We start from the raw sequence: 72,089 nt of genomic DNA on the forward strand, positions 1-72,089 counted from the left end.
CCTTTGAACCATGATAGCAAACAGCACACAAGCACCTTCCTAATTGTGGGTTGCCTTCTGCACAGAAACTGCTGTTTTCCTTCACCTTCCTTCACCGCCAATTCACTCTACAGCTCCAAGTGTATGGTCCCAAGGTTAAAGCAGATACTTGTGTGCTAAATCTACCCATGTACTGAACCCCAGAGAGACAGAAAAACATAAAGGTTTGAGAACTTTCTCACTGTATTAGCACCAGGGCTATGTTAGCAACCTCGCATTTAGGGAAGCTGAGAACTTGTCGCCAGCCCGCCTGCTCCTCCTTCCCCTTGCTCTCACAGTTCCCTAAACTGTCAGCCCTCAACCCTGTCCCGTCTCCAGTTCTCCTGCTTCTTATACTTGCATCCAGAGCTTTTGGAATAACAGGAGCACCAAGAGAGAGTCATATGTAGGACACTAAGCTGAGGTGGGTGTTGGACGGGAGCAAATAGGTTCAGGTCTCATCAGCTTCAAACAAGGCTGCTGCCTCTGAGAAGACTGAAAGCCGAAGAGGCCATGGTGCAGTCTTCACCTTCCTATGGCCCTCCCATGCCAATGAGACACCTGAACTCCCTTCCTAAGCTATCATTGCTGCATTTGCGGCCTCCTTTCTGGCAGGTCTGTTTGTCTCTACTGCCTATGCAGGTAGAATGTTATTCCCACCATCCTGCTACAAAGAGGGGCCAGCAACAGCATTGGCCTGAGACAGGGAGGCTCTTCCATGTGGTTAGAAATTGCTCCTGGGACACCCCATCCCAGGACCTTGGCACTCAGGGGCCTTGAAGCCATTTAGAGAAGCTGTTTAGAGAAGAGGGATGCAGGTACCAGGGAAGGTCCTGGTGCAGGTTTGGCAACGGTGCCAAAGTTTCTTCTTAGGACTCCATGGGTTCCTCATTAGGACAAAGGATACCCCAGCACCAGGCAAGGGGGCAGCAAGGTGTTTGCACAGGTCTTGAGCGAGAGGTATGGAGGGCTCTAAAGCCCCGGGAAAGCCTCCCTGGCTTCTTTTCCCCTAGCTGATTTATAGCATGGGCATAGGTATTCAATAACCTATCTTAGAAACCTGCTGTCTGCAGTTTACACTTGTCCTGCTGACCAGCCTGTAGGCAGACTGTAGCGGGCAGCTGACTCCACCTGACAACCACCACATGGCGAAGGCGTCATCTGCCACTTCTCTTGTTTGCGACACAACAGAGGATCCAAGAAGGTTAGTCTGAGCCGCTGTCCTCTTCACCCTCTCTTTGTGCACAACAAATGACCTGTAGCCCATTAACTATCAGAGAAAGGATAATATCTTACTTCATTCTAGTTACTCTGTGATTAAAATGACTGGAAGGCCTCCTCTCCTCTGTCTGCGAGCAGCTTCATCCAAGTTTCTTACAGCTTGACACCTGCAGTGTGCAAACCATTAGGCCCTCCTGCCAAAGTGATAACATTTCCAGTCAGTCTTTAGAAACAGCAGCGTCATTTTCTTATTTGCACAACTGTGACAACAGGAAATGAAGTCCCAGTTAAATTAACTTAGATGGTATCTACACACTGATAAAAATTTCCTTATAACAAATTTGAACGTCTCCAGTTTTCCCCACATATTCAAAATCCAAACAATGTTTTTCTTTACTCAAAACAAGTCATTGAACTCTCAAAATGGCAATTCTGCCTAAGAGGTATTCTTTGTCATATGAATTTTAAACATAAGACATTCATTTTGTTACTAAACATTGTACTTAAAAATATTTCCCACTACATTTCTGCTTTCAGAGCTTAGACTTTAGACTGTTGATTCAGCCTGTTGCTCTATTCCCACCCGATGTGCTGGTACTGAAATGCCTCTTGCAGCCTCATCCACACAGAAAAACTAGATCCCTTTAACAATAGTTAAAACAGTACAAGATGTTCTCACCTTCTCCAAGTATAGATGCAGTAGTACTGGTACAAATGTGCTATATAACAGCATGGTTAAGAACATGAAAAAAGCCACAGTGGATCAAAAATGGCATTTAGCACAATGTCCTGTGCCTGACAGTGCCCAGCAGTGGGTACCAGGGAGAAGTAGAAGAGCATGGAAAGCTCAGACTGACATTCTGCAAGATTTCCCGTTTTCCAGGTGTTAGTGTATGACAAGACACCTTGAACTGCAGTGGGTATCTTTGCGCCTGTTAACTCTCAAGGCATTTTTCATCCATGAACTTTCACAGCCCATTTCTGAAGCTCTGAGAAATTCTGGACCCCATGACATGCTGCAGCCAAGGATTGCATAGCTTAAACACGCAGCAGCCTGTGAAGACGTTATCTCCTGTTTGTTTTGAACCTGCAACCTGATGGCTTCATGGCACAGTCACCTGCTTTGGTAATGGAAGCAAAAGAGAAAAACTCTTTCATGTTGACATTTTCCTTCCTACTCTGAATTTTATTAACATCTATTATAACCCTCCTCATCCATCTTCTTCCACACTGCAAAACCATACCCTATTGCTTCTGGTAAAGTCTCATAAGGAAGGGAAGAGGCACCTTTCTGCCAATACAGCACTGAAAAACAGATTAATTCTTTCATCAGAAAAGTCTTATATCTCAGGTTGTAAGTAGTAGTGCATTAGTGCCAGCTACTTTGCATTAACTGCTTATTTACATGCCACTTCTCTGTGGTAAACACAAGGTACATTATCCTTCAGGGAGAATGAATCATCACTGAAACACAGATAAAATTTATCATGTAGTAAGAACAGACACCCTGGCAGGTACTAAGGAGCAGCTGACACCCACGCTGTAAATCCATGTCTTACTTTACCCATCAATACTCAGACTTAGTCCAACTGAAGGGGCCTTGCTTGGAAATGGTATCGTCTGGTCAAACAGCCCACTGGCATCCCAACCACTCAAACCACTTCAGCCCCTGCTGCCTCTTCTCCGCTGAGCTGTAGCACCAACGTGCAGCCTGGCAGGCAGCCCTTTCCTACCCACTGCTCACGCTCACACCCCTAAATCCCTGCCCTCCCTCTGCCAGAGCCTGGTGTCCACCCAGGTCCCAAAGCAGACCCTCCTGAAAGACCAGAACCCCCTGCCAGTTGCTATAAACTCTGTGGGAATGCCAAAGCCTAAGAAAAGGTCCTAACATTTATGTTTGGTTTGCCACCACATCAGCTGTTACAGTTTGGCCCTGGTAAAATGGAAGTGTCATGCTGTGCTGGCACAGAGACAGTAATGGGGGGTATCGCTCATACCAGTGTGGTCTATTCGTGTTATGAACTGACAGGAATGACGGTGAAACTCATTACACTTGTAACTTTGTGTAGTCTTGTAACTTCTACCAGCATAACTCTTTCAGTGATATGCCAGTCCCTTAACCAGGACAGCAAATTCGGTCCATGGGGATAGACACAAAGAAAACCTCCATTCGCAGTTAGGAAGGCAGGCTAACGTACTGATAACTCTGGTCAGGAGAAGAAAGGGAATATGGCAGAGCCTGCTTGTGGAAAGGAGAAGGCAGCTTTCCTAAAATAAACACAAATTTATCAGGTATCATGAAGGCTGTTTTGCCGACAACCAAAGCTATGCAAATAAGGACAGTTTGGAGCTATATACCGAAACCTTGACTGAGACCAGATAAAACCTTTTCTCCTAATCACAGTCTTCATGCAAGAGTGGAGTAAACAGTTGCAAGGTAACTGCATGGCAAACAAAATCCACTATATTTTGCAGACTGCATCTCTTTCTATTGAAATATGGATCTTTGTACAAAGAAGTTAATTACCCACAGGGGTTAATTCATTTATAACAAATCACTGGATCACTAGCCCTCCTATTATATGCCTTTCATTTGGGCGTGGGTACATCTATCTAAAACCTGCCCTGCATTTTTTCGGTTCACTACACTGACCTAACCGTTCACATTCCCTTTCTGCCACTACCTTCTCTCCTCCACAGGATGCTGAAGCAAACCAATTTTAAAGTCACCTACAACATTACAGAAGAATGAGCATTGCTGAATGAAGGCCAAGGTCAACAAATGCCATGAAATTCCTGGTAGGAGATAAACCTATATGATCTTTAAGTATGATTCCTGCCCATCTGTTCAGAGTAAGGCAGCCCCCCCCCCCCTTCCTTTTTCTGTCCTGATGAACAGAAAATTCAGTGCTTTCATCAGTAACAGCCCTCAGAAAGCACTTCCCTTGTTAATCCTAAATAAAGTGGACTTTACAAGTCATCCCAAAAGACAGGATTCCTCAAATCAGTCTTCTATGTTTTCTGAGGTTGTAATAGCCTCAACCAAGCAGCTCTTTCTTTGAACCTGTCTTTTTGAAGGTTTACTTAAATGATTTACTGCAACTATTAAAAAGTTAAGCTAGATTATCCAGCAGTGTTTAACCATGTGGTCATGAGTCATTAAGTCATGTGGTAAATCAGGCCAAGCACTTCTTGTAGGAATACACCTGTGTAATAATTTTAAAATGGGGTCTCTGCAGTTCCCAGTTTATGAACCTATGAGACATTTCCCATTAATGCTTTGTTAGCACACCTTGCCCACTGGATTGCTCAGTACAGATCAGTGCTGTATAGCCATAAAGAAATGATGTGCTGAAGGTAACTTAGAATCTTAAATATGATTATCAGAGCACACCAGCAGCTAATTGAAGTTCTCTCATCTTTCCCATTCTTAGCATTGGTACAGGATATCACCTGCTAAGCCACTGGAGAGTCATATGGTTTACTATCACAGAAGCACAGCAAGGAAGGGACTTTGAGAGATCGCACAGATCAGGCCCCTGCATAGAGAGAAGATCAATTTTATTTAGACTGTCCCAATTGATAAAAACCCTTCTGAGGGTTTTGCCAAGCTTGTTCTTGACCCCAAGGGGTCTATATAAGTTAAGTCAATCTGATGTTTATCCTCATGTCATTTTACTATCTTCTGAATAATACTTACATTACAGTACTTGCAATACTTTACTTACATAATTGTCCAAATCCTCTGCAATCTATACAAGCTTGAAGAACGTTTCAGCCCTTTCTAGGAAATTCAGGGGTGGTCTATTCTACATTTCTTTCAGGTAATTACATCAGTTCTTTGGAAACACTGACATCACTGCAGATGATTGATTGATCAGAGACACTAGAATAAGGAGAGGCATTGAAGGAACTGGAAGAGGAATATCCTGCATTTGCCTTTGAGGCCACAAAAACAGCAGCGGGAAGGAAGAGTGTCACATGAAAGCACGTCTCCTCCAGACAGTATCTACCCAGATGACAAAAGAAATTTAAAATAAATGTTTATGCCACAGGAAACAACAGGAAAACAGGAACTCTCCCGCATAGCATCAGGGAAGCAAATGCATGTTTCAGAAGGTGGCTCTAATTACAGCTTTTTAGCTATTTGAAGTCTCCTTAAGATTGCAGTGTTTCAGAAGCAGAAGAGGGCAGAACTGTCAGTCCAAAAGACACATTGCATCCAGGGTTTTTCCTTTTTTTGCCTTCTCTGCTGCTTCTCTAGGGTCTGCCAACAGCTGCCCAGGATGTCTACAAATAAAGTAGTGTTTCCTGGCACCCTTATCCAAGTTGGGTATTTTGAATGGCTTTCAGATGCATAGCTTAGATGTGCTTTAAGTGCCAACAACCATAGCCATACCCCAAATCTTTGCTGCTTCTTTAATGTTATCTTCTCACAGAAGTTTCCACTCCCACCATGCTTATGACTAGAACCATATTCCTCTAGCATTAAATCTCCTAATGTATGCAACTACATTTACTGTCTATTACTTTGATAAAGTCTGTCTAGTTTTTTTTTAATACTGTCTTTGTCTGCACAATATCTGAACAGACTATTTATTTTAAAGGCCCCCAAAAGATAATCATAGCTTCTTTTTATGGTATTTGGGCACTTGCAAAGCACCCCAGGGCCTAACACCCATCCAAATTAATTCAAAGTAGTCACCTGTGTCTAGACAGCTTAAATGCCAATGTATTGTTTCCTATAAATTAAGCTTTTCTAAAGGCCTACAGTCAGAAAATATTCCTGAGGGATGTCTTTCCTTGCCTGCTGACTTCATCTTTAACTGTTGGTTTCCACCAACAGGTCCATCATTCCAGTGTGCAGTAAATGCTGGGAGTTGCGGCAGCCTGGGGTGAGACAGTCTAAGTGTGACCAATGCTACTGATGCCAAATTTATGAAAAAACAAAATCTTTTGGTACTAAGAAGTTGGCTGATGGACTATTTGAAACCATTTGAATTACAAAAGAAAAGGGGGGGGTGGGGGGGGGTGGGGGTGGGGTGTAAATTTTTAGGTATATTATGCTGCCACAGTCAAACCAGGTTTAGATTTTTTTTTTAAAATGCTTTTCATATGGTCATAAACTAGTCCTCAAGAAAGAAGACCAAGAGGATGCAGACAGTTAGCAACAAATGACCAAAAATGTAAAGTGACAGAAACATCTTTGAACTACCGATTTTAAAGTTTAGCCACTGAGCCAGCTTCTCTTCATCCAGACAGAAATTATCTGAAGACTGGCAGGAGGCAATGCACCTTCTTCTGCAAGCACACAAAGCTGGGTGTCATCTTCATACCCCTGCCATCTTGAGTCCATGACAGCTTATGATTTCCTCTTCTAAGTCCCCACGGATGCCAAACAGGATGCAAGAATCTTGCTCTGTGTAGTCAGGGACATCCCAAGTGTGTACACCTGGAGCATATACTGCTCTGAAAGTCAGACTGCTTCTGTCAGCACATATTCAAAGTGAACAGATGAATCTGTGTGTGTCAGTATTTTATCCATCAAGGCAGGAAGCAGGAAATTCTGCCTCAGAAGTAGATCTGTCAATATTTCCTGAAATCTTTGGCTATAATGAAGTCTTGTACATGTTCTGGTTTTTCAGAGGCTGCTGGTAATTTGTCCCTTTGAACTAAAAAGAAGGCAAGAATTACATTGTTAGACTTTAAATAGATTTTTTTTCCCTGTTCGTTCTTTGAAAGTTTTATTACAGAACCTCTCTCCTCTTTTTACCATCTGACTGATAGGAAATCAAAGGATTATAAAATGGAAAACATCTGATCGTAGGAATGAAGCAATTAGTTAGCATCAATAACAACAGCATATTATTACTGGCAAAAGCATGTCTGCAACCTAGGTTCCTTAAATAGAACATTGCAAAAACAAATGTGCATCAACTAGGGCTAAGATCCATGCCAGCTTAATGGGAGAAAGCAATGGCAAACTAACTGGTACTAGCTTTACTTATTAGACTAATTTAACTTATTTGCTCTTTGCCCTTGGAGCATTTTATTGCATATGATAATTACATAACAAGTAAACACTTCAAAAGTGTTTTTTAAAAAATGGAAATAATCAGGTAAAGTGACTGCCATGTCTATTAGGCTTAATGTTCCTATAGTCATTTAATGGTACTGCATAACCAGGAGGCCACCCTGTCTTGCACATAAAATACGTAAAATTAGCAATGTTATTATTGGGCCATAGAACATACTAAGTATCTTTCATCAAATAAACCCTTAGAAGCCATTAAAATGAATTTTGAGAAACATCATTAGTGATACACCTAATGAAACAGTTTGAAATTATGTCAGGGAGGTCATCAGAATTAAGGCTGTTTTAAAAACTCCTGTGGCAACAGAGTCAGCGAGGTGGCTCTGGGCTTCATTTCTCCTCTCTGCATAAGGCTGCTGAGCTCCGGTTTTAGAGTCAGTACTGCAAAAAAAAGTTTAGTCCTGCCATGCTGACTCTCATAAGTCTCTGGATAAGTCTTATGTGATCTTTGACACAGGAATTAGGCTACAAAACTCTCACACAGAAGCCAAGAATCAAAACTGTTTTGATTGGATGTGTTTTTCAGCTCCCAGGAATTTATAAGGGTTCGTACACAACAGTAATAAAACAGCAATAAGAGCTCTGCAGTTAAGTCATTTTCCTTAGCAAACCAGGAAGAAACAAGAGTGGCCTTGGTCTTTGATGTTTGAATAAAAACAGCAAGAGCAATCCCTCTAGCCATATTAACTGGCCTTGGTATAATGAAGGCCCAAGAATATCTGTTTGCTTAACCTACATTATGCGAGATCTCCACGTGACAGGCAAAAATGTGCCAGTCTGCTCAGCTGAATTAATTACTGGAAATAAGTGGCAACAGAGTTGAAGGTAATTTTTAAAACATACAGGGAAAGTGTAGGAAAAAGAGAGGAAATAATTTTGTTCTTTGCCTCGATACAGCGTCACTTACGACATCACTTTTTTCTCATCTAATAAAGTAGCATCTCTGTTTTCCTAATGGAATAACTCAGAGCTCTCTTCTGCCACAAGACAGGTGATGATGAGTTTCAGCTCTGTCACCTATCAGTCTAGAATATATAATAATGTAATATATAATTATAGATAATAATATTGAGTAAAATATATATACACATAAAGCTGAAGTTTTCAGTCCTGTCTCATTATGACTTCATGCAAATTACTTCAGTGAGAGCATATTCCTGGGCACCATGGACATCCCATCCTCTCCCCCGCCCAATAATTTCCTCTCAACTCATGCTTGGTTTGCCTCTTCAAACTTGGCAGAAGTTGGCTGGCTGTTTTCCTTCAGACCAGCTTCCACCCTGAAAGAGGAAGGGCTGGGAAGGTGACAGACGAAACTAGGCCAGACCTCTCCCACAGCCCCTGGTATCTGTAGGGGTGTGCACCGAAGGGAACAGCTGTAGCAAAGGAAAAGGAAGAGAAAGGCGGTGAGGAAAGGGAGAGATAAGGAGAAGCTGTTGTGCAATGGCTCACGGGGTGTAAACATGCAGGTGTGTGAACTGCTAAGACAAAATGCTCGAAGGTGAGAGGACTAATAGGAGGCATCGAGATAAAACTGGGCCAAGTGGAGTGTCATCTCTACACAAAGAAACCTAACTGAACAGCTCTATGTAAAAATAACAACCTGCCTTGCCAGCCACATTCTCCCTTTGGCCCCCAGCTGTTTCCACTTCCTTAACATGTGTTGAACCAAATAAAGTGTTTACTAATTTCCCATCCAGCTTTTTCAAAAAAACACAAGAGCACACACTGTCAAGGCCGGAAGAAGGTGAAAATGAGCAGGCAAGAAGAACAGTAGAAGATAACTAAAGCATTTAATCAGTGCATTTCTCTTGGGCTTTCTGCAAGTCTTACTTAACTGCTTCATTACCAGAGCTGCCATTGAGATGAACCTCCACAGTTACCAGTTTTGTGGAAGCCGAGAGGATGTCCAGGGCAAAAGGTATCAGAGCGGGATCTGTTCCCTCCCCAGGGGAATCAGAAGTACCTTTTGAGTAGCTAGCAATGACCGTAAAAAAAAAAAATAGTAACTACAACACATCTGTCGTTCACTCTCTAGAGGAGGTGCCCTGAACTGCAGCCCCACGCACAGTCCAGAGTCAGACAGGAAAAGTAGTTTTTCCAGTTTTGCTCCTTTTAGCAATACTATTAATAATGAAACGACAGTCAAAAGCTGTTGGTATATTTGCTGCTTCTCTATCATTCTTTCATCAGCAAAGCTCAAGGGTAATTAGCGCATGATTCCCTGGCACTAGTCATTCTGCTTATTCATGAACCCAAGTTAATAACCTAAACCAGTAATCCCAAACTGCTAATTCTCACTCACTTGTATCACATAAATAGCAACGATGTAGATTTATTCATTCACCAAGAAGAGAGGGAATGGACTGAGACCAAAGTGAAAGCCTTATTCGTATTAAAACGCTCTGCTGCTGAACATGGTGCAGCTGTGCACAGCTGGTGTGCCTCTCTCCATCCACGCTTCACACTGATGCAGCTAGCTGCAAGACCACACTGTACCTGTAACAGCACCTCTGTGTCTTCATAAGGGTGTTCACATCCTAGTCTCTTCAGATGTAACTGTTTCAGTCCGGAGTCACTTCCACAAGATACTTAAACCAGTGAGAAAGCTCCAGGCAGCAACTGCACCACACCCTGGGACCACAGAACACACCTCCCTGGGTTCCTTGTCTCATGCTTCTTCCTGTGAGCATGACTTTGATAGAGCAACAGGTAGCAGAACAGGTGAGTTAAAAACTGCAATTAAAAAGTATTCCCGGGATTAGCATGTTTAATAAGTCCAAATCCCTGCAGTTTTATTGCAGTAAAAACCTGGAACAGTAGCATGCCTCCAGTCTATGGAGAGGTTTGAGTTGGGTTTGAAGCTTCAACATTTATTATAACTGCTTGTTTCCTGCTATTTCCTGCACTTAACTAAGATGATTCAGTTAATGAGGGAGGAGAGAAGAGCCTTACGTTGTATCACTTCTTCTCGGCAGATTCCCAATCAGCATGCAACAACCACAAAGCAGAACAGGGAAAAATTATTTTTCCGCTGTAAAAGTGAGGATCTTTGTTGCTCCCACATCTGCCGGGCAAGGTGGGTGAAGACAGCCTCATTCAAAAGCTCTGCCAGACAGTTCTTCACTCTAAATCTGCAGTATCTGGGTAAGTTACCTCCATCCACTGGGATACAAGGGCATACAATCTCATTTCCTTCTGTCAATCACGGTGGCTGCTGCTTGCAAAGAGCCCTACCTCTCTGCCCTGGCATGCTTCTTAAGGTCAGATTCCCTGGAATCAGAGGAAGCCCCAGCCAAAAGCAGAGATACTGGACTTTTTACTTCCTCTTTCCAGTTACTGCTTTTCCAGTTTTTAGTGACTTCAGCACTGCAGACTGTATAAGTGAGAAGGACACAGGAAAAGGAAGCTTTTGGTGTCCTTATCCTTCTGTTTCCTGGTATCATTCAGAACTGACTTGACTTCCAGTGCCATGCAAAGCAGTTTCATGGCTGCTCTGATCCATTCTCATGCGCTATCAGCCAGAACACAACATATCCCAGCCATGACCCCTCCATCCTCCTCTTGGCACTGTAGCTCTACAGGCACAGCAAAGTTTCATTAGGCAGGGGATATCCCCTGGGGCCTTCCTCAGTACCTCTTGTTCCTTCTTGAGAGAGGTAAAGGAGCCGGGATGAGGAGCCCCAAAGAACTAATTCATACTAGCTTGCTACAGAAGGCAGTGATTAAAAAGGACTGAAAAGCTTACACAGCAGCTGCCAGCCCAGCAAATACAAGTGTTCCGCATATTGAAAAATGTGGAGCGCAGGTTTTTGAGCTCCTTGACACCACAGCCCTCTATGGAATATAATGAAACAAAGGTAATACAAATACAAGCTAGCCCATTGCTATAGTTAAGACACTTCCCACAGCAGAGGCAATGAAGAAATTGAAAAGAACGTATGCTATAGAAGAGTGAAACACAGATCCCTGGCCACTGGACATCCCCTATCTATTCCCTTTTAGCCCAGATAAGTCCAGTCTTCATCTTTCCTCTGATGATGACAGCCTATCACACTGGACCTTCTTCCGTTCTTAACCTTGTCACAAAAATCTCTGCAAGAGATGGTGTAAAGGAATACCATATTCCCTACCTTATTTGACTCTGAATGAGTAAGTCTCTCACCAGTTGCACTTGTGATGTGGTTTATTCTTAATCAGTCTGACATCCCTTTGATTTTGCTTCCACACCTGCCTGATCTTGTACTGGCTTGTCCTCCTGTGGCATTGGTGTTAAAGCCCCAGCCTTCAATCCCTTTTTAATTTATATGCTGTTAACATGTTCTTAAAACACCTCCAGCCAAGGAAAGGTGATCTCTCTAAATCACCTAGGCTTCCACTCAGGAAATTTTCTTAAGGTCTGACGAATTTCAATGGCTGCAGTTTAGGCCCATTTTTTAATTATCTTGTTTCTGCTGGGAAAGTCAGAAAAGGAAAGCAGGATGAGTTTACAGAGGCAGGAAAACAAGTGCTATTACTTATTTGCTCCAGCTTGGCAATGCCATAACACAGTTGTGTCAAGTTCACTGTGTTATAGGAGCAGCCTAAGGCTATAAAACAATTTGCTTCTGTTTCAGAGCAAATCAGCTGCATGTCAACTGAGGAGCACGCACAAAGTTGAACTTTGAGCATTCTCTCTCTGACAAGGGCTGGCAACACCTCTGCATTCAGTTGCAGCTTCTCCTTTGCATTTCACCAAGGACAGGTAGACAGTACTGCCGGCAGCCGGGGGGTACACCCCTTCCATTTGTGTAGTGCCCTTCCTCATTCATCTCCAACTTCTTTTTCTCAGGCAGATGTCAGTCACCCATGTTTTTCTTTATACCTTGCATACTTCACTCTTCTCCTCATCCATCTCTACCATCATCTTCTTTGTTTGTTTCATCCAACTGCTGACATTAACTCCATTTTCTTAGACACCTCAGTGCACTCTTTCCCAGGAGCTGAAGAGATCGTAGCAGAACTGTACTACTTCCAAAACAGTCATTTACATTTCTACAGTGCCTTCTAGCTGTGCATCACAAAATGCTCTGAAAAGAAGAGCTAAATCAGCAACACTGCATTTCTGAAGACAGGAGTACTAAGCCTCTTTCCTAACTAGGTGAAATTTGGCACAGAATGACAAACTGACATCTCCAAGGTGGGCCATGCAATTTCATGGCCAGGCTTGCTCTGCAACCTACATTTCTTACATTTACTAGCCTTGCTGTGGTCCTGTGCTGTGTTCTGAACTCTCCTTTCGCTTTGCTTTAGAATTCCTCTGCGATTCCATATTTTATTTTGTTTCTATAATTTCATATAGTTCCATTTTAGAGCTGCTGATATCTAATTTCTTTGCAGTTGCCAGCTTGGAAGTGTTGCAGTGTTTCAGAAACGACATAGGGCTCTATAGAGATATCTGAAAATGTGAAGTTTTTGAGAAAACTTTACTTGAAAAAAAATTCCTACAGGTAAAATTAGTGGAACTCACTGAATATAAAAAAACCCAACCCTGTAGCCACTGTAGTGGCTCCTCCAAAGGGAAGAAACACACTGAAGTTGTTGGATTATGCTGTGGACTTGCTGCTTGCTTGCTGGGAAGACCGGTAACCTAAGTGTTTCATTGCAGCAGCGTGCTAATGCCCCAAGGGAAAGGAAGTTAATCATTTCTCATTTCTCAGCTGACTTACGACTACCTTGGCAGTGATGTAAGTGGGGAAGCTTGTCAAGCAGAGGGGGAAGAGAAAAGAAAAGGGGATGGATGGGGTAGTTAAGGGGGGAAACATGCAAAAAATTAGATTATATTGCAGATCCAAGCTGCTATCCAGACAGCACTGCTGGAGCGGAACTGTTTATCCATGAACCCTGCTACCACAATGCTCTCATGTCTTCCACATATCCTTAGAGCCACCAAAAGACTACTTCTACCTCCCCATCACACTAACCAAAGCTCCCACTGCACCCTCAGATTGCTCTTATGTCCCCAAAATCTCTTCCACAGTAATTGCCCTGGTTTCTCAGTATCCCATATTCCCTGTCCTTGCCCTGACTTTCACAATACTTCCATTTTCCTGCCATACATGTTACTTGTTTGACTGGGCAAAAGGCAGCACAGGTCATGGCTGATTTAGAACATGAGTTTTGACAGCAATGCTTGCAGATCGTACAGGTAAGATAATGACTAAACTCAAACTTTGCCTTTGTCTTCTTTCTCACAATGAATTTTCATGACATTCTTAGGAACTTACCATCTTTGAAACTTCTACTTCCGATGAATTTGGTTAAAAATTAGAATTTATTGGTGAAATTGCAGAGATTGATGGGCAATGCATAAGCCTCATATTCACAGGAAATTGCCTGTTTCCATATCTCTCTTGGATCTCACATTGATCCTAGACAAGTGATCCTTTACCTGTTTCTTTCTATAACATGAACGTGAAACAGCCAAACAGAAAACAGGAGAGGACAGAAAAAAGAAGGTGAGGTAAAGGAAAAGCAGCCAACTCCCATATCAGTCTTTAGTAATTTTGGCAGCCCATTAATTATTGTTCAGTCTCCTTTCCTGATGCTTAGGAATCCCACTGATGTCAATGTAGAGTACGCAGTTGTAGGTCAGAGGTAGACACCTCTTAAATAATGAAACCAAAGCCAATCCTGGAATGAGCCCTAAGACTCAAGAGCTGTTAAGTCATCAGTGTTTTTTCTTCCACAGGTTTGGCAAGTTATTCAGTCTGGTAGCTAATAACATTTTGTAAAGGTGAAAATCTGTAGTCTCATTAGCTTTCAAATGTAACTCTTTTTTGATGCTTTCCTTCCTCCCACATGCTCTCAGGTTGGAAAGTCAATAGCTGCATAGTAACATGAAGGTTATTGCTCAGGCCTGTATTTTGCAGGTGGCCTGTAACTAATTAAGAGACAGGATCTTCAGCAGATCTTTCCACGATGTTTTACTTAATAATAATAATTAAAGTCCTTTTTCTTAAATCAGAGCTCTTCAGTCCTGAAAGATGCATACCTTAGAATACAGGACAAGAACATTTCTTTAAATTTAGTTTGTAAAACAGTGACTTACTGCTATTCTAGCTGTAAAGCTTCACATTCTTCCTATTGTCCTATTTTCACAGCTTCTTAGTAAAAGCTGACAAAAAGAATACAACTCGATGACAACCAGTTTGCTGTAACCTTGTGAGGATGAAAAAAGGGAGACTGTGAATGGTAGGGGAGTCACTGGGAGACTTTATCAGCTCTTGATTTTTATGAGGACAATAAAAGTTGCTCATGAACAACGTCACCCAAGGAACTTGCTTCCTTATTGACTGTGCTAAGCCCAGAGATATACCTGTCATCAAGGAGGTGATGAGCTACAGCAGAATTTCTGGACTGCTTCTTCAAACAAAACTAAGGTCTGTTACAGTGTAACATGGTTTTTCTTTTTCATTGAGAAGTTTGAAATATTACTTCTCAGAGTGTGGAACAGCCCTTTCACTTCATGAATAATGTTCTGAAAAAAAATGACATTTTGCCTAGAAACCGTAAGGAAACATTGTAATTTCTCCTGTCATTCCTTTTTAACTTGTCCTGTTGTCTCACTCATTCACACCATGAAATGTGCTGTACTGCAAGTAGCTGTCAGGCCAACAACCTGAGGTTTAATACTCACAGAGAGCTTTGTTTATATGTGATAGATTATCCCCTGGCATGGCCCAGAATCAGTCCTATAGACGCTATTTACTGCCAATTTGACGGTGCATTTGGTATATGTTGCATCCAGCTGTTTCTCTCCATCAGTGGCAGTGCTGCTGCTGGAACACCACTACATACTCACTGGCTCCCCTTGGCTGTGGTATCAAACTGTTTACATTCACCTCTGAACAGGACAAAAAAATTAAACCCCTTCAGCCTGATTTCTGCCCAGAGCTGAGGAACTTTATTTTCTGCCAGATTATGAGTAGATCAGGAAGTTTTAGATATTTGCTATTCAAATGTATTCAAATTTTTTAAAAAATATCTTATTTTATGGAGTCAGAACAGACACTTGCGATTCAAGCTGTAGTGTTTCAGTGTTGCTGGTCAAGTAAGTTTTATTTTCTGCTCTTCATTTTCACCCCTGATTTGATGAATACGTAAGCACTTCCAAAGCAAATACTTTGAGTATGTAACTGGTGGGTTTTTTTGCCTGAAATACTACTGTAGGAATATATAAAAGGTGTTTTTGATAAGCAGGTGCATCAGTAAGTATTGGCTGACATTCCTGATAGGCAGACACAAAATGGGCACATCTATAGTACCAGTGATGTAGTTTAAAAAAAACAAATTAATATTCAGACATGCTTTTTTTGCATTATTCAACCTCAGGTGAGTAACATGTCTGGGAAGACAGATAACTGAGGGAGCTGAGATGACTTGTCATACAGATCTTGAGGTCTATGACAGGCTACTAAAGGAAGGTTATTATATGTCACTGAAGAGGAAATTTTTTTTAAAGAGCTATTTTTATGTTTCATTCTGTGCACGTGTAAATGATAATTTGCGATCATCCTTCTTTGTTCACTCAGTGCTGCCAAAGAACATCTCATGTAATAAGCTTGGCAAAATCCTCAATTAAATCAGGTCAAAGGAGGTCAGGGCCTGGCAACCTTTCCAGAAAGGCACGCCAGAATTTTTTTTCCTTACCAAACTAGAGATGAACCACATACTGCTTCTCAGAGAGGTGAAAGGCTCCCAACTCCCATATGCACAAAGCTGTACATTGCCTCTGTGCACAACAGGCACCTCCACTGAAGTCAGAAGAGGGACAGAGAATCCCTGGGAGTCGCAGACATCTCCTTGAAGGCACAGCAGTTCCCATCTTTTGTCCCTGCCCAAACCCTGCTGAGTGCTAGTCAGAAGGCACCTGAGGTTTATGATTTCTGGAATAAAAAATTACTTGGAGGAACAACTCCTCTTGCAAAAAATATATAGCTTCCACATCTAGCCTGTGGGGTGGGTGCTTCTTTTAGCATGTCCTGTAGTCTTGATTTCCTGACTGTAACACAGCAAAACCCTGTTCAGGCCTATGTGCTTGGGTTTCTTATTTCTGGAAGCTTGGGAGCCTGAGGGTGAGGAGGAAGAGGTGGATGCTGGTTCATGAATGGAGTCAGGACACAGCTTGGTCACAGTTCCTTACACAAGACCTGGGAATCACTCCCCAGTCCTTCAATTTTGTTTTATCCTTAGCCTATACCATCACAAAACCGTTACTTGGAAAATCCATTACTCCATGCACTGAGCAGAACGGTGGTGTGGAGGACAATCCCCATTACATAGATGCCCGTGGACTTTGTGACACATGAAGTCCATTTTAGCCTTGGCATCTTTTTCAGATGGTGCAGCCATACGTAATAAATCCCTCAAATGTCACCACAGGAAACAAACAAAACACTGCGAAGTCTTGGTTCAAAAAAAGGCAGACCCAGGTTTACAGTCTGTTAACGTGGACTATAATAGTGATATACAGATCTAAAGGAAAACCTCTAAATATGGCTAAAAACATTAGGTTTCTGTGTCCTCATAGTGTTTTCTAACACTCTCAGAAGCCTGCACAAAAACTGAGCAGAGGCAGCATTCAATTTGGTGGCACAGCATAATCCCTCTCCCTTCTCTCCACATTAAAAACAGGACTTAAACCCACTCTGAAAAAGGCAAAGTAGGAAACAAGCAGTCACTAGTCAGGGGGTAGACTTTCCTGCCTCGTGTTGGTTATTCAGCAGCAGAAGCATAAATGTGAATCACCTGATCCAAATCATGTTGCACTAAGAACGAATGACTTATTGGAAAAGATAGTGCAAGAGGTAAATGGGCAGCAGGTAGGGGTGAAAGAGAAACCTACACTTGAAATACTTGGAGGAGAAGAGAACAAAAAACAGATAGAAAGTTCCTTTTGCAAACAGGACCATTCATGACTTCACACTGAAGAAACCTCCATTCATACACCACTTTCCTCAAAGAGGTCTTTTCAGTTGAGAAGTACACAGGGAGACATAGCAGTCACGTGTACTGCAGGCCATTCATGAAAACTAAAATATTAGCAAATGCTACTCTTAAATGCTAGGAAGGGCACAGAATTTTATTAAAATTCACGTTAAAACTGCACATTCTCAGTTGTCTTCATTTTGCACTGCTCTCTTTAGCCTGTTTTGCTACTTTTCTACTCCCTTTCTGCTTGGATGGGTTGGAGAAGCAAACAAGCAGAATCACTGCTTGCACAGGCTGAAAGAGAAGTTGGCCTCCATGGTGCCATGCCAGGAAGGCAGGGCTGAGTGGCAGTCATCTTACCTGAAGGGACACAAGCAGTCCTTTTCTCTGCAGTGAGATCAGCGGTTCCCAGGCGGGAAGCAAAGCAGGAATCCTGGCCAGCTTCCCTGTGCCCTGAGCGGCATGACTTCTGCTGACCCCGAAGCCCATGTTCAGATGCCTACTTCTGCACATCAGGGATGTGCTTCAAAATCACAGTACTCTGCTATCATGTCACCACACCCAAGGCAAGTTTAAACCTACAGTGAGGTAGGGCATAACCCCTTAAGGCAAGACTGACAATGATTAATCTGGTACAGCTAAACAAGATGCTTTCAGGGAGGAACACTACCCTTCAGTGAACATCTAGGTACAGAGCAAAGGCCTTTATCACCATTCCATCACGGGCCTTTGTCAGTGTGAAACACTTCCTAGAGAGTCCATTAGGAAACAGAGGAAAGAGGTCTGAACACCATCACACCTCTGGCAAACTCCACCTCGTTCAGTTTTCTTCTGAACCCCCTTTCTTTGTGCCTTCCGCCTTTCACGTCCTCTTGGTCCTTACTCCATTGTTCAATGGAGGCTGCCAGCACAGTCCTCAGAAGCAGCTCATTCACGTTTCTTTCTTCACAATCTGCAGCAGTGAGCTTCAACTACCCTCAGACATCTTCTATCTCAGAAGACAAAACTTTAACTCATTTATCCACCTAGCAATAGTATAGTGAAACCAAGTAAGCTGAGACAAGTATATTGAACATGATGGTATTACAGTATTTTTCCAGAGTGACAAAGGAAAAAAAAAGTCAGAGACAGTGTTTAGATGGAGAAGGAAAGAGGTATAGAGCCACTACTTATGAAAATTATGTAGTGCAAAACAAAGAGAATTCTTGCTGACATTATACACAGTATTCAGTACTTTGAAACTGCACGCACCCAGCTAAAATGCCAGTTTCTGGTTTAGTTTACAGACTGGCCCACAGAAGAAACTGCATTGTGAATTATTTAAATTACAGTATATTGTGCTAAAACAATACACCTTCATTCTCAAGCAAATGTTATCTCCTGTCAATAGTAATCTTGACCAAAATATACTTCCTTTCACTACATTGGAAAAGAAGATTATCTTTCTAGCATCCCATGCCAGAAAAGATACAGGTCAGACAGGAAAGGAGTTGTCTGCTACCCCAAAATTCTCTGATGTTTGCTGAAATCCAATGGCTGCTTAAAACAAAGAACCACTTGAATGCCATCCTTGGGACACTGCAATCCCCCCACTTTAGAAGCAGAATAACCTCAGGAGATCAAAACTGACTGCCTTGCTTAGACTTGGAGAGTGTGTATGTTAGGGAGGACAGACTTCCAATAATATTATGGGCAATGCTACAGATACTGATTACCTCCTAGCTCCTGATCCCTATCAGCATGGACTTCAGCGTGGTACTAACAGCTATGCCACAATACACTAGAACCACAATCACTGGTGCAGGTGAGATTTATTCTTTAAAACATGTTTTTCCTAAAATGCCTTCTCAGAATTTCAGAAATTATATACATTTGTCCCAACTAATGAAAATGTCTGAGAGTTGTTGCAGTGGTTGGATTCAGTAACACAACTGGACAAATACCACAAGGACTATTTCCACCAACAGACAGGACAAATTCAAAATGGCGTGTCCTTTCCTGCTTGCACTTCACTAACAGTCCAGTCAAATGCTGCCATATTGACTCCTTGCCAAAGCTTCTTTTAAAGCTACATACATTATTTGCAGATATTACACTTTAAGTGTATGTTAGAGAGCTTATACATACCACCAAATAGGGCTAGAACAACATGGTTTATTTACCTGGTCCACTGCCACTCAACAAGAGCCAAGCATTATGCTCACAAAATATGGCTTTAATTTCAAGAGAAGGGTTTGCCCTTAAAGAGGACACATACTAATTATTTAATACATTCAACTAACAATAAGATGCATGAAGATTAAATTGCTTTGCCAAAGTAGCTTCATATTCATTACAGTGTTCATTAAGATGTATTTATTCTGCCCTGTTCAGACAGAACAAATTTTAAACACAAAAAAGGAAGAAAGCTTTATGGAGAATATACTGGAAAGCTGTGAGCCATTGAAAAAGCACATAGATTGGTCACAACATAATCCTATGACACACTCCTGCAAGTAACATACAGCTAGCTGGTTTGCACCACATTTTTTTTATGCTTACAAAAAAAAAAAAAGAATGACAGAAACATGACTTAGACTGACTAAAGATTTTAATGTAACTGTATCCCACACAATTTGGATTTGTTCAACAGAACCACGTGGATATCCTTAAAGCATTCAATTTGAAGCAGGTTGCTGGCTCGGTGATAGCCAGCGGCCTTATAAATTACATAATACGGAAAGCCTTCTCATGGCTTTGTCAGAGACCAAATATGTTCTCCCCCTCCCCAAGAGGGCCGAGCATTCAAACATAATCCCAGGAAATCCTGTTGTGTTTACAAAAGATGCTGTCATCCCAACTTGCACTTTACAGCTCTCCCCAGGTGTGGCTGGACACTTGCAAGTGAAGTCACTGGAAGCACAGGCACGTCTGCAGAGGTGCAAAGTGCTTTTCTGACACCAAACACCCAGAGTTAAAAACAATACATGGTCTTTATGCTCAACATTTCATAGTGAGCAGCCAGCTCTTTGAGAAAAATTTCTGGCTGCCAGTATTACTGAATGCTACGTTTGCCTGCCCCATTGGAACACCCTCGTCTTGCACCCGACAAAGCGTAAGCCATGCAAGGTTGAGAGCTGTGGCAGCTACATTACACAGACTTGAAGAGTTCTGCACCCTGAGCATAAGCTTTCCATACTGCGCTGCCTCACGCTGCAGAGGAGGGGGTCGGACAGCCCCACCGCTCGTTTCAGCTCCAAAAGCAGTGCATCTTTAAATCCAGAAGTTACCGGTATCTGGTGCCAGGGGGTGGAAAGGGGTGGAGGCTGTAGCTCTGCAACCCATCCCAGAGTACTAGCCTAGATCTGTGATAAAGCCTGGGATTTAGGGGAAGTGGTTTGCATGAAGACCCAGGAGGGAACTCCCCTTCCACTGAAAGAGCAGATCTTTCCCACACAGCGTCCCAGCTCCTGCCCACACACGGTGTTGGTCTCTTGAAGCCTCAGACCTGGAGGGATCTGCCTTTCTCTATCTCTTCAGGCCTCCAGAAGTTTCCCTCCCCCACTTTTGGCACTGATCCCAAAATGCAGCTGTTCCACAGTAATGCAACAACTCCTCTTTCCCTGCTCCTCCTTTAGCGCGGGCTGATATCAGATGTCATTGTGTGGCTCCTTTCCCAGGAGGAAGAGCCAGAGTAATTAAGCTCTAGTTCCGCTTGCAGGGATCCCAGCTCCAAAGGGAGATGGTTCGGCTGTGCAAACACCAGCAGCCTACATGACCAAAGGCATGTACTCCACTGGTGTGTGCAAATAGTGATAATTAAAGCCCACTTTTGCACTCAATGTATCCAAGCCAGACTACACAGTCTAAGTCTGGCTCAGTCTGATAATTCCCGTATTTCTGTGAAAGCAGCTAGCCTCTTCCCTTTCATCTCTCCTGCTTCTTCAATCTTTAAAAGCCAAGGCTTTCCCTTAGGCTTACAAAACCCCAAGGACATCTGCGATGGATTTGGACATGTCTGTAATTGTATATATAATCTTTTAAATGTTCGTTTGATTACTGGAAGGCAATTTACTGTATAAAAACAGGGGGTTAAACTGAAAAACAGGCTGCCTGCATCAGGCAGGGAAGAACACAGTTGAGTTTCATACAGCTCAGCCACTTACCTACCACTTCTGGGGAGGGTTTTCATGCTTAGGACCACTGGGCCCTTCAGGAGGCACTTCAGAGACTCTGGAGGGATCTCATCTCTCCTTTCAGATTATAAAGTAGGTGGGGGAATACTCTAGGACAAGGCAAGAAACATTTTCATGTGATTGTACAAGAGCTTCCTGATGTCAGACTGATTTGCTGTGTAAGAAGAAGGAAAAACTTGTGGAGGAGAGACCATATGAGTAGGTTTAAAGGAACATTTTCTAAAGTGTTCAGAAAGACTCTTAAGATAGACTGGCTTCGGTCCCACCTTCCCTCCACTCACAGCTGGGTGTCCCAGTGGCCTCCACTTTTGAGCCGGTAGGCTTCTAAAGATGACAGGTTTGTACGTGGATTATCTGCTTTTATATTTCTTTAGCTCCTCCCCCTCAAAGTTTAGTTCTTAGGAAATACATAGTGCTGTTTTATGTACAAGCCTCCTCTTCTGGACTCAAAGACCCTAAGCCAGAGGACCTATAGGGCAATACAAAACTAGGGCATGGTACCAGCACTAAAGAATCATGGAAGTCTTCTGTGAAGGGCTGCCACCTAAAAGATTTTCTTCTGTAAATGGCTGTGACCTAAATGATTGAACAGAAGGGCAGAAGAGAAGAGAGACTCAAACTGGGTCAGACTATAATTCCCAGTCTCTGAAGGCACCTCTCTTATTCATGCTCTCGCTCCGGATAAAAAGAGCCAGCTTCTGTTGCCACAACACCTGGCTGAAGCTCCAGCTGCCCTTCTAAATACCTTCTCTCTCTGGGGCAAACATGCTCTCCCAGCCTTCTTTTCCTTCTGTCTGGGAGATAAGTCATGCAGCAGAGCCAGGAAATAAGTAAAACCTAGCCGGCAAAGGGCAGCCCTGTCCTGCCCAACCCACCCATACCATCCCACAGTGACCAGACTGCTTTGAACAATGTTTAAACATGTGCTCCAAAAGGAAAAGTTAGACAGCACCTGGCCCAGTGTGGATGAATGCCCTGGCAGCTGTGCAGCATCTTGTTTGCTGTGGCATGACAGTGCTGCTTCGCAGCCTGGATGCCTGGGAGAAAGCAGGGGGAACTAGAATAGCTCTGAGCAAGAATAATGGGCCCAGAGAGCTTACAAAAAAAGAGAAAACATCCTCCCACTCTGTCCTCAGGCTCTTCTGGACACTTAGACCTATCAGCACCACTGCATGCAGGAAGAAAGAGTGGTGAGAGGAGGCTGGAACATTTTGCCCCAGGATGATAAACAACTCTCAGAGGCTATCCTGGGGATTAACAGAAAGAAATCAGCATAAGAGAAGCTAATAGGGTAAAAGGAGTGATGGGAAAGAGCAACTCCATCACTAACTGCTACCACTTCAGCTCTCCAAGTGCAGCTTTTCCCTCCTCCACATTTCCCCCCCCTCGCCACAAATACACTTTTTATTTCACATCAGGATGCAGGTGTGATGGAAAGGAAAGTGCTGCAGGAGAATTCTGCTCTGCTCCTAACAATGGTTTAATCTTTTTGACAAGCCCTCCCCCTAGGCTCTCCCCTGCTAAAAATAATCAACGCTTCAGCCTTTCATGGGAGTTTAGCCTTGAGACTGTGGGATCGGTGCTTTATTTCCTCCTTCAGCCAAACACTTTTCTTTCTTCACATGGGACAACTTGTTCCTTCTGCCTTGCACCACTTTGATAGGGTGCCGGATACCCAGCAGACGCAAGTTCATTAGGAGCCACACACTAGTCTAGGTGAGGCGGTGGTCAGCCCTGCAGTCCTCAGCATCTCTCTGACTTCTCCTCCTTCATTTTAACCACTTCAGGCATAGCCACGCTAGCCAAGGCAGGCTTGCTCCCCAGCTCCAGGTGCGGTCAGTAAGGGGGAGCACACAGGCGGGCTGCCCCAAGGGCACTGCAGATGCCAGTTCGGGGCTCCGGCTCCGAAAGAACACTCTGGTCACTGCCCACGCTGCCCAGGGAGCCGCACTGCACTGGCACTAGCTGATGTGAGCACGCCCGCGTCCCCATGATCCCAGTGTGTTCAGGGCTTCCTGGAAACTTCCAAATTCCAAACTGAAAGTTATTCATGGGGAGCTTCTGTGTTGGGGCCGCACAGCTAATAATTTCATATTGCTGCAATTTACAACAATGCCAAAGAACAGCTGGTAAGTTTGCTGTGGAACTGTTTCTCTCAAGTAATGCAGATCTGCAGAACAGTACGCGCTCTCACCCACGTATGCCATTCATAAGACACTTTCCTTGTCTGATTCTCAGTGCTTCCCCTGCTTCAGCTTTTCCCTTTAACAACTCCTTCAAGGTAAAAATGAAAGGTGTTTTTCTCTTTGTGCAAGTCTGCAACTTCTCCATTAACTGCCCTATATTGCCTCTAGTGACAGAAGTGCAAAGCAATGTACATTAGATTACACAGCAAGGAAGTACAAATTAATCCCATTAATGGGAGAAACTTCAGTGATATTTATCTAAGCATTATACAAACAACATAGTAAGCAGCCTTTCATTAAACATGTATGAATCCATCTTTAAATCCATCTTTAAAAAAAACACGCTGTCTATTCCATCTAGTTATTTTCTTCCATGTGAGTACAGGAGTACAGAATACAGACAGAAAACCCTGACTGGGAACACTTTCTATTTTCAAGTAGATGCCTGGCATCCTCCTCAGGAGGAACTGAAATGCTGAAAGCAGCAGCCAAGATGGATTTGAAGTTCAAGCCTACATTCTTTGCTTCCCCAAGTGCACAAAGTTCACTGCTGCCAGTCTGTCCAGGGTTAAAATATTTCTGCAGTGTTTATCTAGTCTTTTTCAGTCTCCTACTTTCCTGGTATCCTTTCAGTATCCACGACTATTACAGGAAGAATACATTCATGATTAATGATCAAATACAGATAAGGTTTAATCACAGATAAGCTGAATATGAAATCTGGAAAACTGATGTAGGCAGCAAATTTGAGATCATCAGATCAACGTTATCATGGGCTACTCTAGTAATTTTTCCCTTTCATTTCCTTTGTAGATTATCATCACAAATCCCACTGTTCATGCACTGACAGATAAAGAGAAAAAAATATGTTAAGTGATTTGTCTAATATTATATGGGCAGGACTGCCAGTCTTGTGCCTTAACTACCTGGCTTCACTAAGGGGAATGCACCAGATGCTCCTTCATTTGATGTTGGGAGCTGACTTGCTGCTTGGGCAACCAAGTAACTCCTCTGCACCTCCAGGCAAATCCAAGCCTACCTTCCCCCTGTATGCAATTTCTTTGTGTAACACAACAATAGACCTAGCCTGACATGCCTTTACAGACATGCCTTCAAATCTGTATTATTTCACTCTCAGGCCTTTTTGCCCTTCTACGCTCCCATTAGGCTTCTAAGGCCATATTGTAAGGTGACGTGTACTTACTTTCCAAATCATTTAAAGCCCCAGAGTTGACTCTCACACTCCTTATGGAAATAGAGTTCTAGTTTTCATACACAGCTCATTCCAAAATCCCTTAAGTAGAGAGTAAATGAAGATTTACTTCAGAGACAAGATGGGGGAAGGGGGGGGGGCAGAAGCTTTTTCTCCACAGCTCTTCTCAGTCTTACGTTGCATAATTCACTCATGACTTATCAATACCTGAAGAGAGAAACTCCTTTGGAGGGATCTCCCTCGTCTCTCAGGCAAACAGCAGAAATGAAACACCTACACCTGCCCAGAGTGCAAACCATGCCTTGGGCTTCACATGAGCAAGTAAAAGCCTTTGAGAAGGCTGGAGTTGGATCTGCTCCTCAGGTGAAAAGTGCCTGCATGCCATGTCTTAGCTGCTGGCTAGCCAGGATGCAGAGGTCTGAATGCGAGTATGAAGACCCACAGGGGAGGAAGGGAAATACATGGGGAATGAATTCAATGAAAGGAAATGGCTGAAAATTAGTGACCATTTTCTTATTTAAAGACACCTGGTGAACATGACAGTCTGCTGGATGACTAACATGAAACTTTGTGTCTGTATTGCTACAAAACATATAGCAATATGTGACTAGGTGACTAGATAAAGCTGGGTCCCTTCTACAGTGAAGAAAAAACCCACCTATCTAAGCCTATCAGAGCTTGGATGAGGTGACTCTCACACTTTGCATTTACTTAAGCTATTTAAGTGCATGCCAAATTTTGACTTTCTGTGCGATCTCTTTTTCATCACAGACGAAACTCTAGGTTTTAATTCTCACATGCATATTCTTTGAGAATACCCAACCATCTGTGGTTTGGGTAACAGAATATTGTTAAGGGTAACAGAATATGGTTAAAGATAACAGAGTAAGTGGACTTAATGAGCCAACTCATTTCCAGGCAAAAGTCCTCTGTTCCTACCTAGTGTTCATGTGCCATCTAGTGGTCCACAGAAAATGGCAGTAAATGTAGTGGAGCACTTCATGTGTTTTCTTGCCAACTAGAAGCAGCTGGAGATAAAAAGATTATTGTATCTAGAAAAGGTCAAGGGAAAGCCCATTCCATATGACTAGACTTACTCTGAGAAGCTAAACAATACAATTAAAAAATCCCCATCACCACCTTTTTTTTTTTTTTTTTTTTTGCATTTATGTATCCAGCCCTTGGAGAGCATAAAATATGTGCCAGGGTAGTTACAGAGTTCATAAACCAACTGAAGAAAAGAAATATTATTTAAAACATTATTTACTTTCTCTTACAAAAGGTATTTTAACTCTGGGCAGGGATACTGGCCTGCAGGCAACACAGTCTCCTATTACCTCAGGTGACTCTGAATAATCCATGCAGAAAATAATATTGCCCCATTCGGCTGCTCATAGGAGGACTCTGCTTTCCTGGATCTAAGGGGAAGAAGGGAAACACATTCCTCCCACAAGACAGGTCTGCTGTGTGATTGTGCAGGTGAAAACACACAGCCTTCAGTCAAAAGGGACCTTCATGATCTAAAGGAAGACCCCACAGATAATAGGCATTTCTTGAGAAGGTCTTCCACCCTTCATGGCTACTCGCCGTGCCGACTTTCATACATCAATCACATTGAGTCCACTCTGCCCTGACCTCCCATTGAGATGTGAAACCATGAAGAGGGAACCCACAGACATCTGACATCAGCACGGAATTAAAAGTAAGTGAATTCTGAAGCAATTTTTGATCCAGACCTGGTTGCAAGTCTGCCATGTTTGATTCCTGCAGGCAAACATGTAGTCTTCTATTACAAAACATTTGTTCAGTGTAAGTTAGTTAGAAGTCAAGCTGCATTACTCTGTATTCTGGTTGGGTCTACCCAAATTTATAACACTGCAGTCTCATTTGGAGTGAGCACTGTGCTAGCTAATTACAGCATCAATTACAAACTGTTTTCAGCTGCTAATCAAATGATCCACAGAATATCAATTATGTGCTAAAGAAATTCACCACTAATTCCAAATAATTACATTCTTGAACTTTGCAATTTGTTCATCAACAATTTACTAAATGAAACTGGAAGGTAATATTCACAGAGAGAGTTACTCACGTCAATTTCCAGGAAAGGGGGTACCTGCCAGATTTCCTGCTGGCAGTTAAAATAGACAACAGTCGACAGCAGTTTGCTGTAAGCTTTGTTTATTACCTCATTCATACTTCTACTTCTGTTTTGTCATCTAATTATAAACAGATAATATAAGTAATTCAGCTGAAAGGAAGACACAAACTTTGGAGTGAAGATCACTTTTTGTTACATAACTGAATGGAGTTAAAGAGCTGTACCGACATAGAGAAAAAAAAAATCTCAGTAAAAATAAGCACACAAAAACAGACATCTTGCTACTGACCTGTGCTTGCTCTTTTCCTAGCTCTTCTGCCAACTCAACACACTTTGCATAGTACTCGTGCTTGTTTCTGTCAAATATTTCTGCACATGTACATCAAGTGTAAAGTTACATACCCTTTAAACAGAAACAGGTTACATGTGGGAAACTCTCAACTTACCAGCTTTGCTAATGGAGTTGATATATCCAGCAATGGCTTATACCTTGGTGTTATTAAGTATGGGAAGGCTAAGTCATTTACCTCTGTGAGCTGACCATAGCCTTGAAATGTTGGTATTTCTACTCTATTATAAAACTCACACATGGAAGACTGCTGCATAGTGAAGGCTGGTAAGACATGAAGTGCTACCCTATGTAATGCAACAGGGCTAAGATACGTGTCCAGAACCTGCACACAAAACCTGAGAAACATGCTATAGCTCTGGTCCTCTTCGCTGTAAATAGTCCATCAGGTGGTGTTTGATATTACAGAACAACAGCTATACAGAGAGAGACACAGGCTTGAAGGTTAGAATGAAAACATGTACCCTTATTGCTTACATGTCAGCTCTTGTTCTGAATCTAGTCAGTAACAAGACAACGTGATCTTTGAGCAGGGAAAAGTCAGGCCTGTGAGCATACAGACAACATGGATGCAACTAGATCCTGTTATTCGCTCTGGGATGCCAAGTTGAAATCCAGTTACTGAAGACAGAGTACAAGTAGCCAGAGATTCCAAAACCCTGAATTAATCAAACTCATGAAGTGTTTGGAACCATTTTGTTAGTATCTAATGCTACTGCAACATTTTGTGTTTCTGCTAAAGAAAAGGAACACCATGCTCAAAGCTCAAAAAGTACCTATAGCAAAAATATAGTGTAAAGTGACAAATGAGAAACAAAGGACAGAAGAGAGGTTGAGGTAAATAACAAGAGAAAATGGAGAAACAAGAAGCAGCTATTATTTTGCCACTGTTCATTCATCATGAACGCACTCAAGGCGCACAAGGTAGCAGGGAGAACCAGTAGTTAAAGGTGATCTTATATAAAACATTAGTACCTTCTGGTAAGAAGCAAGACACTTTTTAAGAGTCCTTCATCCCTTAGAGCTTTTTTCCTAGACTGAATTCCATACCTTCCAAAACCAGCAATGTTTGCTGTTTGCCCAAGATTCCTTCCTGGGAAAGTGGCAAAACTACAGCCACTTACGAAGCACCAATCCATATCACATGGGGCAAGAACAGTTCTGCTGAGCCACATTCTTCACCTATGCTTTGTGTGTATACATATACCTTTTATAGATACATATTTACACATACTTGCATAGTCAGAGTTAGCAGTCACAACAAGAAATGTCCCTGTCCCTGATCACCACCAATTGACCACCTTTCATTTATGATGCTATTGTAGCAAAGTGAGATGTTCGAGACACAATGTATTTAAGGTTTGTGCCTCATGTTTGTCTCTCAGATCTCCCTGAGCTACAGAAATGAGCTACTGAGCCCTGTTCAACTCACAACATACCCTTGAGCTGAAACACAACCTGGAATCCTACATACAGATAATCCAGTTGTTGACTTGACATCCTAGCTAGCAGACAGCTTGGAAATACAATTTGTCATTTCAAGGGCAGTCTGAAATACAGTTCAGCATGAAACAGATCCTAAATCTCTTTCAAATGATAACACTTGCATATGCTGCTTTGGTCTTCAAAGCAGTAAAAGCAAATAATCACAATTCTTTTCATGCTTTCTCAAAAATGCAGTTAATCAAAATGAGTCAGTATCTCCAGTGGCTTTTGATTTCTAAATAGATAGTGTATTTATAAATATTTCAGTGCTTCATTTTGAAGTTTATTTTTCTTCCCTTTGCAGGACCAGCTACTACTAAATTTAATTGATAATTACCCTAGTTTAAAATTGAGAGTGCTTTTACTTTATATTATTTTGCAAAACTGTAAAATACATGATTACTTGATACTTAAATGTATAAAGCCATGTATAACTGTCCAACGCTCTGCTTATTGATTACACCACCTTTTTGCTTTGACCAATATTTATATTTCACTGAATTTAAAATTATGCTTCTCCTACCATATGTCCCATCTCCATTTTCCAGTGAAAAGGGAAATGGAGGCCAAAATTAGAGAATGAGCTGCTGTACTGTATTAAGCCTAAGAAACACTCTGAGAAACAAAAGGCCCTATACCAAATAGGAGTGGTACCACAACTGTCCTGCTTGGCAGCAGATAAGTCATCACTCATTAGTAGCCTTTACACATAATCTCAGGAGGGACACAGATTTTTCAATAACCACATAATCTCCTCAAATTAAGTCAGCTCTAAATTTAATGCATCCCAGCTCATAAACAGGAACAAACAGAATGGTCAATCCTGAACCCACGCTGCTATGGCAGTGCAGGAAAGCTCTTCTCCTCAGCTTTTTCACCCCTTTGTGTGGACACTTACGCATTGCCTAGTAGTTGCGGCTAGTCTCGCTCTGTTTCTTTTTTCCTCAGTCATAAAACCCAACGAACGAGTTTACTGGTAGACAGAGGTTACACTATTATTGAAAACGGCCTAAGATCTTCAGACTGAAAAAGGGGTGATCACAACAGTACAGAGTATACTAATTAATGCTACAACGCTAAAAGTACCCTTGCCAAAACCTTTCACACCCCTACCCACCCCAAAACTCCTCTCCTCCACAAAAAGCCTTTCACACCGAAGCTGTTAGGCCCTCATTAACTTCATGCAGGCAGGTACCGCATATCATCAACCCTGGCTAGATATTGGGATTGCAGCAAGACATGTGCTTTTGTTGCAGGGACAGCACCCTCAGAGGCTCCTGCAGGTTTACCAAAATGTAATTCAGTATTTTTTTCCCCTCTTTTTTCTGGCTACCAATCTATAGTTCTGTCTTTCTAAAGCTATTCTTTTAGGTCGCCATGTTAGAGAAGAAGCTGCTCACATGAACATCAGTACATTGCTTATACATAACCAGAAGTCACAACAGCTTTATAGATTACCTCGCATCACCAGGACCAGTTGCTACGTGAGACTTATATCACATCTTATACTTATTTGTCCCTGGAAGGCAAAACCAGGAAGTTTTTGTTACCCCTTCCACCTGGTAATACTACTTTCAAAGAGATGTCTTCCACAACAAGCTGCTAGGGAACATATTTCTCTTTACCAAAGAGTAGTACCTTGGCATTGGTTCCACAGAGAATTGGTTATGATGGCCTTCTGGAAGCTGCATGAGTTGCTGCCATCCTATGAGTGACCTAAAGGAATAGTTTGAAAACACTAAAAGCCTTGTGACATTTGGACCATTTGCACTACAAAAACAATGACACAAAAGCTTCATTAAAATTCAGTGCATAATCTACAGACCGGTGTCCCTACTGCATATCCAACAGAGAATAAGTCAGTTTGTTAAAGCAGATCCTTTCTTTGAGGCACATCTGTGACTGTTGTGGGTCTCCACAGCTGTGCTTGTGTCTACCCTACTAGCAATATACAAACTTTGAACTTGGTATTCCCAAGAGGTGTTCCTCAGGAGAACTCCGCCAACACTGTCACATTCTAGGGCAAAACTGTCTGACTCTGGTCTCACCCTTTCAAGCTGAGTCACTAGTGGTCTCAGTTACAGGATCTTACCCTCAGGCAAGAGACAAGAACTTACCCTCAGGCTCAGGACAGCTCCTCATAAATAACTTCAAGTACTTTATAATTCTCTTAAAAATCCTTCAAACACTTCCTCTCTTGATGCTATCTCTCAAAAAACTTGGTAACTGATGCCTTGAGGTTATGGTCATTACCCATCTCACTGATCAGTATTGTTTTCCCATGTCTTACACTGTGTTACCTGGGTCCTGGACTGCCTTCACTGTCTGTGTTTCTACCAGAACTAGTTCAACACAGTTCCAGTCTTATAGCTAAGGTTAATAGTGATTACATGCACGCATACATGCAACCTGGAACAGGATGTGATGTTTAACTGGTAACTTGCAGCTGTGCTGATTCAAGCTTCAAGGACTCTCTTCCATCTTAAATTTGAATGGACTTGTTGCCTAGCTTTCATGCCAATAAGTATTCTCCTTATTATTTACACTCCACAAGCATAGGGGAGTTCCGTCTATATGGACAAAGACTTGGCTGAGAGGTTATAGCTTTCTTAGATGTCTGATATAGGTAATGTTAGCCAAAGAAATAATTAAATGCCTTGAGAGTTATGAGTCATGAATACCATGTCTGTTCTGTGAAAGCATAACAGTTGACTAAGCTCAGGTGGGTGGAAATCTTCACAAATGACACAGCAGCCAACCTCTTCTTAATGATGTCCATGGAGGTCTGATCAGTGACAGTTACATGAAGCCAAGACTGAGCCCTTCTGGAAAAAAAAACCTTCCTAGCACTTGTATGTGCTGGCACAATTAGCTTTTGAGTTTTTATTTCTTTCAAGTTTTTTGCTGGGAGCAGTGAATTAGTGCTGTGGATTCATGTTGTGTCAGTACCTGGCATTCAGGTACAGCTGATCCTGCCTTGGAGTGCGAGATGGATGCTTTCTCAAGATTCATATTTCATGAGTCCATGAGATCTATACAGCAATTAAAGAAATAAATCAATCAGATGCTGACAGCACATCTACTTGCTTTAGGGTCTTTAAAGTGCTGCAGCTTGGTCAGAGCAAAACCACAACCTGAGGTTGTGGCTTGCATGCTTCTGTATTCATGCAGGATACACAGCACCACATTAAGACTTCCTTACACCCATAAGTTGCTTTGCTTTTATTGTACTAGCATAAATGGTAAGAAATGCTCAAATACACAGCTGATAAACTAGAGCTTAATACATCCCTGGGCACCACCTGAGACCAAGTAGCTGTTCCTGGGCACAGTTATCCATCAAATGCAAGGTAGCAGCCCTTAGCTTTAAACTATTTGCAAAGAAGCTAAATACTGAAAACCTGCTATTTTCTTCAAGCTGACAACAGTGCACTTAGATGGTTACTACAGTCCAGCTAGCTTATGGGAAGCTTACACTTGATCACGTAGGTGAGTTCTAAGCTATTGAGAAGATGGGCATATATACCAGTTTAACAGAGTCCTCAGACCTTGCACTCTGAATCATAAAGATTTAAAATTATTTCTAGCAGAATCAGTTGGGTTCTGGCTCACCTGGCCGGAAAGGAAGATGAAGGAGTGGGTAGGATGATGCTGCTCTCTGCCCCACTTCATGGCCAGCTGGATTGCTAATGAAGCACCAGGTGAGCTGCAATACTTTACAAGGGCATATTGAAACCAATGCCAGTTTAGCCATCCATGCAGTGGGAGGAGACAGGCAGTTTCCCATGGTTCCGAGCTCCAACAACATGTGACACTTATTCTTTTAATCACCTGGGTTCCGATGCAACCCATCATTTTGCACCTGATTTTAAGCCCATTTGTCTGGCAAACCTCAGACAATGAGGGTCCCTGAATGCACATAAATTTGCTCACACAGTCCAAGGAAGAAAGATCCCAGAAATGTTATTCAGTGCTAGCAGCCTTTTTTTCCCCCAAAACCACCCATGTTTTCATAAGGTGGCATTCAGTTGTTGATTGTGAACAAGGACAATAACTGGCTATAAGAAACAGTCATGCTTTAACAAAAGGGCACAAGGGTGACTAGAGAGATCCATTTCTCAAAGAAATGTATGCTGTACTAAGGCTTCCACATGGTGCTCAGTGAGAGTCTGACCATCAGGAGATGAGGTATTTTTTTCTTTTTTTAAAATGAGATGAGATGGCACATGCTGCATCATACAGCTAGAGGGAATGGCTTGACTTGAGGCCACCCACAAGACATCTTTGCTGAGATGAGACTACATGGTCAGCCAAAAGCCCCCCTCCCTCACAAAAGCCTGTCATTTCACTCACGGACACCATCCCCACCACATACTTCTGCCACTCACACAGTCCTCAACAGAAAAGGGAAAGCCCAGCACAACCTTCTGCTGCTCTTGGGCTACACTTCTCCCCTTTCTTTCCCTAGCAGGTCCCTCCTCATGAGACTACGTGCCCACCTGAACACCTCCCCCTGCATGCTTCATGTAGCTGATGAATGCTCTTGCACATTCCTGCTGCCCTGACAGCAAATGGCAGCCTCGTACAGGTGCCTGTTTCTCCTGACTGATGTGTCTCCCCTTCTTCCCCACCATCACTGTTCTCATAGGGCTATGAGCCCACCCAAACACCCCTCAAAGAACCTGACATTTAGGTCATGAACTCCATCAGTGCTGCACACTTCTGCCACTAGATCCGCCCTCACAGCAAAAAGAAGCCGTGGCATCCCGTGCTCCTGGGTGACACTTCTTAACCTCTGCAGGTCCACTCCCACAAGGCTGCCCAAATGTTCTCCCCAGCCCGGTGGGGAGTCACTTAGCTCGTGAAGGCTGCCGATACCATTCTCTCAGCAAAGGGAAGCCCAGCACAGTCTGCTGTTGGGCAACGCTCCCCTCTGTCTCAGCCCAGTCGTCGGTCCTTTCCTCCTTGCAAGAGAACAAGCCTCCTGAGCCCCCTCAGATACCCGGGGTTTAGCCTGCGAATGCTACCAGCACCCCTCTCAGATGTCGGAAGCCATGCCCAGGCACCTGCTGCTCCCGAGTGACACTTCCCCACCCTCCGTCCTCCTCGCCTCTCAGGGACCAACGTCCCCTGCCTACCCATGGGGAGGGCTGGCAGCTGGTGGCTTCTGGCCACAAGGTGGGAAGGTGCCTGCTGCAGCTGCAGATCTACAACCCCAGCAGGAATACAGTGCCGGGGGCCATGACCGTCAGGGTACTCTGGGGCCCAAGCCCAGGGCCTGCACCAAAGGGAAAGGCAAGAGAACGGTCCCTGGAGCCTGCTTGCTGCCCCAGCCTGACGTCTCCGGAGGTTTGCTGCTCGCCAGGGTCAGGACCAGGGATGTTGCACGGGACCTCAAGCTGCTGCCCCTTGCTGCTGACCCATCCGAGCACCGCTAGTGCTGCCAGGAGTGACTGGAGCGTATCAAGCAAGAGTGACTGGGCGGCTCTGGGAGCAGGGTAAAGGGCATGGCGGCCCAGGCGCCGTCTCCTCTCTGGTCACGGGGAAAGGCCTGAGCAGACGTGGACTCCTTCAGTGGGTCAACACTTGCCTGCGTGGCTGGTATCACAGGCAGGGCTCGGGTTTTTTGACCACAGGACTCTCTTTGATGAACAAGGGCTGCTGAACAGGGATGGGATGCATCTGAGAAAGAGGGGGCAAGAGTATGTTTGGAAACAGGCCTTGTTAATCTGGTAGGGAAGACTTTAAACTAGATATGCCTGGGAGGGTTACCATAAGCTGAAGAGAACTGAGGGCAAAAGACAACAGGATAGAGTGCACTCTTAGCAAGTTTGGGGATGACACCAAATTGCAGGAAGTGCTTGTAACACTGGTGAGTGGGGATGCTAGTCAGAAGGACTTGAACAGGCTGCAGAAATGAGCGGATAGGAACTTCATGGATTTCATCAAAAGTAAATACAAAGTCCCGCATCTGGGATAGAATAACCCAGTGCCACTGTACAGGCTTGGCCCAGCCAGCAGCTCTTCAGGAAAGGACCCCAGGGTGCATGGTGGACAACAAGTTGGACATGGATCAGCACTGTGCCCTTGCAGCAAAGGCAGCCAATCACATCCTGGGCTGCATTACTAAAAGTGTAGCAAGCAGGGCCAGAGAAGTGGTCCTTCCTCTCCATTTGGCACTTGTGAGACCATGTCTGGAGTACTGTGTCCAGTTTTGGCCTGTTCAGTACAAGAAAGATAGTGACATGCTGGAGCAAGTCCAACAGATTCCACCAAGCTGGCCAGGGAGCTGGGGCACACAGAGCTGTATTCAGCGTGGAGAAGAGAAGGCTCAGGGGAGACCTAATTGCTGTCTGCAGGTACCTGATTGGAAGACACAGAAAAGACGAAGCCAGGCTTCCCTTGGAGACGCACAGCAATAGGCCAAGAGGCAATGGACACAAGTTGAAACATGGGAAACTCCAATTAGAGAGCAGGAAAACATTTTTTTACCATGGAAGTGAACAAATACCATACAGGTTGCCTGAAGAGGTTATAGACTCTCCGTCCTTAGAGCTGTTCAGAATTTGACCGGACAAGACCTTGAGCAACCTGATCTAACTAGATGTGCTTTGAGCAGAGGTTTGGAAAGGATGAATGCTGGAAGTCCCTTCCAACCTCAATTATTCTGTGATTCTGGAAAACTAGTATTTAGAGGTAAGTTTTCTAAAGGGGTCAGTTCCTATCTGAGAGGTACAGTCATTTTCTAGAAGAGGTGGGTAGACTGAGTCCAGAGCCTTTCAGAGATGTGGCCATAAGATATCATGAAGAGACATGCTGAGTTCCAGCATCTTGTGCTAACTCCACCAAGTCTCTTAATCTTGGTTTTAAACATAAGAAGGGGAGGAATATAAAAATTAAAACCCTACTGGTTGTGTGGGAGACTTTCCTCCCAGAATGTTCGCTTCCTGAAAAAATATTGTTTGTTCACCCAAAGGAAAAATCCCTAGTTAAGTGTAAAACAATTTAAATGCTAACCTTAATTTTATTAAATAATGTTCTGCATGGAAAGACAACTTTCATTCTTACTTAATTTCTGTTTTAAGTAAAGACAGCACACTTATTAGAGAACAGTGGCAATTCCAAGTAGGCTTGTCACAACAGGAGCACTAACATGATTTATATAAGACTCTGCAGTATCGTCAGCTGTTGTAATACTACTGGAGTATTTGCATTTCAATAAGCATTTGTATGGAATAAAAAAAAATTGCTGCTTTTACTTATATTTTATGATTTCAGAAGTCCTTTCCTGGACAGAATCTTTCCCATCTAGTAGGTGTGAGGGCTTTGTTTTTCCAGCTATATGTGTATATTAGTTTCTGGAATCAACACATGGGGGAAAAAACCCACCATTAATCTTATTTGTTATAAAGAGGTATATTGGTATATACCAATGTTTGTTATTGTGACAATTTTTTTAATATTTTTGAAGTGGTTTAGTTATTTGGTTTTTAATTATGAAACCATACTAGAAATGGCCTTATATATGCAAGGTCCTGCTGTTTTGAATTAATTTGGTAAACCTTCTCTGGGTACTTTCATGGAACAAATATGCCATTTACTTTGCAGACAGAGGCCAGGCAGAGACAGAGAATTTCTGTAGCTATAGGAGAGATTGCAAAGTAACAGAGGTTCAGTCCTCTATCGATGTGAACTCTGAATTAAAACAAACATAAGAGGGCTTACATACATTTACAGCAGGTATGAACTGCTTTTCAAAAAGGGACCTGATATGGCAGAGCAGCATCTGCACAGAAGAAAAACTTGCTAGAGTGACTTTAATATGTATTCCTGGTAACTGGGGACCTGCAGCCTGTCGGCCTTGGCTTGGTTCAGCTCATCCCTCTCTCCCTGACTAGCTTTTAGACCTTGCAAGCATGTAGACACAAGACTTCTATTTTATTTTACTGTAGTTATAAAAGCTCATTTCAGACTAGGTCTGCATGAGAAACTCTTCCTGCCATTGCTGTATGACTGAGCATGTGAAACGGGGCTAGTAAAACAGGTGAACAGAGAACCGTGCCTGCCAAATACCAGCAAAATGGTCTGCCAAAGAGGGAAATAGTTTTTCTCATTGGGCAACAGAGGCATTAACACTGCAAAAAGCTGTACCTCTGCAAAATATCATCCCCTCCACTTGCTTAGCTGACAACAGGTCATGTTAAATAGGACTGACTTCAGACAAGGTGCGATGAGTTAACCCCCAAGGAAGGCTGAAGCCAGTTTGGCTGAATTTGCCTGAAGTTACATGCAGCAGAGAGCAGGGTGGGCAAGTATTTCACAGAATATAGGCAGCTTCAGGGAAGGAAGTCTCTCTTTCACTGTTTTCATCTTGGACTGCTCACAAAGCTGGCAGAAACCGCAACCCCACGAGGGGGCTCTGCCAGCGCAGGTATCAGTAGCATCAACCCTTCCAGTGAGCAACTGCCACCAGTGCCTGTTCACATCTTACCTGTAGACAAGGCTTTTAGTAGGGACCATTACTTTTGTGGGAAGCGGCCTTAAAATAAACCTAAATATGCCTGATTTGGTGTGACATGAAAGCACCTCTCATGTGTCAGGGTCTTTAATTTTGGGGTGTTAAACTGCTATAGCTGTAGGTATAAACAGGATAACCAGAACAGTAGAAGTGGAAGCAGCAAATATTGGGGCACAACTGATAGCTGCCATATGATCTAACTGTGCCTGGAACATGTATAAATAAATGGTAACAAGGAAATTCCTTGGATGCTTTGTTTCTACTAGATCTCCCCCAGCCGAAGACACTTGTGCCACCAATAGTTTAAGAAAGCCTGATATAGAAAATGTTTTTGAGATCAATCAGGTAAGGAAAATGCTACTGTATATGAGAAAAATAGCTTCCTCCTATGCAGAACTGAACACAGTGAAGAGGAAGGGGCATTTAAATAGCACACACTGATCAAGATAACACAGCTGAGTTTGACCTCCTTATATCTTTTAATACAACCTCCATTAAATTTCTGAAGTGAAAATAACTGCGTAACAGTTATCACAAAAGTATAAGGAGAATATACATTCCAGTTCAAGGAAAGATTTGTCCCTACAATGCATAAGAAAAATCGAGTGATGAAGGTCATTTAAAGGCCATTGTACGCGTCGCCTGGAACAACTGCCTGGGCTCACTGGTAACAGCAGCCGTCAAATGCGCAGTGCTTGACTGCTGACTACTATTAGTAGATTACTAGCACTGAAAGAAATACAGGTGTAAACAGCCAGAGCAGCAGTGACGTAGGAGGATGATGCACAGAAACAGCAGTGACAACTTCAGCTGGCTGCTGCTTACTAGCTGGCAGCAGGGATGTACGCCTTCCTCCTGGCGCTGGGCTCACATGATCACCATGATGTCTTTCAGCGGCTTTCGGGTCAGCGCAGGCACTGTAGCCTCTTTCTTGGGATAGCCAACAGGGAGCAGCAAGAGCAGCTTCTCGTTTGCTGGGCGCTGGAGCAGCACCCGGAGTTGGGGGCCGCAGTTGAGGGGTGTGGAGGTCACTGTGTACAGACCCGCATTCTGCAGCAAGACAGACAGCAACAGAGTGAGACAGAAGTCGGTGCTCTGTGTTTCTATCTGTTATTCCCACCAGACCTGTACATATTCTCCTATTGACTAGCCCAGAAATGCTACTGTGTTAGACCCTGCTGCAGGCTTTAGAACATCTAATTTACTAACAGACTCAAGGGTACCATAAAAGATGCCTGCTTTGCCTACAGAGAAGTACAGCACTTCTCCACTGCAGCAACAGCACGTTCTGCCTGACATGTCTGTGTGCTGTACAGCAGGAGGCTGCCTGCGGTACTCGGTGTAATTGGGGACTCATGGCCACAGTGAAGCTGAGAGGCAGTTGTGGGGTTATCACTGGAATATCATCCCATGGGGTTCATCTGGCTTATACAGAGAAATGTTTGGGTTCTTGCCTCCATACAGCTGGCAGGAAGATGCCTTACAGCTTTGTGAACATTTGTTCCTTCTCAAGAGCTGTACCTCACGGGGACAGCGGGCACAGGCTCTGCCTCAGAAGTTGTCACAGGAGTCTGTTGCCATCTCTCACAGTGGCCAATGCTCTGGCTTACATCAGAACCCCAAAATAAGTCTATGTATCTCTCCTCCTCTCCTATGGAATCTCACAAAAAAGCTGAACAACTGACAAATAATAAAGAGCTGACATTATCCAAGATATGACCTCAGAGCTGAGGCACTTCCTGATAGTTGCACATGTGGATTTCAGTCTCTCCCTCCATGTAATGTAAATATTTTGGGAGGCTTTGAGGTATAAAAGTCAGCCAGCGAGAGGTGCTCAGGAAATGGGTCTCTCATGTTAAGTAATCTCTATGATCTTCTTAAGAGTAAAAGAGCTAACAGTGGTGGTGCTGAGTGTTATGACTCCATGTGTCCTGGTTTCAGCTGGGATGTAGTTAACTGTCTTCCTAGTAGCTGGTAGGGTGCTATGTTTTGAGTTCAGTATGTGAAGAATGTTGATAACACTGACGTTTTCAGTTGTTGCTCAGTAGTGTTTAGACTAGAGTCAAGGATTTTTCAGCTTCTCATGCCCAGCCAGGGCACCTGACCCAAACTGGCCAACAGTGTATTCCATAGCATGTGACGTCCCATCTAGTTTAGGAACTGGGAAGTGGGGGGCAGGGATTCACCGCTCGGGGACTGGCTGGGTGTCGGTCGGCGGGTGGTGAGCAACTGCACTGCGCATCATTTGTACATTCCAATCCTTTTATTACTACCGTTGTCATTTTATTAGTGTTATCATTATCATTATTAGTTTCTTCTTTTCTGTTCTATTAAATCGTTCTTATCTCAACCCACGAGTTTTACTTCTTTTCCCGATTTTCTCCCCCATCCCACCGGATGAGGGGGGAGTGAGTGAGCGGCTGCGTGGTGCTTAGTTGCTGGCTGGGGGTAAACCACGACACCACGGCACTGTGTCCTTTAATGTTGTCAATTAATTTATAGGAGCTGGGAAAGAGACAGCACTAAGGAGCCTAACAGTTGGTAGGCACCCTCCGAAATCCCACCTGATGGTGGGCTGGCTCAGGGGAAAGTGGAGCCTTGTCACTCCTACTGCTTCTGACTAAGGCACTAGTGACACAGGTCTGGATCTGCCCCATTCCCTGTGCATTCCCTTTGCTCTCTGCTCCATGGAGGGAAAATACAGAGCACTGTGCAGCTGCAGAGCAGCAACATCCCAGCAATGTGCTTCTGCACTGCTCACTTCTCAGATTTCCCATCCTGAAGATCCTCCGGAGAAGCAGCAATACAGGAAGGGAAGTGTCACTCAAAACAGAATGGAGGAGAAATTGCAGTTCCTGGTAGGAAATTGGCCTAATGTAAGAGGTGGCACCTTGCTGTTAGCCTGCTGACAGGCCAAGTTAACTATCAGACTACCTTCACTATTTAAACACTTGTGTGAGTACATCAGATACAAAAAGCAGAACCGAGCACTGAGAAACCACTGAGAAAATCCAACTGGCTGGTGTCAAACATGCTGAACTTTAGAAATCGTTTCACTGAGCCTTGGAAAGACTGATTGAAATAGTACAGCCTGTTCTGTGAAATATGTCCTTGATTTTTTTTTCCAGCACCGTGTACTAAAAATGATTTGGGGTTAGGCTGGTTTTTAGGGATTACTGAAAAGAAGGGGCCAGTGTGGCACTGCACAGCCATGCTTGGGGTAGCCTGCAGACCCTGTCAGCCCTGTTAGCATAAGGCAGAAGCCACAGGGGCTGAAGCCTGTCCCAGGACAAGAGTGACAAATCTGGAATTAAGCTGCATTACATTTTTCTTCTTGTTAACCAGCACTGAGGAGAGGAACCACCTTCTCAGATGTAGGCCTGTGCAGAATAACTTTAAAACTCAAAACTAAGACATATTTCCAGGAACTGGAGTAATCCAGAGGATTGATAATGTTAAAATCTAAATTGGGTTCCACCCTCATTTGGGCAGAATAGTCTTGGTATGTAATCCAAGACGATATATTGACTCCCATTATGTTGGTCTGTCACCATACCTGCAGTGCAGCAAGCAGGATACCACAGGCAATAGAAACACTGATTTCATTGTAGTAGTGGGTCTTCTTTTTCCCATTTGGAAGCCACCCATATACCTGCTTGAAAATGAGGATCAGATACGGAGCAGTGTCCAAGTACTCTTTGATCCAGTTTGTTCTGCAAAAGAATAATGTTTAAGATATTTATTTTGCAACTTTTTCACATTCCCGTAAGTCACATTTACTGTCTGCAAAGGGGCACTAAAGGTACGTGACAATTATAGCAGTAGACTAAATCTTAGAACTTTCACTGCAAAGGATTAGGTATTATCAGCTTAAATAGAAACATTTGGGGGGGGGAGGTTGAATAGAGTTCTCAATTTTAACCGAATTGGCTGAGGAGTTGATGCGCTCACTCTGAAGAGTGGAATTGCATAAAAATAGGAGGTAGTTCTTGACCTCTTATCTGTGAACTGGCCTCATAAGCATTTGCCCTTGTGGTTGTTTAATTCCTGGAATTTTGCAGACTTGCAGATCCACCTGTTACCAGCAGTGCCAGCTTTTTTGTAATTGCAGGGAAAACTGCTGGCAGAAAAGTTGAAAACTTCTTGGCCTAAGGTGTAAACCTAAACATATTTTCACGGAAAAAAAAAGTTATTCTGTTTCTGGGTATTTCAGCCTTGTTAGAATTCATTTAGTTGCCTTTTTTTTAATGACAATATATACAATTATGATACAGGATTTAGATAAGAAAATGTGTGCTTTCTCCTGTTCTCACTCAAGATATAAAAAATACAATCTTTTAGTTGTTTACATAGCACATAAATTTACATAGCACATAAGCACCTGAAAAATAATAACATTATGAAACAAGTAGAGCAAATCAACACTATAAGGCTTTGCGCATATGCTTCATTTGACAAGCCAAGACTCAGTAGACATCTTCCCCTTGTGTGAAGTTAAGCAAGTCAGTCAGACTTTGGAGGGCATTTGGAACAATTAAATCTTGCATAATTCAGCACTCGCATAGGGACAAGCCTTGGGGTTACCTCAGTCAGCAGCAAAGCTCCCAATGACTTTGGGAACTTCATTGTTTGGCAAACAACAGGAAAAAACTTGGACAAGAGTTATGGCAACAGAGATCACATGAAAAAAAAATAACAAAGGAGCCAATTTAAGGATGGAGTGTTTATGAACCAGCCACCAAGGTACAATTCTACACATATTTTCAAGTTTTTCTTTCCAAACATGAATGTTAGAAATATATTAAAAGCAAGAGGGAGGAAGAAATGGAAAAGGATACTGGAAGAATTGAAGACAAGCTTATTTTATCACTTCAGTTTTCTAAACTGTGGTGCTTTCAGTAAGATTCCCGTCATCTTGAGAATCAAGACAAAGCCATGCAACAGAAAAGAGTGTGCTGAACATCTGAGTCACTTATTTCATCTTTCTTCTGGTATGATTAAAGCATGCAGGCATAGTGAATTTTTCTTTTGTGTGTATCAGTCAGGTGCTGCATCTCACCTGGCCCTTAGAACAAGGCAGCCAGAATTAACATATAGATAGTAAATATTTTTTTTTCAGCTCCTGCTGGGTAGGAACTCCACTTTCCTCAAACAGGAGTCTTTTCTTCCCACCTGTAAATTAGCAAAAGGACCACATTATAGCGACCCTGGCAACTCTCTGGCTGGGGCAGTCTCTGACTCCACCTTCTTTCTTTTTCTGTGATCAGGACATGGGAAATATTTACAGCTGCCCTCCTGAGGAGCACCAGAAAACTGCAGAGAGTTTAAGGAGCACAGACTTGAAAAAACATTTTTAAAACAGTTTTAAAAATTGAGCTGAATATTTTCAGGTTTTGGTTTTGTGCTTTTTTTCTTCTGAAAATAAGTCAAAAAAATGAAAAAAAGAAAAAAAAAAGCAGCATGACTAAAACTTCCCAATATAGTCTTTCCTAGATTAAAACACGGCTCCCTTCAAACCCCTTAGCCAAGTGTCTTTTTCGTACCTCAATCTTTTCAGGTCATTAACCCATCTGTCTCCCATCCTTTTTTTGTAGTTGATTTCTTCTTCTTCTTCTACAATCTCACGAATCTTATGTTTTAAATATGGATCTTGCACTACCACAAAGGTCCAGGGCTCAGTGTGCGCTCCACTGGGTGAAGTACCTTCATACAAAAACAGGGAAAGATGAAAATGCAGGAAGGAGGGTGTGCAGTGAGAGGTATCAGCTCTTCCTTGTGGGCTTTCAGGCTGACCAACAGAGCAATGGGAAAGTAGGTGGATTAGATGGGAAGAAAAGGACTAAGATAAGTTCTGGCACACACTCCTATTCATTTCTTTCTCGAAAAATGTGAAGTCCCATTCAATGACAGAGGTTAGTCCTTTCACAGAGCCACCTTACAGGAAACCAAAGTTAGGGATTTGTAAAAATTCCTTTGTGGTTCTTATGATGAGGCAGTATTATGACTCAATATATGTATGCAGTAATGTTATTACAAAACATTATACTGAAAACAACACACCATGTGAATAGGTACCCAACTCTGAGGCATGATTTTAGCTGAAGGGCAAAGCTAATGGCTTTCAGGGAACCAAGACTAAACGACCACCCGCAGGAAACTGTCGCTGACTGACAAAGATGAGGAGCTGCACAATGCAGACATCTGCCACATAGCACACAGGTTTGAGTTTGTTGTCCCAAAGACAGCTGGTGTATGTAGGTGTGCACATATTAAATCTGCATTTGCTCATTCAGCCCTGATCATTACACACCAACACCATTGGAGAATATTTTAACTGCCTACAGGATGAAAGCCAGAAGCTGAAGAATATAGTTATCTATGCAGGTTCACAGATAAATAGGTTAAGAGGACTGTTTAGATCTCTCCAGCCCCTCATACATATTTTAAAAATATTTGAAGGTCTTGAACACATACAATATTTGCTGACCTAAGCACTGATTTCAGTTTGACAAACACTGAATAAGCAGCTTGAACTACCTTTTATATTAAATTCTGTTTATATTGTGAACCTTGCCTCTCCTCAGGTTTGGGTAAGAACTGATGACATTTATGCTTTGCTTTGTTTTCTTTTTCTCTACACAGCCCAATGCTTTGAGGGTTACTAAGTACTTCATCTGCACTCCAGGCTTGTTCGCTTTGCTGCATTTGCCAAAACATGCTCAGTGTTTTAATGACTCCCAGCTAATTAGAGGAAGATGCAGACTTGTTACAGTGCAGTAACAAAGCTGCTTACAGTTTTTAAAGGGACAATAATGCAGCTTAAATGCTAAGAATCTCTATATTATTAATCCTGCTAGAGGCTACTGAACTTTTCTCTAAGGCAGCTTGTGAATATTTTCTATACTAGCAGCGGCTAGTTCATAGAATAAGAGAAATAATGAGGATCAAAGACACTCCTGGCTGAACTCAATGCTACTAAGCAGAGATGAGATTAGGCCAGGACATGACAGTAATGTTTTGCAACACATAAATTCTCAAAAAAAAAAAAAAAAAAGAAAATTAATTTCTGACATTCAGTCAAATAATCTTGATCAGGGTCCTTAGCATAACACTCCAGTCATATGCAATAGGGGCCTGGCACTGATGTTGAAAGGACTGGAAAAGTTTTTTTGTTCTAGACTGAAACTTTTTTCCCCATAATAAAACTCAACTATTTATGTCAACCAAAATATTTTGCGTGGCTGAGACAATTTCATCAATTTGTTTGGGGGAAAAAAAAGCAACAAACAAAATGTACACATGATTAATATCATAATACATGTTATTTTAAAGCATGTGAAGTACACATAGTTTGACATTTTTGAGAGAAAACACTTCAGTATTTCTATTTGAAAGATGTCTCACTAAACTGGACATCGGTTTTGTTTTAAAGAACATCTTTTAAGGCTTGAAAATGAAATGGCTTGTTTCATGCTGTTGAAATGCTCTTTCTCCCTTTTGGGTGCACTGCAAATACAAAGGAATTGGGAATGCTCCAAGCCAGTCCCCAACACATAGTTGTTCAAGCTGCGTAATTTCAACAATCAATGGGTGCTCATTCATTACAGCTACAGGTGAATCAAGGAAACCATAAGGCAAATGCCAATTCTCTTGGCTTTTCCACATCACTTTTACACAGTTGAACAGCAATGCTGATTCCCCCCCCCCCTTTTTTTTTTCCTCCCCAAACCTTGAACCACTCAGTACCATACCTGCTGTTCTGATGACATTATCGATAACCTCCCTGGGGACCGGCTCATCACTGAGAAACCTGACAGACCGCCTCTTATTAAGAAGCTCATAAAACATCTGTGACCTTTTAATCATTTCACCCTCAGAGTAGCGCTCTGCGAAGAAAGGGACATGGGCAATATTTTCATCAGGACCTTGCCACTCTTCATCAACGTCTGCAAGAAAATAAAAGTGGCTAAGGATTTTTTTGCTGGAGAACACTGTTTATATCTTTGGCGTTCACCACTTTAATGCACTTTGGCCTGCATTGGCATACATCGCACTTCTACACCACTGGAAAGGCAAAGTCTGAGGGTCCAGTTGACACAACTCATTGATCCCTAGCTCCAGCTACTGAATAAACACCTTGTTTAAATACCAAGAGGCAGGAGGGTCCTCCCGGCTGTAGCAAGTGTGATCTACAAAGAAGTCATGGCCTTCTCCACTTCAGTCTGCAAGCCTGCCTGTACAGATGGGTTATAAACTGAAACAGTGGTGAAAAGGTGGCCAACCTTTTAGCTCGCTTTTCTCAGTAAGCAAGTGTGAACATGTGTGTTCCTTCCTGAGCAGCCTAATAAGAAAAAAATCAATTAAATTACTGAAGTTAAGGAGAGGGCTTAACTACCAATATGTGTAGAATCTCTTCTGACAAGCTGAATGTCAGCTTCTTCCATATTCATAGCATGTTTCATAGCAGAAGCATTACGAGTCTAGGCTCTGCACAGATGTGACTTCGTGGTTAAGTTCTTTGGTTTCATGATACTTTCAGCATAAGAGGAAATGGATGACAGGCATCTATACTTAGGATAACAACATATCAAATGTAGCATATTGTGTTTCTTGTCTTTAATTTAAGAACTCAAAATGGTTCCTCATTTCACTGAAATGTGTCTCTTTGGTTTTTTTTAATACCACAAAATGCATCTTCTGTTGTCTCTGAGATCTCCTCTTTCTCCCCTGCATTCCTAGAATCAGCAGGGACAGCATTTTTTGCAACTATAATGTGGAAGTTAAAGCCATTTAAATTTTGCATTTTGACTAGTCAATAGTATTGAGCAATCTGCTACAGAGGGCTGAGTCAGGAACAAATATTCCAGTGCTTTTTCAGTTGCCATTAGGCTGTTATTCTGGAATCATAGCAATCTCCAGTAAAAATTCAAACAGCAATTATTTCTGTGTTTTAGTAGTATGCAGTTGCCTTAGAGACCAGGCTGATTTTTTTGTTCATTTTATAAACAGCAGTGAAATATTCACAAGTGCAGCTCAGCATGTGCAAGAGGCTGCAATATATAGTTTCATATGTTGATTCTAAACAGAATGATTCTGGTCCCCAAACAACATACATTTCATTTTGCATACAAAGAAGTCACCCAGAAAATTTGTTTTGTTTAGAATTTCATGCCTATATTAAGCACTCTCAGTCACAGTCTGCAAGGACCTGGCTCCAGGGTAATGGGAAGCAGTGACCCATTGTAAAAATTATTTTTGTGGCCATCTTTCACACTCAAACTGAAAAAGGAAGAGGATGCCTCTTCCTAGCATTCCCTTTGTGGTTTACACTTAGTAAAGTACATTATTTACTATTCAATAGCAATCGGCTGAGTAGGACTTGCCCTTTTGCTAGGATTCTGGTGACGACCTCTTTCAGAAACTTTCACAGCCCCTTTTTTGCTGTTCCTCCTCCACACTCAGTGAAGGGAATACTACAGGGTTAAAAGGCTATGTTTACACTAGCAAGTAGTGTGGTGCAAGAGGATGTTGAGAGGAAGAGCTTCTGCTGGGGACCCAGTGTTCAACATCCTACATATTTTAGAGTGGTAGGGTAGCTGGGGAGGAGAGGCAGGGAGATGGTTAGAGCTCTGCATCCTTCCCACCTCTTCCACACCGTGCATGGTACCATAGGATGCCATTTTCAAGGACCACTATGTTAAGCTGGTAAAAGCCAATATGCAAAACTTTCCACAGACAGAAGTTGAGACAGTGATGCCTGGCAGCCAAAGGATTTGAGAGAAAAAGTGATGACCCAAAAATCTATAAAACCCTAAGGGAAAAAAAAAGGACTTGGGACATGGCAGCTCATCAACCCTTTCCAACTCGACTGAGGACTGTCTGGCCAGTAGAGAAATTCAGAAGGTGTCCATTGATATCGACAGGACAGAAAATCATGCAAGCTTTGGGCACATAACTTCTCCTGCAAGCTCCTCTCAAAGGCCTTACAGGCCTGGAAGCTGGATGGCCTCCTGCAACTGTCTTGATTGGTCCAATAAAATTAATTGTCCCTCTCCAAATCCATCTTCTGTATAGCCGTACTGAAACTACAAGAAAGTTATTCATTGCTGAACTGAGATTTAGTAGTTACGCAGAATGATGCACAACTTAATTTTATCCATAGACACTCTTGTAAGAGGAGTTTCTAAATGGCAGAAATATTTTCCTTATGATAACAAAAAACTTCCTGAAATCAGCTGAGGTTATCCATTGTCTATCAGAAGGCAGAATCTGACCAGAAAACTATACTGAGAGTAGGTATTGGATTAGAGTCTTGGTGAAAATTTCAGGTCAGACTATACTATTTGTGCTTATATTAATGTGCTGTAGCAATCATCCCTATCCATTTCACAAGTTTACAACGTTGAGTGTCCTGGGAAATAGAAATAGACTATTTCTGGCCTAGAAACAGTCAAATAAAACTAACTCCAGGAACCAAGAGTTCTTATGTGCTCTCACTATTTACTTTCTTATGATGAGATTTTTATCAAAGTTCAGAAAGTAGGAAATGGCATACGTTCAATGCACCATACCTCTTATTCAGCCACTGATGGAGGAGACTTGATGATCTAATCTTGGCTCCTAAGCAAATCCAAGTCCTGCTTGGTCACCTCTTTTTCTAGTATTATTGCAAAACTATCAACAATCATTTTGAGTTAGCGATCCTGAGATACTGAGGGAAGTCTATAAAATACTGACAATCTTTACAAAGGAGGTTTCTCAAATGGCAGCAAAGGCTGGAGGAAATTTGTGTAATCTCTGTACCTGGTTTTGAAACACAAGGAGAGGGAAGTCAGGTAGGTGATAAATCATCAATATATACATGAATGTTGAAGGACAGAAGGATGAAGAGCAAGATTGAATTACTTTTATGGATGAGGGCAGTAGTCAGAGAACTGACTCAGATGATGTACTTAATCCAAAGAGGATGTTACTTGTGGCCAGTTGAGTACAGAGGCCTAGACAGCAAACTGGACAAGCTATCCGTGCCTGTGCAGGACATGAAACAAAACATGGCAGGGAAGGAAGAATGAAGACACTATAATAACAGCAGTGCCTGCTTTGACTTGTGCAGGAAGCATTCAATAAAAAAATAGGTAATAACTGATGTCATGGTGGACTGTAAAGAAATAAAAAAGTAGCATGGCTAAAAAAGGGTTGGTTTTTGAGATTCACTATCTTCTGGGATAGTGTGAAGCCTACAAAGGCCCCCAAGGTCACATCTACATCAGGACACATCTTTAAGAGAGTCATATTGCCTCAACCACACCGTTGTTATGAAGTACCCAGTGGAAGCATAGCTTTCCAGGTATAGACCAAACAGGAAATATTATGATAATACTAAAAACCAGGCTTCCCAGCTGACGCATCCCATACCTTAACCAAATAGCCCGTTCTTCTCTTGGTGCAGTGACTCTCTTAGCTTTGGTTTCAGTGAAAAGGGAGGACATTAGAAAAAAAAAATATTATCAGTTCATTCAATTTAATTGACTAAATGAAAGGGTAAGAAAAAAATAGGTCTAATACTGTGGTTCTCGATTTTTAAGAGAAAAAAACTTGGGGAAAATAAGGGATTAAGAAAAATTAAGTTGGAGAACTCTGAAGAATTCAGGGATCAGGAAGCAGAGAGATTTGGCATTTCTTTAAATCAGAGGTATAAAAATCATTTTAGATGTAATTGGTTGAATAAACATCTCAATTAAATGATCTATAGGCAACTAGGAATGGAAGAAAAAGATTAGTTAGCACAGAAACCTAGACCTTGTAAGACAGGAAGTATAAAACTTGCAGTATTATGTAAGGTCAAGCCAAGTTAAATTTTGAGAGATGTGTTTGCTTGTTGTGCGGGTTGGTTTTTTTCCCATGTAAGTAGAAGAGAAGAAGTGAAGATGCTGCGTGGTCAAGATGTTTCAACTTAATAATAACATAGTGAAAAAAGAAATGTCCTTTCAAAGGTTTTGGACATGGGACAAAGGTGAGGTGACTAGTGAGAATGGAAGTATGAGAATCACTACATCTAAGCTTAAGTTTTGTAAGCAAAACTTTAAAACCTTGATACACTCAAAATGGGAATACTTGCTAAGGCAGGGGAAGAACCCAGAAGTGAGACAACTGACACACAAACCCAAAACTCTCCTGGCAATTTTTTTTTTATAAATAAATTCATCTATTATTTATTCTTTTCCACCATGTGTCTACCATTCATTCTTAGCAGTTAACATTATCCATATGTTAAGCTAAAATCATTATCAGCACCATCTGTTTAGTGCATGCTCTCTATATCTTTAATTGCTGTGTTTAGACATATTCCTACTTGTACGGTCACATTATACAATACTACAAATGTCTTGTTTACATCTCTGTGTATTCCATCATTTGATGGACAACAGACATCCTGCTAGTCAGTCTATTATCTTGTTAGCCACATTCTCGAGATTGCCATCAATTCTGTTGTACATTTACAATAGTCAGCAGGCTTCCTGCTCTTTAAGCAAATCTGAAATGGTTTTGGCTCAGACATCCCAAGTGAAATCTCATTTTAGAAGTACTATTTCTCTGACTCTATCAGAAATTCCTCTCCGGATACATTTAGGATTATGTTTGTGTTCTTCCCAGCAGTTCATAGGGGAGGTTATAATCAGCCTACAAATCATGTAATAAATTTTGCCTCAGTTTGTAGCAAAAATTCTTACCATGAGTTCCTAACAACATAAACTCACACTAAGAACAACGACTTGTCATTTCATTTCTGTTGGCCACTTATTTTACCGACACTGACACTTCCCTGTGTCCTTGGCTCCCAGGTGTATGTCATTAAGAAATTTCACTTGTACACTCCTTGGTTTTACGCAAAGACCACTAGATAATATTAACAATTGGTCCTGAAACCGATCCTTGAGAAACCTTACTTGTAACCTCAGTCTAGACCAATGTGTTTGCTTTCCAAACCAACTCTTTCAGTTTCTTCTCTAAGGAATTGCTTCCTAAGCATAGAATTCCTCTCCAATCCTCTTTTCCAGTGTAAAGGCACAATACATAGGAGAACAATTTAATGTATATAAAGAAAGCTTTCACATCTTTGGACTTAAAATGCTGGGCAACTGACCTTCTCTTTTTTTGCTTGATTAATAGCAGACTGCTACATAATCTGCCACTACAGGAATCCCAGTAGTGAATCCAATCCTGAACTGTGTGGCTAACAGGGAACTAAAAGAGATGGAGTGCCTTACTAGTGGGTTATAAATAAATAGTGGTTAGCAGGCTGATCCTGGAAACCTCAAGAGCTGGTCAGGGATCTTAAGCAAAAGAAGTATCAAGTGGGAGAGGCAGACCCTGGAAGAAAGAAGCCAGCATCAAAATACTGTGAAAATTACCTCAAACTGGAATATAGTTGCAGAAGGTTTCTTAAGATCTTCAGAGGAATGGAGTGGCTGTTTTATAAAGAGAAGATTTGCTGGTTTACCTAGTAAAAGGAAAGCTGAGAGGTAATCTGATTGCTGCCTGTAAACCACAGGAGGGTATACACAAGGGCTGGAGAAGCATCCTTTAAACTAACAAGAAGATGGAACAGGAAAAATGGGTATAGTATTAAGTAAGTTTGGGTGGGCAGGCAGGAAGAGGAGGATTTTAACCCATAGCACAAAGTTCTGGAATAGCTTTCCAGCAAGGTTAAAGAAGCGGGGACAAAAAAGGCCAGTTTTCATGTTCATTCAGCTGATGACAAAGGCTGGAGGTGTCTGCAGCAGTGGGGAGATAAACACAATGATGCATCATGTCCGTCTAAGTCCTGTGCTCCTAAATGACACAAAGCATGAACTGTCATTGAATTGGAAAATTAAACTGCTACTGCCTGATTCATGTCAGTAATAATATTAAAAGATATGGGAAGCCTTTGAACTTGGGGAGTGGAGAAATATTTCTAAGTCAGAGAGGTCTGTTATAAGAAGTATCACAAGCAACGAGCAGTGCATTTTCAGAAGAGATGGAACATTTGGGCCTTAAGTAGAGTACATCACCAAAGTCCCCACGATTAATATGTAGTAATAAAATGCCTTGGCTATTGATCTCTGCAACTGATCCCCAGGGTAACAAGGATACAAATAAAATTCAACCTCATCCTCCACACCACTGTAAACTGGGTCTGTACTTACCATATCCATCAACTGTATTGATGTGAACGTATGACCAAGAAAGTGACCAATATACAATAAGCTCCCTGGGCTAAAGACTGAATTTGTCTTTGCAATAGTCCACATCTAATACTGTAAACCTGAAGCAGTGGGAGACGAGGTATCACCACTTTTATGATGAGATGCCCACCACTAGAAGAGACCCCTTGTGACTCATCGTTCAAGACAAGGCCAAAGAAAGATCTTTTTCATCTGTATCTAATCACACGTGACCTAATGCAAGACACGGCCAGATAAACACACATACAGACCATTCTTGCCAATCCACAGCACAACAGTCTCTCATTCTGGATCTCATAAATGAAGGAAAAAGTTACAGGACAGATGGGAATGCAAACAAATCTGAAGTACTGCCAGTTAAGGCATTAAACAAATGGACTGAGTGAATGCTTTCCACTTAACCAAAGAACTGGGTTTCTGGCTGCTCTGAGAAACATCCTTCTCTTCAGCTACCGAAAGCATAACACAGACAAGCTTGGGAGCACTTGGCCCTCCCCCTTCTACCCTTCACTGCTAATAAGTGACCCTACTGAGCCTGCCCAAGCAGTTCAGCTAATTACTCTGAAGGCTTTGCTGCTCCAAGGTATGTCCCGCTCAGGGGAAACATCCCTGCTGGTGCCACTTCAGGGAATGTTCACGGGGCTGATGTCACCCAAGTTCAGCGCTTTTCTTCCAGACCACTTCACTCTCTTGGCAAAGCACCGTCCCTTTGGTCACAGATGCGTATCCAAAGACTTGGTCTTCAGCTGCCCCTTCCTGTCAGGGGGCTGTTCAAAATTCAGCTTGTTCACCTATGGCAGCCTTAGACTCTAGCTTTAAACAAAGCCTTAAAAATGTTTCATCTCACCTCGATCAAATTCTTTTCAGAGGAACTTTATCTTTAAACACAAGCCAGCTTGAGCCATTTAAGTAGAAATAAGCTTTTCTGATAAAGTAAGATACACTAGTAAAGTAGCAGAATTTACACAGCAGGTAAAGTATTCTTTACTATTAAGAAAATCTCTGTCTACATCCATGTTTCCATTTCAGCGTCTAGTGCAGTCAGTGAAAATTTTAACACTGAAAACAGGGTGAATATGTGAATATGTCCAGCATTAGCAGAGTAGCAGATCCTTACCAAGGTGGCCATATTATCATCTCACTTAGGCTGGGCTTTCCCCTGCTGAAGAAAAACTTCTCTAAGCATGATGCAATTATTTTAATTTTTCTAGAGATAAAAGACATGCCTGTTTTGCAAAGATGTTGCTTCAAATCACACACTATTAAGGGAAAGATGATTATTTGTTGTTAAAAGCAACATAGCAAGAAAACTTAATTTGATGTCAGATGACATGGTACATTGAGAGAGGTTTTATTTAAAAATAAATAAATCTCCTTTTAGCAACAGCACAAACGTGTCTATATAGCTGTCAAATTTTTGTAAGAAATTTTAAACTAATACAATTTTGAATTTAGCACCTGAATAAAAGGGAAAACAACTAACACATAAAAGAATAACATTTTATATAGGCAGCTGTGGCAGTGAGGCTCCTTGTTAAGAGCCAATAGGTTTGTTTATTTAGAGGAACTAAATTTTTAAACTGATAGAAACAACTGTGATCAAAGATGTCACTGATAATTCATAGATTATAACTTGAACTACCCACAGGAGTTTTAATCTGCAGCAATTTAACTGAACTAGTAAGCCACTAATGACAAAGTAAATAGGGAATAATTTTATACAGAATCTATTTTGCATTGAACAAAGGAGGATACAACATATAAACTAATTTTTAAAGAAATTTTGTGTATTTGGGTAATAGTCAACATGGTTCAAAATGTTCCAAGTATCAACTATTTCTGGAAACTGATACACAACACTAACTCAAAGTACACTGAACACTGCAAAGTAAAGAGAAATAATGGTTCTTAGAAATAGGTATATGTACAGAAAAACAATACAAGTTTCAAGATTCCTAGAAGCAGACTCAGGGAATGTGTCATTATGGGACAAAAAAGAACACACAAAAAGCCTTTGAAACCAGCTTGAGAAAAAAAAAAAAAAAAGCTCTATTAGCTGCACATTTAAAAACTTCATAGGGACAGAAATGTGTAGGTTTTTATTTTATGAGGAAATAAAGGGAGCTTATGGAGGATAATCAGGAAACAAAATGAAGGAAGGACATATTATGTACTCAGACTTTTGTCCAAGCTGTGCATCACTACTGTAGATGTAGTAGAAATCGCTACTAAAAAAAAAAAGAGGCATTTTATACAGGTTCAAATATGCAGTTGTGTGAACAGATTAATACCGTCACCACATTTTGTTCTTACTTGATCAACATAGCTCCCAAATGATCCCAGTGCTACTCCAGCTCAAGCTCTCATGGACATTCTCAGAAGTCACAAATGGAGAACTTTTGTAATAACTGTAATAAACCCATTTCCAACTTTTCTGGGGGTACTGAGACCAAATATGCAGCACTAGATGGTAAAGTGGGATGAGATGTCTACAAAATCAGCTTGCAGATAGAAACTCTTTGCTCAGGTCTTCCGTTTTCTCACACTAATGAGGCCTGGGAAGAGGCTGGGGGGACTTCAGCAGTATCTCCTTTCTTTCCCTACATTGCCAACAGAGTCCCTCCTAGGTCTGAGGTCTGCTGTGCAGAGGGACAGACAGGAGTCTTTGAAAATGCGTTTTCTTTTTGCACTCTGACCTGTGGGATCTGGGGAAAATAGAGATTTACACCAAGAATGACATGACATGAGGACGGCCTCCTTCCAGGGCACAGCAGCAGTGTAGCACTATGCATTGCTATCACTGTGGAGAACTCCAGAAGATCGCATCTCCTTTATTCATGTCAGCAGATAAAATTCAAACAACAAAGGTGCTCAGAGGATAAGATTTTTCTTACCTTCTTCCTCTAAGTGGTGGTCAGTGCCATCTTTTAAATCTTCATCAACCCACGGACGAGATAGAGACTTGCTTTTAGTCTCATGTTTTTCCTTCTTTCCATTAGTCTTCTTCAGTATTACCCCAATCAAAACACATATAATAGCTATAAAGACTGGGGTTACGGAAGAAAAGAGTGCCATGACTATGGAAATGTGAAGCCTTCCTTCTAAGTTCAGTAGTTTCTCCCGAAAAGGAGAGGAGAGGATGAAAAGGGAAGAGCAGAACGGCAGTAAGCAGAAAGGGGTGGACCCAAGGTTCAGTCCTCAACCCTATCCCAGTTCTACTTTTCAGCCACCGCCCCCACAATCTCATCTGTGATGCTGTTAAGCAGACCCAAGTTTATATATTTTCTGGAAGAAACTACTTACAAACAGCAAGTAGAGGCACTGAGCATATACGAACGCATAAATGCTGTCCAGTGCGAAATTTAAAAAACCGAAAAGATCTTCCAAAACCCCAGACTAAGGCAAAACACTCTCCCCACCTCCTCCTTATTTTTGTTGTTATGGTGATCTCTGTAATCTTGCTTGTAACAATTATTATGAGAAAGAGCGAAGTGGGAATGTGACTTATAAAAACTGATGGCATCCCTTCAATGTTTAACTCATAAAATTAGTCATATTGCATGTATCCCAGGAAATCAGAATATCACCAATTGAATATCAGCTTGCAGCAGCACCCTTGGCTATGTAAACAGGTCAATAAAACAGATAAGTAGCAGCATTACCTCCATATGAAGCATGAATGAGATGATTCACAGAACCCTGTATTCATCCTGGATGTTCTGGGGGAAGAAAAAAGAATAATTTAGGGAATCAATGTAAGAAATATTTGAGGGCTGAATATCTATGCTGCAGTAAATTTTAAAACTGTGATTCAGGTATCTTATCAAAGGAAAGATTAAAAAGTGATAGGATCCTGGTCTAATCTAAGACTAGTCAATGTCTAAATGCTTAACCAATTTTTTACTTCAGCCAACTGCTTAGGAACTGAATCAGCACAGCAGCACTGAAAAAATGTCTTTATCTGGGACTGTTGGGACATACAGGATAATGAAATGCCAGATGGCAGTGGGTGCTGAGGGGCGTGCTGGAGAGCAGGATACGGGGGTACTGACTGTGTGCAGTCACCAGCACCCATCAGCCCTTTTTAGCACCAGCTAAGCACCAGCCCTGCCAAACCTTATCTCATACTGCACAGGGCCAGCTCTGAAGTCTCTGTATCCATGGCAAGTTAATCTGCATTTTGGATAAGGCCACCCAAGATAAGTGGGAGCAGTCGTGGCTGTAACCATTCCAGGAGATGGTGTCTCCCAGGGCCCTGGCATGTCACGCACTGCAGCTGGCACATACTGGGGGGCATTGCAGGTCCTGCCTAGGGCACCCACTGTTTCCTTAATGTGGAAACCAGGGCACGCAGGGAAGAGAGAAGTAGTTGGCGTATGCGGAGGTTTCATCCTGACAAGTTCTCTGTCCATACCCTAGCCACTCGCGTCTCTCACCCCACTGGTTTTGCAGCGCTGGGCGCACCCTTACTGGTCCCATCTGACACTGCCACTCCAAAGGCTCCCTACCTTCCCATGCTTCAGTGAACACTGCCGGCTGCCTTGAGGAAGGGGCTGTGTGTCAGGAAGCACAGATTAACGACCAGGTTGGACAGGAAGAGGAATATGTGACCACGCACTAGGATAGCCTGGCTAACGATCCAGTCAGGTATCCACTTTTAATACAAGCTCCTTGTGTTAAAAGGTTAAGGCTAAGCAAATTGCTCAGCTGTGCCCAGATTGTCTAGATATGCTTAGAGGCAAAATGGAACTGCCTCACTACTTGTACCCAGGCTGGGCTTTCTCAGCTGCCCAGCTCAAATACAGAATAAATACTTCACTGCTGTTGCAGCACATCCTACTCCAACACACAGTCCCCGGGTCCCCACAGGTCCTGGTTCTTCCAGGCAATGTATGGGATCTGTGTAAGAAGGGTACCCTCAGAACCAGCCAAGTGCCTGCATAAACCCATGAGAGGTGAAATAAAGAGGACATATAAAATTTGTGCTTAGGTTTCTATTCTAATCCAGTAAAGCTGGCAATAGACAGGCACCTGCCCCTGGCTAAGAGGGCAACCTGCTTGAAAACCCAAGCCATGAATCTTCTCTTCCCTACTCTCCAGTCAAGTTGTGACCTGGGACACCTGCTTGGGTCATTGATCTTGGGCTGTGTGTAAAAAAAGCCCAAAACCCCATACACTGTACAGGAATAGAAAGAACAATTATCATGTGGGAAAAAGAGTTAAATTTATCCTCTCTCTCCTTGATTTAGAGCAGATATTTAAATATATTTGTCCTGCCTATTGGCCATCCAGTCATGGGGGGAGATACTTCACCTAATCCCAAATAGAAACATCACATTTGTTCATGTGACTAGAACAGGAACCCACAGTTTCATCAGACACATTTTCAACAACCTACTCTATGGCAAGGAAGGAAAAAGAAATGCGGTCTAAATGGCACTGACTGTTTCTCCCACAGGGAATATATTCTTGTTAACCTTGAATATTCACATACACATAAATTAGGATCTGGATGCTTTGCAGCTGAGAATCCATCCTGCAGAGAGACAGGTCTGTGCTGAAAGAGCAAGAGAGGCAATAGAGAAGGTTGAATGCTATTGTTTAAAATAACTACCTCTATTTGCAATGCTGGGAACTGTGTAATCTCTCACACTCCTGGAATAACTTTGACTTTCTTAGAGATGAGATATTAATTTTTCTCTTGTAGAGCAGAGAAAGCAAGCAAGCTAAATAAAAGTCTCTTTGGTATTAACTTCAGCAAAATCTGTATTTGGTGTTGTATATTCTGCATTGTTAGCTTGAACTTCAGTCCCTCAGAAATCCCTTGTTTTATTAAAACCTGATTTAGTTTCAATAACTCCATACTGTAGACATTCAAAATATAAACACAATGATGCTCTGAGGAACTGTGGGAAGGGGTGGGTGGAAGTAGTCAACTTTTGTATGGTAGATTTTAATCAGTTTTTCTGTTGGATTTATTTTATTCCAAGCTTTATAGAAATGTAATTATTATTATCATGACAAGTTCAAGCACATTATTACCATTACTTCTTCTGTTCTACTGTAAGCCATAAAGCCTAGCAGCTGGGTTTTTCGGTTTTGAGTTTCAAAAAAGTCAGGAGAAACATTACAAATAACCTTACTCCTAGGAATTAATGAAGCTTTTTCTGACAGATGTGGAAAGAAGCTAGAAAATTTTGATGGAAATACAGATATTGAGAACACCAAAGTATTCAAGTATTACTGCATGAAATCCAAGTAAACACTCTTAAAAGATACAGACCATCATACTAAAAGCTTTTGGACAAAAGTTCTGTCTAATATTTTCCATTAAATTCTGTAATTGTTGTTGTTGTGAAGTAGAAAAAAATGTACTCAGGTATCAAATATAGCCCTTTATTTTTCTCAAAGCAAAAATGTGTGATGAGCAAGTGACATTTATAGGCTACAAGGACAGGGCTAGATGGTACCATGCAGTGGGATCAACTTATTACCTCTCCTGTTTTACCATCTTACTGTAGATGCACTGCATGGAACCAAACCTGCCTTTCAACAACAAGCTGTGAGCTCTAAGTTATGCAGCTCCATTTCTGCTTTGGATATTCCCCACTGGTTCTTCCCATCATCCCCATGACCCTCAGCATATTCCTCTCATCCTGCTTGGAGGAGTCTTATGGCATTACTATGTGATTGTCTCATGGCTAGGCTGAAGCAAGTCTATTGATGAGTTCTTACATGCATATGGGGTCTAACAGAAGAGTTACACAAAAGATGTAAATGATAGGAGAGCCTCCAAATGCATAAATTATCAATGAAAATATTATCTGTATAGGGTGAGTCTGAGCTACATAAACACACAGAGGTAGAAGGGAAAGAGACTGTGAATGGCTAGGCAGAACCAAAACCATCAGCCCCAACAGTCTTTCCTACCTATGTTTTTCTAACAGTAGTTTATTGGAGAACTCTTGAGACTTCTTATTGGATGCTATAGGAAACCAATAATGTCTAGACATTCAAAAAGGGATTCAGTACACCTATTTAGATAGGATAAATTCTCAAATGTACCATATGGTAGTTAAAACGCCAAATGTAGGAAGTCTGAGACTTGGGAAGGTATATGGAAGGAGGGACCCTTTCGTGCAGTCCTTAGCATTCTCATTTTTCCCAATCATCTACCCTTGGCCATGTACAGGCATGACACAGGCTATAGCACTAGATGGCCTCAGATGGCTAGGACTTAGTATAAGAATTCTTACTCTGGTCAAAAGCAGATCTGTGCAAAGGAGAACAGTAGTAGAAAAACAAGAATGCTAATAAGGAATGTACAAAAGGGCAGAGTAGGATGAAGGAGGTAATTTCAATAAATATAGCACAAGTCTGTGAGAGAACACACATTATCAGTTACACATCTACAGGAACACGTGCACTATTTCTGCTGCTAGTCAGGGCATAAGCCACTGTCAGGACCCTCAAGTGATATACCAATATGTGGTGGTGAAAGTGTCCACACAGAAAACTTGCTGTGTTTACAGTTAGAAGCAGGAAAAAGTCACCACTAGGTATTGTCTAGAGATGCAATTAAATATTACATTGGCAATAGGGACAGAAGTGAGTTTCAGACTGGAGTTGGTGTCTACTGAAAAACAAACAAAAAAAGGCTATTCCAATGCCATCTATGATCAACCCCCAACTCAGTATATGTCTGCTATGGGCAAGGCAGAAGCACACGTGAACTACTTAATCCAGTTTCCCAGTCAACGCATAGAGACAAATGTCTGGGATCAGCTGAAACTTATACATCATCAGGTATTGGCATTACTAAAAATACCTTTAGCTTGATAAGCATCTTCATCTGTGATACATCTAGTACATACACTCTTGCCTCTGCCAGTGACCAACCCGCAGTTCTTCTGAGCAAGGTGACCCTCACTTTTCTGCCATATCTTGCCTCTTCTGCGCTCCACACATACAACTGCTCCTTGTCTTCCCCGAGTCAGCTGTACGATCTCTTTGTGACCCTTAGAGATATCAGATATCTTGCCCTGTAGCATTAGATTTGATTATCTTTTTCATTAACTTAGCTCAGATTGCCACAAATGTTATTACTGCTTATGAACTAGCCTTCTGAAATCTAACAGTACAGTGGGTAATACAATTACATCCCATAGCAATGAAAGCACGAGACAACAATGCACGATGCAATGGAGTAATTCTTTCCATTTGTCCTCAGTATACCGCACTTCAGTTGCAAGCTCCCTGTATTTATATATTACAGGGCAGAAGAAATAACCTAGCAATAGACAACATGATTCATTAATATCTTTCTAAATAGAATAACCCATTTATTAGTATCTGTGGTACCAGATAAACCATTACTCATGCTCAATCGGACAATACCAGTCCTAAAAATTTTTCTGATTTGAGAAAATAACCTAAATTTTAACCCAGAGACTAATTTACCCTCAGATTCATACCAGAAGGAGCAATTTGCTGCTGCTGTACCAATGTTACCACCATGAACATGTAGGACTGCATTTACCCATGGCAGGAGTCTAGTAGACGTTAACAGTGCTACTCATGGAAGTAAAGCTGCACGGGTGAGTTTTCAGGAACTCACTAAAACTTTTAGCTTTCTAAACAGACATCCTGAAAACATCACCGAACTTACATGAAAAATCAAGAAGGGTCTGCAGATAACATAGACCTTGAAAGTTATTTGCCCCAACTATGGGGATACATAAAGACAAAATATTATTTTTCTATAATCACTTTTAGGCATAGACTCATAATAGGCTATTTTAAAATCTGTTTTATTCTGTGAGTTACCTTTCATACAAGCCCATGGGGAAAAGTAAGAAAAAAATAAAAGGCCATTTCTGAATAGCCATGTGGTAGGTGGGAGAGCAAAGCCTAACAGAGGCTGTTATAACCTCTTCAGAGAAGGGGTGTTTAGGGAAGAGGAAGGAGGGGTAGCAGTGGCCCCCTCCCAATAGCCAGCAAGTTGATAGCAGCCCCTTCCAGGTAAAATATCACAGCAAATTAATTCTCTGCATGTCGGGCCAAAGAGGGGACGGCAAGGGCAAAAGGCAGAGACAGAAATTCAAAAGGCAGATTCTGTATGTCCACACAGCCCAAGGTGTGGGGCCGAAGTATGTGTATAGGTAGACCTGAACCAGCTCCATTATCAGAGCTACATAGTTATCGTGGTGCCAAAGGCATGGGTACCAGCTTACTCATGACCCTAGGCAAGTACTCAAGCAGCTCTCCATGCCAGCACCCCTGCAGCTGCAGCTCTCCAGCCTTCATCCCCAAGTACACAGAACCTATATGTGCTCTGCCTGGGCTTCTGATTGCAGCACAGGCATCATGTCTGATGTCTCTTCCCCATCAGTTCGCGGTGCAGGAGAATGAGTGTTTACAGTGAATTTATAGCAGTGCCCCATATGATAAGACTTTTCAAATCATGATGTGAAGTCAGGTAACAGCAGTAGAGAAATGGTAACTGGATATCCTTTGTAGTTGATTTAAGAAGCATTGCTATTGTCTTTTTGATGCAAAGAAGAAATACAGAGGAAAAAAAAAGAATTAAAAAATAAAACAAAAGGTTAAAAAAGAAAAAAATTTAAACCCCCACTTTTCAGAGGTGGATTTTTATTTCCAATTGCTAATATACTCTTTTGTGTGTGGTTACAGAGAGGGAAATTGTCTTTCATTCCATACTGTTATGACAGGACAGCTGAACAGCAGCATGCAGCATTTAAAATCAGCATTTCAAAGCCTCAGCTATTCCTGGAATAGCTATTCCTATTACTTCACTTCTTATTTGCACCAAATCAAAACACAGCTAGCTTATTTGAAGAGTTTCTTAGCTGATTACATCTGAGGCTCTGAAAACTTCATCTAGGAAAACAGTTTCTAGCTATGAATGTGAAGGAAGCCTTGAATTCCTATGTAATCATAAGCAGCAATGTTCAAAGGGTATGATTTTTTGGTGGGTTTGGGGGGGTGGGTTGCTTTTTTTTAACTTCTCCTTCTTTACATGCTTTGAATGAATTTCATCTTCCAGCCTCCTGAGGGAATCCATCACAAGGCTGAAGCCCTGTCCTTACCACCAAGGGCATGCACAGCCTTCTCTCTTCCATGGGGTGGGTCTGCCCATCCCTAGCTCCAATCGCCCTCCAGCTTCTCTCCTTCACAGGGGCTACCTTGCTGTCTACAGTATTGCTTGGACAGTGGATTGGCCACACAGGCTCCTTGCCCAGCCTAACAGCGAGCACCTCCCCTTCTTTGCTCTCCTTAAACAGCCTTTGCAGCCTCTGGAAATGCCTCCAAGCAAAACCCTTCCTCCCTTCTGATCAGTAGCATCAGTGGCCAGGCATTAATTGTCACTGTGACTCTGGTTTGGCTGCATCAAGGAAGATGCTGTTCCAGTATTTCCCTCTCCCTTGCTCCAACATTTGTTGCTTGCAAAGGGGAGCTGGGAAGTGAAAATGGCCATGCTCATGCATACAGAGTCCAGATCAGCACATATGCTGACCCAGCTCTCAGGTAAACCACAGAGGCATCAGACACTGTGGGAGACATTTTTAGAGTGTCTGACAATGTGAAATGTCTTGGTATCCAGTGAGGGTGGGATAGGTGGATGGTCAGGTCAGCATGCTCCACAGGGGCCCTGAGGCTGGAAAGCACATGCCAGGTGACCCAGGATTACAGATCTCCTTCCCATGTCAAGTCACCCTTTTAAAGAGCAATCCCAAGCACACACAGAATTTAAAGGACCACCACAGCAAATCTGACAAAGATATATTCATCCTTTTCCCTAAGGCCAGAAAGGAAAACATTTCCTCCCTCCCACCCAAATCACTGACCTAAGAATTCAGGAGATACAGATCTCTTGCCCAACTCTACTGTTACTTTTACCCTGTGTGTAAATATTTATTTCATAACCTGTCACATCAACTAATCAGCAAATCGCTCCTCTCGGGTTGCAGTCCCCCACTTGACAGGTTGCCAAGGGGTGATTAACATTTACCATCTTCCCTCCTAGAGAAAGAATCTGCAGCTTTCCCTGGCTAGTCTGCAAAAAGGCAGCATTTCTCACAATCACACTTAGTTCAAAATCCCAACACTGTTCAAACAATTCACTTTACTCAGCTAACACTTCCTTACAGACAGTCACTCCCTGAAATGAAACTGGGTATCAGTGGGCTGACTGAAAAACACAATTATGTGGCACAATTAAACTGTTGGAGGTTTGCTACTCTACCAGCCAGTGGACTTTACATGTGGTTTCTCCAGTGGGCTTAGACCTGATTTAAGCATACAGAGCTTGGAAATGGGCTCAGCTTGAAGTTTTTCCTTAGGATTTGGGGGATCTAAATTCTTTGAAAAGCTCAGACTAATTACATAGGCAAAATGCACTCTGCTTCCCGCTGTGAAATTCTTCCCTTTGTTGTCTCATTAAAACAATATGAAAGCTCAGGCCATGACAACCATTTGAAAAGATGCATTTTCTGACTGAAGAAATATTGTCTCATTTCTTCTAAAATAGGAACATGGTCCTTGACACCAGAGGAAAAGTTCACAAAGGGAAATAATGATCAGTGTTATCTGAAAGATCTGGAGGATCTCATTAATGGTTGGACTCAATGACCTTGAAGGTCTTTTCCAACCTAAATGATTCTATGTTGCCCCACCACAGATATAATATGTCTGTAGCCACTGGTACAAGGAAGAGGAAGCTCAGACTCCACAGAGGTTACTTTACTTAAAAATTTATGAATGGGTATTTCTAAAAAAAAAATATGATGCGCACCATGATTTAGTAAACTCAGAGATCCAGGCATTCTGCCAGCATCCTTGCCATGTCGCCGATATAGTGACAGAACGGGCTGCTGCCCTCCCTGATGCTCCCAGATTATCTTCCAGCAACAACAGCGTCCCCGTTTACTGCACATTAAGTTCAGTTTGGGAATGCTCTGCATGTATGGCTGATGGTCTTTTAAAGATCGCCAAGGTGCTGCCCCAAGACCAAGTGTCTTCCCACCATTGATCAATCATATCTTACCTTGCAATCAGTGCACTGCAGTCCATTAGAGTTAATCAATGCTGGAGCCTCTTCTGCGTCCAAAAAGATAAGTAAGATCATTTTTCAATATTGACTGCAACTGTTTGCTTTTCAGCATGATTTCACTCCAAAACTAAAAAAAATAATTAGGACCTACATACTGCTTTCTCTGTGCTACGGATTTCCCCTGCCCCTGCTAACCGTGAGGTAGTCTGTCATCGTGTAACATGCTTTGCCATCAGGTACACACACACACACAGAGGATCCTGCTTTAGTGGTTTGCCAGGGGATTTTTGTAGCTTAAGAACCCAATTGCTCATTTTAGTCAGGTTCTTCTCATTAAATGAAAAAGTAGCAAAGCTTTATCTATGAAACCAGGCAGGGGCCCTGTCCTAGCCCTGCTGTTAATTGAGGTGACCCCTGAATAGCTTTACCTCACACCCAGTGTCAGCTGCCTTTGAGGTTGTGCTGACAGCAAAAATAAAGCTGGTATGTGACCAGCACCTGGTTATTTCCCCTTCCTCAGCCGATGCCTTATTATACAAGGCTCTGAGGGATGTGGCTGTACAACTAACAGTCTGTGAAAGCATATTTCCCCAGCGGTTCCTTCTGAGCCACACAAAAGTGTCAGATGAGGACAGAAGCTGGCATTATGCTACTGGCATGACTGAAATCACAACAAGAGCTCTGATGTTAACCATTTAACTGTCTAAACATATTGTACGGCACTGTCCTGTCTGGTTTCTGCCCGGCACTATTCCTATTAGAGGTTCAGGGAGCTAATTCTCCAGCAAAACTGAGCCTTCGAACGGACACCGGATTGAAAGATCCAAGCAATGGTCCAGCTGTTCCAGCATCCTGGCAACAGTGGCACAAAATGCCTCAGATGATGCTAAATCCTCATCTCCTTCAAAACCAGGTCCTTTCATGGCAATGTTTCCTGCAGATAACTGTGGTCTCTGAAAATATGTCACTCTTCCATTCAGAAGGTAAAGGCTTGAATTACCATGACCCTTTCGTTGATGAGCTTCTTGTGCTAGTAGGTGGCATAAGAAAAGGTTTCTTTTCCACACTGTTCATTACACTTGTATCAAATCCTCCTGGGGATACACTGACAACATGCTGACACAAGCTGACAACAGCAGTCATAGCCCCGGGGAAGGCAGTAAGTTCAGGCCTCCCAGAGACAAGTTTCTCTTCCCCAGTGTCATCTTCTGAGAGCTGCTTGGCAGCAAGCCGCTCTGCTCATTTACTACCTGCTCATCTGCTCCGTCCCCCCATGCTATCCTGTTTCTCCACCTTCCTCTTGCTTCAATCCCCCACTTCTCCCCTCTCCTTTTATTCTCTGCTATCCAACTCCATAACACATTTTCCTTTTCAGCCTCCATCATACATCCAAATACAGCACTCTTTAACCGCACAAATATTGCCTTCCCTTCCAATTAGGACATAAGAGTCAGTGAAATCCTAACCTGAGCTGTCTGGGTACTAGAAGAGGGGCTCACCTTCAGCAGTCACCACTCATATCATGGATGCCCTCCGGGAAGCACTGCAGGCTCCCCAGAGCTGCACCGTCTGGCGGGAGACCTCCTCTGAGCAAAAGAAGGAAGACAGCACTAACGAAATACCTCTCCTGTCATCAGTCCCCCGTTAAACCCATCCCATAACTTGATAGGGTAAATTAACAGTGACATTTGGGGTGACATGAGGCAAACTTAAGACAAATTCTCTTGTCGCTGTTAATTTGGGGACCTCTATTGGTTTCAGGAGGGATTATTCTAACATTCTGCCAATAAATCTGACAAGAAACGTGTCACGCTCTCCTTTTTCCAGTCCCCCAGTTTACAATTATATTGGTCTCATTATTTCCATAGTATTATTGCTCAGTGTATTGCACTACCTCCAGGCACAGCAAGATTAAAGGTAGTAAGAATCTTAACCTTACATTTCATCGCCCTTGTCAGTTCAAGTTAGCTACACAATGTCATTATGTTTTTATATAATACAGAAAAACAAGTTGTTCTTTTCTTATTCCTTTTAACTAAATCCATTGCTTTTCTAGGCAGCAGATAGTAAAATTAATGTCTGTTCTCATACTATTTTATGATCTTGAACATCAAGTATTCCCTGGTTGCTGAATCAATCAGGATTCATTGACTCCTATTAACAGTTAACAGGGCACTGTGTTGTTCAAGCAGACATTCATAGTAAGGCTTTAACTCTGTGAAATCATGCTAGATAGCCAGGAAGTCATTAAATTTACATGCAAGATCTGGTTTGCAGGAACTAAGAAACATGAACGCACTTATTTTCTTCAATGCATCGATGTGGAATACCAGCCAAAGTCCCCATAGAATAACTTTAAAATATGATGTCCTAGCTTCATCACTTCCATATAATCCCTTTTATTATTTCATTGTTTCAGGTAGATAGAAAGACAGACAATCTCTCTGATCATCCTCTGACACAAGACAGGAGGAAATTCTGGCTCTGTAAGTTTTCCAAGAACATTTTTAGGAAATACAATTTTCTATAAGTGGAAGATTCCCATTGGCACTTTAAACAGATTGTATAAGTGATAATAGGGATGTCTTCATTTACAGTTATATGCACAGTTGCACATACAGTTACACAGCCTACCATGAAAAGCCCTGAACAACCTCACTGGATACTTTAAAAACAAACCCCAACTCTGTACAGAAGCCTATACAACTGTAGTTGAAATGTGACACTAATATAGAACATTTTATGGACATTTTATGTTCTTCCACTCATAAAGTTTAAGAAGCAAATTAATCTCACTTGTGAGGGCAGAGTCACCAGCTCCAGTGGTAGTTAGCAGTAAAGCAAATAAGGTTAGGATCCCAGCACACACTGTGCTTCTCCGAATATGCGTTTCGGAAATAATTGCTCTCTTGAAAGAGTTAAGAGTCTCTGCCCCTTTCTAAATGCAGCACAGCAAAAACATTGCTCACTCTCTAACAAGTATGGTTCAGTAATTGTAAAGTCATTTTAAATTCTAATTCAAAGTAATTTGATTTGCAGGAAATGGCAGTTAATTATTCATGCAAATGCCTCTGTTAGATGTGGCTGGACAAATGCACGCTCCACGCAGGGGGCAAGAACACACACTTCCATGTACCTCAGACAGTCTGTGATATCTTTCACAATACTGAGTAAAACAATTCTTTTTTTCTGCAAATCACTACCCGCCAAAAGTAAGTTCCCTGTGGAAGTTTAAATTAGAGGTGTAGTTCAACGTAAGGAATAACTGTACTCCAGCCAGTTTTAACTACTCCTTACGGACTTGCAGCCAGCGTGCACCCCTGTGACAGCCCAGGCCTGCTGGACTGCGTTTCACAAAGCCTGGACCTTTCTGCCACCCCAGTTTCACCTCCAGACCACGAAGATCTTCCTTCTGATCACCGACATGTCTGAAAGTATGGGTTTACGGTCCTAAGCGGGGCCTAAAAGTTCACATACAAGGGGTCAAGTCAGACAAAAATCACCCTGTTTGAAAAGCACTGCCTAAGGCAATGTTTTGTCAAGGGAAACCAGCACCTTTTCCTCTTCAGTGAGGAGAGGCCGACCCTCCTGCGTTCAGCCAGGGCTTTCCAGCTCCCTCCCCACAACACATTCCCTGCACGTTAGCCCTCGCTCCATCACACAAGGTCAGCGATGCTTCACTGGTGCTGTATGCACCCTCTCCCACCTATTTTTGGCTCCACTACGGCACCAGTTCCAGTAGTAAATAAGGTCCTCACTCTTTGCAGTGTATTTATCTAACCCTGTGAGCTAGGAAAATACCACTACACCCACAGCACATGCAGGGGAGAGAGGCAGAGACAGACTTCAGTAGGGACCGAACACCTCCCCCCCCATGTGAGCACCCAGCCTACGTTCCCTCTCTACGCTTTAAGAAAAAAAGATGCTGCACAATGTGCCTGTAAAGCCCTCCAAGCACATAGTTTTTTACTTGAGAACGGTGTGATGTGTCCCCACAGACTGGCCAGAGAAGGGGCCAGGACGGCGGCAGGGCGCTGAGCTCCTGGAGACCATCTCTTCAGCTTCAGGATGCATTGCAACATTCAGTCATGGCTATGGGTGCAAGTGACACCAATTTTTAGAAAAGCACCAGAAGAGATACAGGAAAGACAGCCTGACCTTTGAACCAGGACAATTAGGGGAAGATGTGATAAAGACTAAAATTAGTGGGCATCTAGAGAAGTACAATCTACTGGGGATGATCACACCAGGAAGACTTAGTATGGCTTTTGTAATTAGAAGGTCTGCCTTGCTCTCCCTGGAGAACTGCAAAGGGATCAACAAACCTGTGGATAAGGGTGATGTGGTTGACACAGACTACCTTGATTTTCAAAAATGTCTGCCAAAGGTTTAGAAGAAACCAAGCATCCATGGAAGGTTCTGGCACAGTTGGGAAATACAATAGCAGCATTTTCTCAATGAAAAGTAAGCAACAGTTCAAGAGGGGTCTGTGCTGGGACCTGTGCTGTTCAGTGTATTTGCAGGCAGTTTAGAAAAGGGTGAAGTGAGAAAGCTTACCAAGAATACAAAGTTATTCAGGGTAGTAAGGACTAGCACCAACCGTGAAGAATTGCAGAGGAATCATATGCGACTGAGCAAGAAAATCCCTCAGAAGGTTTACAGCAGAACTGGCAAATGTTCAGGGAAAGGCAGGACAGAAGATCAAAGGTAGAGAAAGCTGCTGTACATGGAACAAATCAGTGAGGCAGGACACAGCAGTCTGTGAAAGAGGTGACTTTTCGGTATACAAAAAAGCCTGCACAACTGTGACTGAGTGTAGGGAGGGTGGGTAAAGACTGGTTGTCCGCTTTTCTAACCGTACAAGCACTAGAGGGGCACCAACTGAAGCTTGTAGGAGCCAAGTTCAAAACAACAAAAAGAAGGGCAGCAGGAATGCCTCGACAAAGGGCACTGCAGATGATACAAGTTTTTGTGGCTTCAAGGGAAGGCTGGACATATTCTCACAGAGGGGAACTGCCCAGGGACCACATCTAGCCATAAAGTCTCTGTGCTCAAAAAGGTGAAGGCTGGGAGAGCATAGAGTACTACGTATACTTGTCTTGCTCAGACTTTTCTGTAGGTCTTCGCCTATGGATGCTGTTAGAAACAGCACTCTGGGCTAGGTGAACCTCGGGTCAGGCTCTGCATCACCAATGTTATCTTCTAAAAGCGCTAAAATCTCTCTTAAAATGAGCTTTCTACATCTTTATGGATTAACTCACCTCTGGGGTTCTGTGTTAAATTTTCCATTTTCCTTAGCTCCTTCCCCAAACATTTTATAATTCTGTCTGAACTGCACATTGTTAAAAAGTTCATAGCTCTCTTCATAGCAGAAGCAAGGTTGGCTGCACCTCCCAGGTTCAGAAATAAGAGCAAAAATGCAAAAGAGCACAAGCACAATTTTAACTTACAACTTCTAGGCTACTCACCTGATGATTTTAAGGCTTGGCAGGAGCAATAAAGCTTTATGCACAGTTCAGTTTAAACAAAAAAAAGGCCTTATAACTGGAAAACCCTGGCACTGCAATATGCTGTCTCAAGGATGCAATAATGCTCTGAAAAAGAACTGTGTGACACACATAAGGACAAGGAAGATCTCTAAGATGCCCAAGAGATGATTTGTGAGCTCTATTTCAGTCATTCTCCTTGGCTAAAGGTTGAAAAGAGAAAGAAACACTGTTGAAATGCAGCACTATTTTACACAAGAAGCGTTTTGAGATCTGAAAGAAAAAAAAAGAAATTAAATGGTAGTAGGAGTCCAGTCATGATCTAGTGCTGAGCAAGGCCTGCTTCTACTTAATCTTAATGATTTTTTCCACTGAATTGCTGCCTGGATTTTCCAGCAAATCAGTACGCCAGGCAGGGGAAAAACTGTACTACAGCAAGAAAAGAAGAAAAGGAAAAGGCAGCTGTCATTTTCTATTTGCACATTTCTGATGCAAGAGGAGAAATACCATAGAGTTTATCCCTTAAAGCAGAGCTCACTTGGTATTTTTGGTTCCCTTCTCAAAACTTTCACAGGGAAGATAATAAACAAAACCACACCGGGAGGAGCTTCTGCAGGAGCAGCTGTAATTGGAAGACATCTTGTCCCTGCTGAGCAGCAGCATCCCACCTTCTTCCTCTGAAGAAAAATTAAAAAGAAAAGGAAAAAAAAAGGTATTTTAAAAAATCCTGAGGCAGTTACAGGTCACGATCGTGGGACCAGGAGGCCCCTGTAAGCAGATGGCAACCCTGGCGGCAGCCACAGGGCCAGCACGGTGCAGGCACAGTGTCCGAGGAGCATCGCGCTGAGGTGCAGGAGGGCCACGGTGCCCAAGCCTTCCCGGCATGCCCCCTGCACAGTCTCGGTCATGCCTTCCCAGCCCTGCCCGCTCTGCTCCAACAGCCCTCTTCCCTCCTCATGCACTTTATTAGTGGAACCAGGGGAAGGGGCTGACAGGGATTGAAGAATTATTTTGCATTTCTGAGTGTTGAGCCGCACATCAAAATTGTCCACATCAGTGCACAGCGATTCATTCCCCATCTCCCTTCACGCAGCATAGACAAGTTGTCCCATTCCCATCAAGGTTAACGAAGCTGGTTTCCTGCTGGTTGGTGTCCTACAGCCCTAGTGACCTCCTGGTCCCATTGCACCACCTCCACCCTGTGGTCCCTCTGCCACAGTGACCCCCTGGAGCCTTCCCACGTCCACCCACCTCATCCTGCTCCCCTCTGGCAGCTGAACCAAGAGCAGCACCTGCTGCGAGGTGTTGGAGCCCCGTACGCTGCATGGGGAAGCCGCTGTGCTCCTGCAGAGCCTCTTTGTTCCTCCCCTCTGCCTTCACAAAACTTGGAACAACTTCATGTCTTTTCAAACCCTGTGCCTCTGTTGGATTTGCTCAAGTGACCAGCAGGCTCAAAAATTACACCTGGGGGAGGAGGAATAGGCAGCCCAGAAAGACAGAGTAGCTGCACAAGCTTCACTTCCTTTGGGAAGTTTGGCTACTGTTCCCACTTCTCCCACTCTAGGTCTGGAGATTTTATTCAGCTAATCATCCAATATTTAGCACACTCTGAATTTTTTAAGGCTATTATTCCACAAACTTGAATACTTTCTGCTTCCCTGATGCTTGAATAGACTCTCATGGCTGAGTTCAGACACGGTTAGATTTTGGTGAGCAAGAGGAAAAAATACAATAATTCTCCCTGTTTTCCCATTTATTTCCCTTTTAAAAATCCCAGCAAAAATAGAATTCCCTCAAGCAGGCTTCGAGAAACACTTGAGGTCCTTTATTATTAATTGAAAGGACCTACGGAAAAGAAACACATTTTTCCTTTAGAAAAATTACACTTATAGAAAGAAACATGCAAAGCTGTAAGCAATCAAGCCACATGCCCTTAAGGCCATGATTACACTGCACCTAACTTCAGCTGAAGGCCACTTTAGTGGGATGTCTGATCTACTGCAATGACTACTGCTTGAGTTGTATTAGTAGAAGTCCCATGTAATTGAGGACACATTTAGCTAGAGCCAGTGGACTGTATAATGTTTAACCAAGTATTAAGCAAGTGAGGAAGTTTAATCTCTTTTTGATTGATAGAGAATGCAAAGATCCACAAAATAAGCACAGGCAAAATGCAATTAATTTCACTTTTAGTCTTGGTTTCTTTTAAACTCACACATATTATTTTCACTACCTTCAGGCTTACTCCTATAGAGTAAGCCTGAAGTATAGGAGGTCAGACTAGATGGTCACATCAAGCCCTTTTGAAATCAAAGTCTGCATAATCCCAGAAGACACATTTCTTACCACACCCAGGCAGTGGTGGGAAGGATTTGCATGCATATGCAATTCAGGCAACAAGCTGGAATGCCTACCCTCCAGCGTAAAAGTGTGAGCACCTGCCACCTTCATCAGAAACCTGGGGCTTGTTTTGAAAAGCCCAGAGCTCGGGTCAGTGCCTGTGTCCCACAAAACCTCAATGGCAACTAAGCAGATAAATTCCTCTTAAACCTCAAAAGTCCCCTCTATATCCTAAAGAAATTGGTTTGTAAACTTGGGTAGATCAACAACAAAAGCAGGGACAAAACCCTGGGGGTAGGGGGTAAACAGAGTCAAACCATGCTGAGGTATAAACACATTATCTAATCACTGTAGCAGATACTGCAACCAGTACCCAAGAAAAAAACCCAAATGGGAGCTTTTTCCAGATTCAGCACAAGAAGTCAGAATGTCACTGTACATTAAAAGCACAGCTTGCTTCAACCCAGTTTTGGAGAGGGAGAGAAAACACCTTGCGTTTCTCTCTTTTGTAGACCCCTTCTTTTCCAGGCTAGCCTCCAGTCGCCCAGAGTGTATCCCTGTCCTCATGCCTCTCTCCCAAAATTGCTCCCTTCTGGTGCTGCAGCCATCTCCAGCAGAGCAGGGCCCGCA

The 72,089-nt window shown here is 42.4% G+C and overlaps 1 protein-coding gene across 1 annotated transcript; it reads right to left on the reverse strand.

The window, feature by feature from the left end:
- Positions 1 to 38,199: 38,199 nt before the first annotated feature.
- IYD (iodotyrosine deiodinase) lies at positions 38,200 to 54,635 on the reverse strand. The gene is made up of 5 exons (XM_010581900.1): positions 54,455 to 54,635; positions 45,084 to 45,278; positions 42,876 to 43,035; positions 40,889 to 41,045; positions 38,200 to 38,382 (listed from the first exon to the last, which is right to left on the reverse strand). The coding sequence occupies exons 1-5, from the start codon at positions 54,633 to 54,635 to the stop codon at positions 38,200 to 38,202; spliced, it is 876 nt and encodes a 291-aa protein (XP_010580202.1).
- Positions 54,636 to 72,089: the final 17,454 nt, after the last annotated feature.

This window comes from Haliaeetus leucocephalus, unplaced genomic scaffold (assembly GCF_000737465.1).
Source record: "Haliaeetus leucocephalus isolate CR32 unplaced genomic scaffold, Haliaeetus_leucocephalus-4.0 Scaffold819, whole genome shotgun sequence".
Taxonomy (NCBI): Eukaryota; Metazoa; Chordata; class Aves; order Accipitriformes; family Accipitridae; genus Haliaeetus; species Haliaeetus leucocephalus.

Coding starts and splice junctions, on each gene's coding strand:
- IYD (XM_010581900.1), bottom strand. CDS start 54,635: ATGGCACTCTTTTCTTCCGTAACCCCAGTCTTTATAGCTATTATATGT. Junction 45,279..54,454: donor CCACCACTTAGAGGAAGAAG/GTAAGAAAAATC, acceptor ATTTTCTTGCAG/ACGTTGATGAAGAGTGGCAA. Junction 41,046..42,875: donor AATGACCTGAAAAGATTGAG/GTACGAAAAAGA, acceptor ATTCTTTTGCAG/AACAAACTGGATCAAAGAGT.